This window comes from Eptatretus burgeri, chromosome 7 (assembly GCF_056783735.1).
Source record: "Eptatretus burgeri isolate ZD-2024b chromosome 7, Ebu_testis_v1, whole genome shotgun sequence".
In the NCBI taxonomy this organism is placed as follows: Eukaryota; Metazoa; Chordata; class Myxini; order Myxiniformes; family Myxinidae; genus Eptatretus; species Eptatretus burgeri.
The window spans coordinates 9,947,765-10,019,853 of NC_140967.1; the positions used below are offsets into that span (position 1 = coordinate 9,947,765).

The 72,089-nt window shown below is 41.6% G+C and overlaps 2 protein-coding genes across 3 annotated transcripts; one reads left to right on the top strand and one right to left on the bottom strand.

Moving 5' to 3' along the window:
- Positions 1-18,705: 18,705 nt before the first annotated feature.
- On the top strand, positions 18,706-29,747 carry LOC147022646 (prostaglandin E2 receptor EP2 subtype-like). Its single transcript, XM_085887397.1, has 2 exons — positions 18,706-19,843; positions 28,339-29,747. The coding sequence occupies exons 1-2, from the start codon at positions 19,034-19,036 to the stop codon at positions 28,696-28,698; spliced, it is 1,170 nt and encodes a 389-aa protein (XP_085743523.1). The 5' UTR covers positions 18,706-19,033; the 3' UTR covers positions 28,699-29,747.
- Positions 29,748-35,803: 6,056 nt separating this feature from the next.
- Positions 35,804-58,878, bottom strand: TRMT61A (tRNA methyltransferase 61A). 2 transcript variants are annotated; one of them, XM_085887398.1, is made up of 4 exons: positions 58,386-58,867; positions 52,403-52,669; positions 51,883-52,022; positions 35,804-36,266 (listed from the first exon to the last, which is right to left on the bottom strand). In XM_085887398.1, the coding sequence occupies exons 1-4, from the start codon at positions 58,711-58,713 to the stop codon at positions 36,084-36,086; spliced, it is 918 nt and encodes a 305-aa protein (XP_085743524.1). In that variant the 5' UTR covers positions 58,714-58,867; the 3' UTR covers positions 35,804-36,083. The 2 variants fall into 2 exon arrangements, with proteins under 2 accessions (XP_085743524.1, XP_085743525.1); XM_085887399.1 differs by lacking the exon at positions 35,804-36,266 and adding an exon at positions 38,882-38,932 and having other exon boundaries at positions 58,386-58,878.
- Between the last annotated feature and the right edge of the window lie 13,211 nt (positions 58,879-72,089).

A 72,089-nucleotide genomic window follows, 5' to 3' on the forward strand; every position in this document is an offset into this window, starting at 1 on the left:
TGTAACCCACTGATAGGGCGGATCTGGATCCGGACCTGAACCAAAATGTAATCGGCTTGTTCTTGTCACCGACAATTTCTTCAGAAAGTATTCACACCCCTCGACTTGTGTCACATTTTGTAGTGTTACAGCCTGAATTTAAAATGGGTTAAATTTAATTTTTGTTGTCACCGATCGATTCAAAATTTCCCTATAATGACAAAGTGAAAACATGTTTTTAGAATTTTTTTTTTACAAATTATTTAAAAATGAAAAGCTGAAATGTATTGCATCAATAAGTCTGTATGTGTCCATGTATGCTCTCCCTGGGGTAAGTTTTCTAAAACCATAACATTACCCCCTCCCCTTACTTGACTCGTCCCGAGTCTGCCAACGCTTGTGCACATATTCGGTGAAGTTCCCTCCAAAACGCTTTTCCTCACCTACAGTATCCCCTGAGTGCGACGATGCATACACGTCCCACCGTTGATAATGATGAAAACTAATGCAGTGGGTTCCTTCACTCGAAGACATTCACACGAGACAGTTCTAAATGCAATTTTATACCTGAACATATACCAGGTGAGCTTAAACATTTTTACAATTTACATACTTCACTCTGGTTCGGTCCCTGGTACGCAAATGAAAATTTAAAAAACGCTCTTCAGCCCTCTTCTGGGCAACAGGTGGCCATCAGATGGTCCTTCACTGTTAAAAACAGTGTTTAGGGGGAGGCTATGGGAAAACAAACGCAGGTGGAATCACGTGGCTGTTTGTTGGTGGCAGTCTTCATGGCCCACGTGGCCCATATTGAAAGATCTTCTTTGGCCTGGAGTGCATCATCGTGGGGCCATCATAGCGTTAGACTACCCCCCAGCCCCTGGGATTATTCTGCCCCACTTGCCGCAATGCTCAAGAACTAGGCCACAACAAGAAGTGGTCCCTGGCACCAATGATGAAGAACGGGGCCACACAAAAGTGGTCCTTGGCGATGAACTTGGGAGGCATGACAGGGACAACGTGGGGCAACAGGCAAGGGCATAGGCAAAGGAAAATGGCAAACCAGGCTTGGCAGGCATCGCTCGCCGGTCCCTCGGTGCGCACGTATCTGAGGGAGGTGGTGGCGGTGCCAGACAATCTGAAAACAGACTCGGCACTAACCTAAGCATTCCCCCCCCCCTTAATCTCATGAGCCTACCCTCATCATGGTCCATGCCCCTCAGTCCACATCTGTGCCTGCTCTTCCCTATCCCCTTCTTTTAAATTGTCCCTACGTCTCCGAACTAAAATGTCTGTCTCTTGGCTTCCTCTCAGTCGGTGCCAAATTCCTAATAAAATCCCTCTAATCCCCTAAGAATGGATCCCTCAGGAAGAAAAGGTGGATCTGTGGGAACCTCAGTGCAAGTTTGAGATACGTCTGCAGGTCCCACGGCTTCTCCAGGTGGATGAATCCAGCAGCCGGTGGTTACCTGAGTGGTGGATGGTGCGAAGGGGTAAACACAACACCCCTAACTACTCTTTCCATTATCGCATCAACAATTAAACTTTCCTGGGATTTACAATGTGTCTCTTTAAACTATGCGGTTCTAACAACCCAATTCACCCATCGCTCCGCGCATTGGTGGTTACACCAATTTGAACCCTACTCTCTGTTTTTCCTCGCCGAGAGATCTGGAAAGTGCTACCCGTGAAGTCGTCCAACGTGAAGACATGCACAGTGAAACCCAATTGATTCAATAAAAACCTATTTTTATGGATTTTTATTGAAGTATTAAAATTATTACTGTTGTTTATATTCATCAGAACATATTGAACTGGAAGGGAACTCGGTAGAGCGCATACCTCCACCATGCAATGCCTGATCCAGTAGAACATATTGGGCCCAATAAAGTTTTTGAAATATCGTGTTGTATATCGTTTTTGGCCCCATCTCTCAGTGGTGAAAAATCACTTTCGAAATTAAATAATTCTCGTATCCAGATCCGGACGCAGATCTTCACCAAAATTGAAACAATTCCTTGTGGTCACTAACCAAATCTGTCCACCAAGTTTCATCCGAATCCGTTCACAACTTTTTGAGATATCCTGCTATATATCTGTTTCGCCTTATCTCTCATTGGTGAAGAATCACTTTAAAAAAAACTTTCGGATCCGGATTCGGATCTTCATCAAAATCGAATCAATTCTTCCTCGTCACACACCCAACATATCCACCAAATTTCATCCGCAACTTTTTGACATATCGAGCACACAAACAAACAAACAAGCAGACAGGAGTGAAAACATAACCTGCTCCCACCTTCGGTGGCATCTTCGGAGGTAAATATGAAAACTAGATCCAAATCGAGAGAATTTGCGATGTTTCGTCTTTCAGTTGGACCCGGAACACCAGCAAACGTAGTGTAATCATCATCAAGGTGAAATAGAATGTGAGAAAGACCTTGAGGCAGGTAATAAATATAATTAATTAAAAAATAAAGGAACTAATCATTTCCCACTGCCATGTGGAACAGCAGTGAGAAGAGAAACTAATGAGGAAAGGTGACCCTCAATTACCACTCAATGTTTTTGAGATGAAACAAAAATGAGGTGAGAAGAGCATGCAACAAGTTGGCAAAGAACAGTCCGTCAAACTGTGTCAAGGTGTTGTAATTGTGTGGACAACAGACAAGATGTTTCGTCAATGATTACATTATGGAAGATAAATCTGGGAACAACCTTTTAGTAACCAATTCTCTCACTTAAAAAAACCATTCCCCATTTTTCTTTCGCGTTTTCATCAAGAGGAAATCGATGAAAAGCGAATTGAGATTCTCTTACTCAGATTAGTCGGAGGTTGACGACAAAATTTTTCACTCGAAAATCTCTCGGTGTTTTTCGTACTCGGTGTGGCCGCACAGACCTAGGTCTGTGTCCATTTATTAACCTTTTGTAATCATTTCCAGTCATTGATGGGAATGTTTTTCCTACAGCCAGCGGAATGACTTTTTTCCCAATAGGCCCCGGAGTCCCAGTTACTTGGCAGGGTCACCGATGGTACTCCAGGGATTGGTGCCAAGAAGGTAAATTCCCAAACTCCCAAGTTTACCTCTTTCTGGCCCTGATGGCTGGGATGTTTGTGTTTTTGTAGACACGAAGCTTTGGTTTTAGGGCCAACAAGGTGCACATGCTATGTTTAACTTTTACTTTGTTCTTAAGGCCAAGTACACGTCCATATATATATATATATATATATATTTTTTTTTTAAATGCTTGAATTTTTAAACATTTGAACAAAGTGCATGGAAATCAAAAGGAATTATTTTGAAAAATAAAATTTTAAACTTTTCAGATGGAATGTTTTCTCCTCGTCAAGCCAGAAAAGTATGGGACCCCTCGAAAACACCATTATGCCCGCCCTTCCATGACCGCACCTGAACCACCCCTCCCCACAATGAACCTTGGTCTATTTTGTCTTCTTGTATTTGTAGAGAAAGAGAGGATGAGTATTTGTTTTTACATATTTTTTGTAACATTTCAGTGTGCTGTGGGGAATACATTCGAGTTTACATTTTGACGTGGAATCTATGAATACAACAGGAGTGCATTGTTACAGAAACAAGGAGAACCTCTCACCTCTTACTCTCTGTTGTCAGAAACTCTCACCTTATCCATAGAAATTACAGAATGAGTATTTTGAAGAAAAAGCAGACATTCGAGTTCCATCAATGGAATGTGCATAAGGGTAAAGAGTTGTGGGCGGTGAATAAATTACAACCAGGTAAGTTAACTTCCATCGATAAAAGTCGAGTTAATCAATGAAGTTCTCAGGTTTACCAAATTAATGAATGGACAGTTCATCTTTCAAATGCATTATGCTCTTTGTTGTTGCTCCGCATGCAGCCTGTGGCTGCTGGATGCATCATTTTCTGGAAGCGCACCTTTGTCCGATGATGCAGTGCCCCCAATTGCCAGTAAGCTGGTACTCATTTCACTGACATCAGAAGGATGACAGGCTCGCTGAACCTCAACCCACCTGGTGTTTTATCAACTGAATGACAGGGGCTCGAACTCAAGACCGTAAGATCTTAAGCCAGTGGCCACCTTAACCATTACACCAACACCAGGCTATTTTTGTCTTAAAAATGACTTTTAAAGCGTCTCGGGCACGTTTAAGTGTACATGGTGGCCACAATGTCTTGTCACCCCTTGTAAAACTTGGGACATTGCCTTTTATCATATTGGTCGACAACACGAAAGGGTTCTACAAGTTATACCGCATACAGTTGCAGTACTCTTTTACTTTATTGTTTGTTAGTCTGTTTGTTTGTGTACAGGCTATCTCAAAAAGTTGTGGACAGGTTGGGTATGTGACAAGGATGAACCGATTAGATTTTGGTGAAATCCGGATCCAACTACAATAATTGTTTAAGTGATTCTTCACCATTGAAAGATATAGCTCTAAAATGATATATAGCATGATATTTCAAAAATGTATTGGGCCCAATATGTTCTTGTGCATCAGGCATTACGTGGCGGAGGTATGCGCTCTACCGAGTGCCCTTCTAGTTTCCTCTGATACTCACAAAGAGAAACCATATAACCTTTGTAAAGCACACCTGGTTCATATAAAATAACCAAATGCTTTAGAAACAGTCACGAGGACAAAGATGAAAGGACGCTGCTGAGGTTAAAAGTTAAAATTTCCACCATGCTCCACCATAAAGAAAAGATGCTCTATCGGGCCCATACACCATGGGCCTGGGTGTGAGTTTGGTCCATGCACCCACAAATCCTGTGCACTACACTGCACAACACACACACACACACACACACACACACACACACACACACACACACACACACACACACACACACACACTTGTGAAAAGTCCCTGAACAAATTCAATGCTACCCATTTATACCACATCCGTATGTGCTGTTTATGTACATCTTCGTGCTTAGAGCAAACTGACCTCTGGATCGGGATGTGAACTACATGCATGATTCTGCTATCTACTGTAGAATGCTCGCCTTGCAGCTTAAGCACTCAAGCAAGCACTCCAACGAAATGGTTGATAAGGAACGGCTGGCTTGAGAAGCGATAACAAGCCGATTGGAAAGGGGACATACCGGCAAAAACCAAATAAACATTACTGTTTTCTGAACCTTTTCAGATTTCACTCCAGATTTCAAGTTATTTAATCCACATGATCCAATCCTCAAAACAGCAATTGTCTTTCTATTATATACTTTAATTAGTCTGTGAGAGTACATCGTGGAAAATGGTATCATATAATGCATGAAATCGCTCCAAGCTCCTAATTTGAAAACACTTACAAAAGCGATGTATACAGCGATTCGTAGGTATGTTGAACAGGCATTTGATATGAGTGAAGAAAGTGTAAAAAAAAAACTTTTGAGTGCTTTATCGTTAAGAAACCGTTGCGGCCTTTTCCAAGTCAAGGGATTGCAAGACAGGCCCCCAAAAAATGGTGAATTAAGACCCAGGCAATGGAGAGCAGGCTGACAAAGGATGCACCTGATAAAGGATATAATTAAATAAGGCTGTTAATTATCTTCAAAAGAAGTGTTGTAATTAACCCCAAACACACAATTTTCACTCTTGCACTCCCTTTGAGTTCCTTCAGTGCATGTGCAAAGTTTCAGGCTGCTAGGTTTCATGGTTTTAGAGTTATGGAGGAGACACACTGACACTGACACACACACACACACACACACACACACACACACACACACACACACACACACACACACACACACACACACACACACACTTATTAGTTTAGATTTGATAGCACACGAGACTATCCGTGAACCCATTGGGTTCCCGTTGTGACAGCGGTTGATGAAAAAAATCATTTCAAGAAAAACAAAAAAGATAGCGCCAGTGAACTATACCGCTGATGTTGTTTGCATTGATCAAATTCTCCCAAAGAGTACTTGCCTGAATCAGGAATTGATTTTTTAATAATTTTTTCGTTGCCCGATTTGAACGAAACTTGACACTGCACACCGCAGGACAATGTTGATTAAGGTGGCCCTAAAATGTTCGCGCTATCGTGTACCGCTTTGGCTGTATTTCAGGAACATACATACATTCATACACACATACAAGATGAGAGTTTTAGTAATATATGGATGACAAAAGCCTTAAGTGTCCAATGGATCCATTTGTGCTCCAACATTGTCAGTGCAGAGAATAATTTTGGACCATGTTCTGTGGGACATTTTCTGGAGAATTTTTATCTGATAACTATTGACCAACCATTGCGCAATAATGGGTGCAATTTTTGGTCAACCTTCATGTGCTTTTGCATTGTCGAACGTGGTATTCAAACTCTGCGGATCGTTTACGGGTCGGCATTTTTGGTGACCTGGCAACAGATTCTTCGACCAATTCCCACTGCTGACCTCTGGTTGGTGGCCTTCTAGTTCTTGGCATATATTTTATGTTGCCTGGTGCAGAGTTTATGCTCCCAATGCAGAAGTGTCTATCGGGAGCTTCTTGGCGCAATCGTTGCTGGAAGTTGACCCGCACCTCTTCCATTGTTTCCCTCTTTGTGGAAGTTCGTGAACTCAGATACTGATAACAATCCGTTATTCAATGGTGTAATTGCTTGTCTCACCCATGGTTACATTCACTCATTCTGAGAAAGGGAACGAATTTACACTTTACACACAAAGGAAATGTCACAATTTTTACAATGGGTGACAAGACATTGTGGCCACCCTGTACAAAGCACATCATTTCTGATAATTGAGTTAATCTGGACATGAAACTTACAAAAAGTAATAAATTTATTTTGAAGCAACACTCAAACAAAGAATAGTGGTATTTAAAAAGGAAGAAAAACAGGATGTATGAAAAGTTCGGTTCGAAAGTTGAATAACCACAAACCAGGAAACAATAGCCAAACGTGCGTCCGTTGTCCTGTGTACATTGTTGCCTGGTATGTATAGACCAAGGGTTACATGATGATGTACCAGACCCTTTACAGAGCGTTGGTGCTGCCAAAGCAGATTGTTGGCAAGAGTTATCCTGGGTGGTTTGCTATTGCCTTCCCAGCAGCATGTCTCATTTTTGGTATGACTCAGGCAGGGTTTGAACCACTGACCTCCCAGACTCAGAGCAGACACCTCATTACAGCACAGAGTCTGGTAGGGGATACATACTCAGGGATAAACAAGCCAGGGGGCTTTATAGATTAGGGTGGTGTGAGGTTGTAAACCAGAAGATCGAAATAAGTTAGCGCACAGGGAAGGTGAGTGGTGAAAATGTTTTGCCCACACCATCCTGTAAACATGGGGCATATGGTCTGAAGATAACCAAACTGTGATTGGATGAATTTGATATCGGCTCAGCTCCAGGATACCATGACGAAAACAAAATCCTAGAAAGGTCAGCACTAAGTGGCATGGTGCAGAAAATCCCACTTTACGCAGTTGTGCTGTGGGAATCGAACCCACGCAAATGAGGGAAATAAAAGGACTTTACCCACGGGGTTCGCCCAAACCCCTCGAGAGCGGAGGGTGGTGACGAGCATGGACTGCACACATTGTCTTTGATTTCTTCCCAAACAGGATAGCCAAGGATGTTCTACACACACGATTGGCTATGATCTATGTTCACATCGTATTATGACGTCACATCCTCTGTATCACGTCCTGCCCAATAGATTCATTAATCAGTCATTTCCTGCCCCTTGTCTGCATTTCATGGACGCAGAAAAAAAATGTTCAATGTATTCAGTTCAGAATAATCTTCTAATAAAAACGCAAATGTTAAATCAACTTTTTTAAATCGTGGCAAGGTTTTAATACCGTACATTAGGTGCCAGTGGTGTGGATCCCATCCAAGTCGCGGAGGGCCAGATCTATAGGGAAAGTGTTCGAAGTCCGAGTCCTCTCTCTCCAAAAAGTGTAACAAAGTTTGATGAGTTCATCTTGATTTCGAAAGAATATGGATTTGTAGTGAACCCGCGTGGATGAGGATTCACATCACATGTTCAATTGGAGAAGCCCGCAGGTGTATCGTGGCTATTCATATTGTAACTCAAATTCACAAAAATCTGTTTTGTTACCTCCGCCACCGAAGGTAGAGGGGGGTTAGATGTTTTCACCTCTGTCTGTCTGTCCGTCTGTCCATTTGTGAACACGATATCTCAAAAAGTTGTGGATGGATTCAGATGAAATTTGGTGGACAGGTTGGGGGTGTGACAAGGATGAAATGATTTTGGTGAAGATCCGAATCCGGAGATGAGAATTTTTTTTTTTAAGTGATTCTTCAGAAAGGGCCAAAAACGATATACAGCACCATATCTCAAAAAGTTACGGACGAGTTTTGACAAAACTTGGTTGATGAGTTTGGTAGGTGACGAGAACAAGCCGATTAGATTTCTGTTAATGTCTGCATGCAGAACCGGTCTATCAGTGGGATACAAATCATAAACTGTACATCTTGGCGGAGATATGTGCTCCACCGAGTTCCTACTAGTTTATATGTGCATGGTGTGTAGATGCTACTTGAACATTAACTTTCACTTGCCTAAGACGCACAACATTTTCTCAATTTTGGTTCAGGTCCGAATCCAAATGTTATTGGTCGAGACAGTATACAATTTTGCCAAATTATTGCTAAACTGAAGCTTTTTGGAATGCAAACAAGGTGATTGGTGTTCTTCAGTGTTCAAATATAAAATTATTTTATTTTACATGATCTAAGAGTCATGGTGGAGTTGCCACACACACACGGACATGGACAAACATATGCAACACAACAAAACACTGGTAGACCAAAGACTTTAATTTAAGGCAAGACAAACATCTACTGCGTTTGGGCACCTGCCAGCAGTATGTACCATTTATAACGTCTTTGGTGTGACTCAGACAGGGTTTGAACCACCGACCTCCCACACCCAGAGGCAGACGCTCCAACCATCCATCCATTGAGACCATACTCTGTGCAGAGCGTTGGTGATGCCTAAGCAGTCTCCTTGGCTATTGGGAACAATCCTGGATGTGTTGCCACTCCGACCACAGGATACCAGAATGCTGGCACTCATTTTGCTGACCTCGGAGGATGACAGGCAGAGTCAACCCCACCTGGTATTAATTCAACAGCCAAGGGGAATTTCAACTCAGGATCCTAGGATCCTAGGATCCCAAGCCCACCACCCTAACCATTAAGCCAACACCAAGCATAAGCTCAAACCATTACTCAAGTCTGATAAATGAAATTGAAATTAAATATAACAAAAGTTTTAAAGGCCGTAGAATAAAAACAAAACAAAACGTTGAATCGGAAGTTTACCATCACTGATGCACCGTCTTTTACAACACCTTATTTAACACGTTACATTACTTATTCAAGCCTGTCCCTAAAAATAGTAAGTTTCCTGCTGGGAATAATTTTCAATTCCTTTTCACTGCCACATAAACACAGACAGACAGACTGTGCTTGGGATGAGAGGCGGTACAATTTTGCCAATTTCAGAGCCAAAGTACTGCTAAACTGCAGATTGAAGGTCTGAACTTCCGGTTCCGGTTTTGGAGCAGCGAGAGGTCTCCTTCGGGGCTCCCTGCTGACGTTCTCAAAGTTAAGTTTCCGGTTGTTATTTGTCCCGTTTTAACTGTTTAATTTTCTCACCTACATGTTACTGTGTGTTGCTAGTTCGGTTTTGTTTCAAAAATCGTGCTATTTTGTGAGTATTTTTGTCGACGTTCTTACCTGGTGCTTGAGGCCTAGGCCTAGGCCTACCGGTTCCACTCGGTGTTCGATCGTTTTTTTTTATTTGTTTTTTCTCCCCATTACCTTCAATTTTGATCCTCCCCACTTTCCAAACATCCCCCATTCTCCCAACTAATCTCTTTCTTCTCTCAAAAAAAAAATAAAAAATACCCTACAACAACAACAACAACACGCTCACCTTCTCCCGATTCTGCTTCTTCTTCTTCCTCTTAACTTCCTCCTCGTCTTCTTCCTCGATTTTTTTTTACACTTCCATGACCTAATCTGTTGAACTCTCTCATACATTATTTTTAACAACAAAAACGATCTTATAATGCTTCATCTTCCTCTCTCACACATGTGGTACTCTTTACTGTTCCACAATGCACTACTCTTCTGCTATTTTAACAGACTGCTCTCATTTCGACCTCTCCTTCATTCCTTGCCTAAAAAATCCAACTATAACAGCGCTTCTTCTCTCCATTCTCTGAATTCGCCTTCATTGCATCCATCAAGAATTGTGTTAAATCGCATCTCTGACCTAAAACTTTTAAAAACCACAGTTTGCCATGGATGCTCACTTTCCATCAACCATTCTTTTTTTCCAACTTCAGTGCCAACTCACCCCCTCACCCCTCACTCTCATTCTCAAAGCAACCATCCCACTCTTCTCCCTCCAAGCCTCCCTCTCACCTCTCTCAAAAATTCCCCCTCACCTTTCTCCCACCTTTCATCCCCCTCACTCTTCCTTCTCAAAGTTGCTCCCCTCTCATCCACCAACCTGCCTCCCTCCACTGCCCTCCCACCTCCATCTCTTCACTCCACCTCCTCAAATCCTCAACTGCCTTCTTCCTTGTCTCTTGTCCCCCCTCTCCCCCAGCACCACAGAGCCTTTTCTCCTCCTCATTCGGCCCCCTCCCCTCGCTATTCTGCAATACCCCACACTCCTTCAGCAACCCTCCTTACCTGCCCCCCTCATCCCTTGTCCTACCCTCCCCCTCCCCCTCCACCTCCTGCACCCAAAGCCTCCTCCCCTTCCTCTTCATTAAAAGTGTGGACCTCAAATATCCGGGGCCTTCGCTCAAACCTTTCAGATCTTTCCATACAGGTTGCCACTGACAAACCAGACATTATCTGCCTAACAGAAACTTTCCTCTTCCAAGACGTGTCTGACTCCCAAGTATCTCTCCTTGGTTACTCCCTCTTACGGTATGACAGACCTGAGCCTCGTCCTGGTGGAGGTGTTGCTCTCTTCATCAAAGACTCTATTCCTCACTCTCCATGCACTGCTCTCACTCCCCCATACCCCCAGGAATACCTCTGGCTTCGGCTTCCCCTCCACTCCCACCTCATGTTTATATGTGTACTGTACCGTCCACCGAACAGTGATGACTCCATCTACACCTCACTATCCGAAAACATGGACCATCTTCTATCTTCTCATCCAAACTCTCTCTTCCTCTTATGTGGTGACTTCAATTGTCATCATGCCAGTTGGCTAGGTGTGGGAACCTCTCTCACCTGCCATGGCACCTCACCAAAAGCTTTCTGCGACTCATTGGGACTGACTCAATCGGTCAACTTCCCGACCCGGATCTCAACCAATGGTACTCCATCTCTTCTGAATCTGATTTTGACAAATTTCCCTGACAATATCTGCTGCTCTTCCTTCGCTCCAATTGGTTCTTCTGACCACGTCCTTGTTAAAGTGGACATCTCTCTGGCTGTTATCAGAGAACCACCTCATCGCCGTCGAGTCTGGCATTTCACTCAAGCCGACTGGCAGGGTCTCCGAGCAGCCATCAAACTAACAGACTGGTCTCCTATCACTACTTTCTCAAACATCAACTCATCCTGGGAATTCTTTCAAAGAAACTTGCTCTCCCTCATGCACAAATTTATCCCCTCTCGTGTTCAGTTGTCTTACCCTTCCTCCCGCCCTTGGTTTACTGAAGCTTGTGGCGAGGCAGTTGTCCTGAAACAACTTGCCTTTGCCTCATGGAAAGCAAACCCAACTGAGGGCAATCTCAGTTCCTTCCACAAAGCTCGGAACAAGTGTGTATCTACCCTCAGGAGAGCCAGAAAACAACATCTTTCTCATCTCAAGTCTGAACTCTCAAACCTCTCTCCCTCCTCAAAATCCTGGTGGCGTTTAATCAAATCTGTTTCTGGTGTATGTTCCCCCTCCATCCCCTCCCTTACCTCAAATGGCCACACTGCTGATTCCACACGTGATAAAGCTGAATGTCTAAACTCGGTGTTTGCAGCTAAATCTTGTGTCCCAAACCCATCACTATCTCTACCCACTTTACCCAGTCGCACCCAACTGTCCCTGGACTCTGTATCCTTTTCTCCTGACAAGGTGAAGAGCTTGCTTTCAAACCTCGAGTCAGATTCTGCAACCGGTCCAGACGGCATCAGCCCACATGTCCTCAAAGCCTGCTCTTCTGCTCTTGCTCACCCTCTCTCTGTTCTATTCACCCTCTCATTTGCCCAAGGTCATCTGCCATCTGCTTGGAAATCTGCTATCATCACTGCCCTGCATAAAAAAGGTGCAAAAACAGATCCCTGTAACTACAGACCAATCAGCCTTCTCCCAATCATCAGCAAGGTGATGGAATCCATCATCGCCTCAGATATGAAATCCTTCCTCTTCTCCAATGGCTTGATTTCCAATCATCAATTTGGTTTCAGACCAGGTCACTCTACCCTGGATATGTTGCTTCTGCTCTCCCATCAATGGATGGAGGTCCTCAATGCCAGACAGGAAATCCGAGCCGTATCCCTGGACATATCACGTGCTTTTGACACAGTCTGGCACCCTGCCCTGCTCACCAAACTCTCTTCCCATGGTATTCAAGGCCATCTCCACTCATGGCTCGCAGACTTTCTCTCCTGTCGCAGTCAACGTGTGGCCCTAAATGGAGTTCTTTCATCCCCTCTTCCTGTGCAGGCTGGAGTTCCTCAAGGTAGCGTTCTGGGCCCTGTTCTTTTTCTGGTTTTCATCAATGATCTCTCGGACTCTCTGAAAAATCCTCTATTTCTCTTTGCCGACGACTCCACCCTCTGCCGTACCATCTGTCATCCCTCAGACCGGCAAGCAGCAGCTTCTTAGCTCACTGCAGATCTGGATAAAATCACAAACTGGTCCAACACGTGGAACATGTCTTTCAATCCAGACAAATCTCACACTCTCACTATGTCTCTTCGCAAGGACCGTTTACAAAACCCACCCATCCACTTTCTCAACAATCCTCTGGAAGAAGTCTTTTCTTTCAAGCTTCTGGGTCTCACTATCTGCCATGACCTTTCCTGGGAAAGTCACATTTCCAACCTCGCCTCAAAAGCCAGTCGCCGACTGGGAATCCTCCATCGTGCTAAGTCCTTCCTCGGCCCTCTTGAGCTCCTGACCACTTACAAAGCTTTTGTCCGTAGCCTGATGGAGTACTGCTCTCCCCTCTGGACTGGTGCTCCAGCCTCCCACCTTTCTCGGCTTCACGCTGTCGAAACCAGGGCATTTAAGATCATTGGCATCTCCCGCAATGAAGCTGAGTCGTTGGGCCTCTCACTCAATCACCGCAGGTTGGTCGGTGGTCTTTCTGTCTTCTACCGACTCCTCTCCAGCCTTGCCCCCCCTGCTCTCTCTGCGATTTGTCCCCACCACATTTCCACAGGGCGCTCAAGGTCCGCCAACAACCCCCTTCTGGTAAAACTACCAAAATCACAAATCACTGCTCATCTTCACTCTTTCATTCCTCTTTTTTCCTACCGTTGGAATAAACTTCCTCACTCTTCTTTCCCATTCTTCCCTCCAGGCTTTCAAAACAGCTGTTCACCACCACCTCTTATCTTCCCCCATCCAAATCCTCGATCTTTTCTACCCCCGATAATCCACCCAAGCCCACTTCCTTCATTTCTCCTGCTTTCCTTCCTGAAAGTCCCTGAAATGTCCATCTTCTCTTCGCCATGTTCCCCGTCCCATCCCCATCCCTCTCCCTTCCACAGTTCACCTAATGTGTCTGTTCCCCACTGTTTTGTCCCTTCCACTCCCGCCCCTCTTGTCTCATGCCTCCTTGTGTGTTAGCTCTCATACGAGCCTCGACCAAGGTATACAAAAAAAAAAAAAAATTAAAAAAACTCCAGAATTCAAAATATGAAATTCCATTGAATTGAAGTAGCTCCCTTCTCGTACACTAATGCGTGCACGCACTCACGCACGCACACACTCCCCACCCCGCACGGCTCCTGAAAAATGTCGTGAATATCGGGACATTAAAAAAAAAAATTTTTTAACATGGTCCAGGCTCATGGAAGAAAGATTACACAGAACAAATCAGGACAAAACCTAACAAAGGGAACAGGAAGAGAAAGGGGACACAACACTAGCAGTGCGGAGGGAGAAAGTAGATGGAAACGGATAAGCAAGTGATGCAGGTTATGAGGAGGGGTAGGAGGGGAGAATGCACAAGGTGGACAACATTGATACAGAAGCAAAATTGTGTTGAAGCAGTTTGTGATGTTGTCGAGGTCTGCGGAGAAGGAAGAGGCTGCTGCCTGTCTGTCAGAAGAATGAGAGATGTCACGGCAGAGAGTGGAGTCATCAGCAAAGAGATGAAGAGGATTTTTGAGAGAGTCAGTGAGATCATTGATGAAGATTAGGATTAATTTGGGGCCGAGAACACAGCCTTGGGGTACTCCAGCCTTGATGGGGAGAGGGGATGAGAGGGTTCCGTTGAGAGCCACATGCTGGTTACGAGAGTAAAGGAAGTCAGTTATCAAAGAGTGGAGTTGGCCTTGGATTCCTGAGACAGACAGTTTGGAGAGCAAGGCAGGATAGCAGATTGTATTGAAAGTTCGAGATATGTCCAGAGAGATGGTCCTGATCTCATGTCTGATATTGAGGGCCTCCATCCATTGTTGGGAGAGTAGAAGCAGCATGTCCAAGGTAGAGTGACCGGGTCTGAATCCGAATTGATGATCTGAGATAAGGCTGCTGTGGAAAAGGAATGATTTGATGTCAACTGTGATGATGGATTCCATGTCTGCTGATTGGAAGTACAGTAAGCTAATTGGGCTGTAGTTAAGTGGATCCGTTTTTGCACCTTTTTATGTAACGCTGTGATGTTGACTCATTTCCAATTTCCCAGGTGGATATAGAAGACCAGTCCTGAAGTTTATAGAAAAACAAAAACAAAAAAGTAAATATGCAAAGTGCGAATGTACAAGCGTGTCACACTTTATAACCCGCAAATACCCGGTGTCCAGGAACCGCGAATCCGCGAATAGCGGGATCCACCAGTACCAATAATGGAAACATGAGAGCAGTTTCATTACTGGATCCTCGAACAATGATTTGATAAGATTAACTTTCTAAAGTCCTTGAGCTATTTTGATGACTCCTCAATCACGGGTCCTTCACTTGAGTCTTTGATCACTGCCGTGTGTACACGTGTTTTGTCGATGTAAAATCGTTTTGTCGAGCAGTGGTTTCCTTCTTGCTAACACCATTCTTGTTCAGTGTTTTTCTGATGGTGAACTCATGAACACTGACATTAGCCAATGCAAGATAGGCCTGCAGATCCTTAGATCGTTCAACGTTACCCTGGGGTTCTTTGTGACCTCCTGGATTATTGTACATCTTGCTCTTGGAGTGATTTTTGTTGGACGACCGCAGCTGGAATGAGTAACGATGGTATTGAATTTTCTCCATTTGTACACTATCTGTCTGACAGCGGATTGGTGGAGCTCCACGTCTTTACAAATGGTTTCGTAACCGTTTCCAGACCGATGAGCATCGACAACTCTTTTTTTTCTGAGGTCCTCAGAAATCTCTTTTTATCGGGGCATGACACGCTGTGTGGTGGTGAAGACCACACAAATCTGTGTGGTGAAGACCAGACTTCAGTGGTGATGAACAAAGTTGATGTTTTTCACATCGGGCAGGGCCACCCAAACTCACTCCTGATCGTCATGCCATTGTTTGAAACACCTGACTGTAATTACCTCCTTAATTAAGCTGATTAACCTGGAGGAGCATGGCTGGGCGGTGTTTATCTCTGGGCGGTGTTAGTCTCCGAAAGTGTCGATATGCAAAGGGTGGACTTTGTTCATCTCCGGACGTGTCCGGGCTGTGCTCATATCAGGACGTGTCCGGGCGGTGTTTAAAGCATGTGCGGTATAAAAGGTATTTCAGACATTATTTTGTTTCTATCTTCACTGCTATTCTATGCAGAACCATTTTGATGAGACGGTATGAATCGTAAATAACGTTCCATCGCATGTCTGCCTTCCCTTCCCTTCCCCTCATACTTACGTCCTCCCAACCCCCTCCTCCTCCTCCATCTCGATAAAACTCTGGATGTTTAAAAGCATTACAGCTGAAATGTGCTGAGCTCGAGAGAATCTCTTAACCCGAACAGAAGTTCAAAATTTAAACCTCGGATTCGAACTTAGCAGTAGTTACAACTGCTAAAAAAAAAAAACAAGTGTTTATTTGTCCAATTCGCACATTGTTTGATACTCCGGTCGTCTGCAGTCGTCTCTGGACAGTGTTTAGTATGACTCAGACAGCCGTTCCTTATCAACCACTTTGAGTGCTTCATAATGTTGGGTGGAATTGACTCAATCGTACTCGATTCCAACCATGGAATCGAAAGGAACCGAGAGGTGAACCAGAATCGACGTCAATTCTGAGCGATTCCAACTTCATATAAATCAGCGTTTTATTTGAGGAAAAATTTTTTGGCCCTGTTGGGCATGTTCCAGTTACACATTGCCTGGTGATGTATCAATCGAAAAGGTAAACACCCCTGGGACATCCCATTTGCAACATAGCAGCAAAACCAAGTTAAGTCACTTGCAAATGAAGCACGCACCAAGAGCGTGTTCCTTTTAAATGAATAGAAGGGCGTTTATAATTGGCCGGTAAAACGAGCCGATTACTTTGCTGACAGACGGGTAAGGTAATACACCGACTGATGAAGGTTCGACAACATGCCGTTCAAAAGGTCCAGAAGCGCGGTTTAGATCTGCAGGATTTGAGGAAGGTTAAGGAAAACAGTCTGAAAGTTGCATGCTCACTTTGTTGAATAGACATTGCTCTTTACTGTAATACGTCCAATATGTGAAAACATTTAACAAACAAGCACCAGAGAGATTACCTATTAGTGACACTAAGAATGAGGATTCAAAGAAACCAAAGTCTGCACCAGCAACAAGTTAGCTTTTGCAATCAACAACTGAAAGCACTTTCACCTCAGTAATGGCCAGGTATGTTGTCTTCCCTTCCCCTCCCCTCACACTCCTTCACTTCCCCTCCCATCACACTGCCTTTCCTACTCCTCCCCTCACACTGCCTTCCCTTCACCTCCCCTCACACTACCTTCCCTCCCCTCCCCTCAAACTGCCTTCCCTCCCCTCCCTTAACCTCCCCTCACACTGCCTTCCCTTCACCTCCCCTCACACTGCCTTCCCTTCACACTGCCTTCCCTTCACCTCCCTCCCACTGCCTTCCCTTCACCTCCCCTCCCACTGCCTTCCCTTCACCTCCCCTCCCACTGCCTTCCCTTCACCTCCCCTCCCACTGCCTTCCCTTCACCTCCCCTCCCACTGCCTTCCCTTCACCTCCCCTCCCACTGCCTTCCCTTCACCTCCCCTCCCACTGCCTTCCCTTCACCTCCCCTCCCACTGCCTTCCCTTCACCTCCCCTCCCACTGCCTTCCCTTCACCTCCCCTCCCACTGCCTTCCCTTCACCTCCCCTCCCACTGCCTTCCCTTCACCTCCCCTCCCACTGCCTTCCCTTCACCTCCCCTCACACTGCCTTCCCTTCACTTCCCCTCACACTGCCTTCCCTCCCCTCACACTGCCTTCTCCCCTCACACTGCCTTCCCTCCCCCTCCCCTTTCACTGCCTTCCCTCCCCTCACACTGCCTTCCCTCCCCTCCCACTGCCTTCTCCCCCTCATACTGCCTTCTCCCTCTCACACTGCCTTCCCTCCTCCTCTCCTCACACTGCCTTCCCTCCTCCTCTACTCACACTGTCTTCCCTCCTCCTCTACACACACTGTCTTCCCTCCCCTCCCCTTACACTGCCTTCCCTTCACCTCCCCTCACACTGCCTTCCTTCCCCTCCCCTCACACTGCCTTCCCCCTCCCCTCACAATGCCTTCCCTCCCTCTCCCCACACACTGCCTTCGCTTTCCTTCCCATCACACTACCTTCCCTTCTCTCCCCTCACACTACCTTCCCTCCCCTCACACTGCCTTCCCTCCCCTCCCCTCACACTACCTCCCTTTCTCTCTCCTCACACTGCCTCCCTTCCCCTCATGATGCCTTCCTTTCCCCCACCTCTCCTCGCTCCCCTCCAATCCCTCCTCACCCCTCCCTCTCCCTCCCCAACCTTCTCCCTCCCCTCCCCTCACACTGCCTCCCTTCCCCTCATGATGCCTTCCTTTCCCCCACCTCTCCTCACTCCCCTCCAATCCCTCCTCACTCCCTCTCCCTCCCCTCACTCCTCCTCTCCCCTCCCTCTCTCTTTGTCTTCCCTTGAGTGAAGTGACGGGAGGTATTTCCTCGTTTATAATAAAGAAAACGTTTAAAAGTTTATGTTCATACTAATAGTCTGTACACACATTTCACTAAACCATGCGCATGATGTACCGCTCCTCCCCCCCACCCAACCACCCACCACCACTACCCCCTCCGTGTGACCCAACCACCTCCTCCGCGTGACCCCTACCACCCTTCACGCCACCTTCTTCATTTTCAGGAGTGCGGAGTCCTAGACCATCCTATAAACCACGCTTCCACCAGAAACTCGTGCTCACTTTTATGGCAGGAACTTGGGACAAACGCCACATGTAGCGGTTAGTTCGTCCTTCCTCTCCAGTCTCCACAACAGCTGTTCATTCGTTCCTCATCACCCCGTTCCCTTCCCCCAAAAGATCCTCAACCCACCCACACGTCCACACCCTCGAACCCCCTTTTACTTCCTATATCGACCAGAAGTCCAGTCGATCCTCATCATAAGCACACAGCTGTGCCCCGTCCGCAAACCGGCTATATTAGAAGGTGACACAGGCACCCTGACGGTTCACACAGATCTCCGTGCGAAGGAGCCTCTCACAGATTGGAAGTAACGGTTCAGGAAACATCTGGTTTCCCACCAGCTTGCGTTGACAGGACCTCGATCGCCTCTGTATATAACCTCCCGATGAGTCGGGAAACCGCTCGAGATCGTCCGCTCCAGTGTTGAACACTCCTCCCACGAGCCACAGAATCTGCGGCGAGATTCCTCCAGCTGAGCCACCTGGACTTGCAGGCCACATGGGGGTCCAGCGGCTGGACCACGACTTCATCACGCCGACGCCCATTGCGTGCGTCACCCACGTTATGTTCTTGTTTGGCTTTCTGGGCAGCCTCTTGGCTTTGTACATCCTCGCACGATCTCCCTGCAAGAACCGAGCGTTTCACTCCATGCTGCTCGCTCTCACGGTCACCGACTTGATCACCACATGTGCTGTGGTCCCGGTGCCCCTTGCGGCATTGATCACAAACCAGACGGTCACCGTCCTGGGCGGTGATGCTCTGTGCCTCTACATATCCACCTCTCTCCTCTACTCGAGTCTCGTCACGCAGTTCCTGCTGTGCGGCCTCGCCTTCGAGCGCTACATGTCCATAGCGCGTCCCTTCCACTCGTCCCGACTGACCCGGTGGTGTGCGGTCCGCACCTTCCTGGGCCTCGTGTACACGTTCAGCGCCGTGGTGTGCGCTCTGCCCTTGCTCGGCGTTGGGGGAACACGGGAATACGAGCCTGGCACGTGGTGCTACAAGAGCGTGCACGTTCCAGATTTCCAGGGCAACGAGTCCCAAACGGTCTTCAGGGAAGGCAACTGGAAACTCGGCAACTGGACCTTTGCGCTGCTCTACAGCCTCCTCATGATGGTACTTTTCATCATCATGGTGTTCAGCAATTTCGTCGTGCTCTTCGTGCTTTTCGGTTTGGTAAAGAAGCGGCGCCGACGTCTCCAGCCGAGGTCGGCGCACTTTAGTGCCGTGAGCCATGAAGACCAGGACATTCTGAACGTCGTGATCGCCATCACGGTCATCACCTTGTGCTGCGTCATGCCGTTCACCGTAAGTCACACGTACACACACACACACCACACACCACACACCACCGGCAGGGGCTGGAGGTTCAGCGTTTTCATCTTAAACTCGTCCTCATCTTATCAGGCCATGATGTCCAATCTCACAGATGGTAGAAATTGATTTTCGTGTCACCCGTCGGGCAAATACGTGGAAGTGGGTGTTCTCTGACCTTTATTATCCGCTGAATATGACGGTGCAGTTCCATACTCGATATTCCGTCACAAAACGGATCAAAAAGGGCCTCGGGACTTCGAACCAGGACGAAAAGTTCATTGCAGCCCAAACCAACCTCTGAGCCACAGTGTCCAATTAGTGGGGCAGATAACAGCAATTTTTGAGAGGAATCGTGCAAATGATGATACAAGCATCAAATTTGGCACATTTGTTCTCCGGGGGATTCTAATCAAATCTGCCTGATTGGCCATTTGGAAATCCAAATTTCGAAAAATTTGAAGAAAAAAAATTTCAAAAAAGTCAAGATCACGAATCAATGTTGGATGCTGGCTGAGATTGGTGAATGTTTCAGAAACATCATCAAAGACGTTCCAAGTCTGCCATGCAGTTTTCTTCCCGTCACATCCAGTGAACGCATGGAAGTATGGGATCCCTCTCGCTTTCTCAGGTCCTATTGCAGAAACTACCTCATGGACTGGAATCCATCACACCTTGGCTCCTTGGCCAAAGGCAATCCACATGTTCTCAAGACCTAGTTCCTGTAAGGATGGCAGTACAGATATTGCTATGACTAGTACGTCCGTGTCATTAGCCTTAATGATAATGGACTTCAGACTTGCCTCGGACTTCAGACTTGACTTCTTGTACACATCAAACACTACGTCCACCCTCTCGTACCTGGCACCATCGGATTCCACCTTTGGGATGATGTCTTCTTTGGCATAGTCATCAAATATCTTTGAAGTGCGTGGAGGTAGTGCATTGATAAGTGCTGAGCCATCAATGATGACTGCATCTCCCCTTGGTTCTCTGTCTGGGATGTTCACTTGCGCTTCAAGAATTTCAGCCGCTGTGACTTCAAATTTTTTTGAAGTTCTTTTTTTCTTCAAATTTTTCAAAATTTGGATTTTCAAATGGTCAATCGGGAAGATTTGATCAGAAAGCCCTGCGGAACAGAAATGCCAAATTTGATGCTTGTATCATCATTTGCACGATTTTTCTACTATCTACTACACTACATGGAATATGCCAAGAATCCGTGTGTGTGTGTGTGTGTGTGTGTGTGTGTGTGTGTGTGTGTGTGTGTGTGTGTGTGTGTGCGCGTGCGCGCGTGCGCGCGTGCGCGCGTGCGCGCGCGCGTTCAAGGGCGTCAATCGCGATGAAAAGTCAGGGTGGGAGTGGGGGGCGTACGAGCTCACACAGTGAGGTCAAATGGACATGGGGTCAGAGCCCTAAGATTAGACAGTCCCCGAAAAATTTAAGGTTGTGAGCACTTTGTGGCCACTTGTGCTTCCTCTTCTGGGAAAATTCTTTTTCTTTTGGGGCGGGGGGGGAGGGGGGAGGGAGGTCAACTTTATGTTGTGTACCATACAGTCCAAAAAAAGGGAATTGGAAGAAAAAACAAATAAATAAATAATCGGAGTAGGCAAGAAAGGAAACGGATTAACAGTGAAAATGAGTGAGAAATCGAATGAAATGAGAAAGTGGTGAGAAGAGCAGCTGAACGGGGCAAATGGACGCTCCGGGCTGCGAAAGTTACAATATCGACTGAAAATGTAAAATGAGGGTGAAAACGATCGAGATGGCAGGGCTGTCGTCATACGCTCTCCCACAGAATTTGAGGCAATACTACCCCCCCCCCCCTTTGGAACACCTGGGGGAGGAGGCAGGAGGGAGGAGTAAACCAAGTAGCTACAACCTTTGTCTTACGAGTTGATGATGAAGATGAAGCCCTCTAATGTTGTCGACCAGGGCTATGAAGTGCCGGTCCGCACGTGCTATGGAGCGGTACGCGATGCTGAGTGGTTGTGGCCGAATATAATTACCTCCACCACCGAAGGTGGAAGGTTACGTGTTCACTCCTGTCTGTTTGTTTGTTTGTTTGTCACACGATTTTTGGCCACAGTTTCCAGGCAATCGTTCTGAATTTTTTTGTGCATGTAGGTGACCAGCCAAAGACGGCAATGCTAAACTTTGATGAAGATCTGAATCCGGATCCGGATCTGAGAATTTTTCAAGTGATTCCTCACCGTTGAGAGATTGGGCCAAAAACTATATTTCGCACAATATCTCAAAAGGTTATGGACGGATTCGGACGCAACTTGGTGGGCAGGTTAGGAGTGTGACGAAGACGAATCGATTCAACTTTGGTGAACATCCGAATCCGGATCCAGATATGAGAGTTATTTAATTTTTCAGGTGATTCTTCACTATTGAGAGATGGGGCCAAAAATCGATATAGAACTGTACAACATGTATAACATGACATGTCAAACATGTAATGGGCCCGATATGTTCTCGTGGATCAGGCATTACGCGGTCGAGGTGTGCGCTCTACCGAGGGCCTTTCTAATCAATAATGTTTGGCCCGTAAAACATTCAATCAAACAATGTTCCCAAAAAGCATGGAATCTATGAATATTCCACTCGCTAAATATAATTAATCACTCATTCAAACTTTTCATAAAATGTAACAAATCAATGACAAGGAAAACTGCTTTGTTGTCCTTTTCCCCCAGTTGACACCCAGCAGTATGTGATACCATTGGAAAGAGAAGACAATTTCCCTGTTGAACATCATGGATATATTTGCAAGATTGATAGATTTCTTCATTTAAAAAAAAAGGGATGAGGGGGGGGCAGACTCTCAAGACAAAGGTTGTAGCTACTTGGTTTACTCCTCCCTCCTGCCTCCTCCCCCAGGTGTTCCAAAGGGGGGAGTATTGCCTCAAATTCTGTGGGAGAGCATATGACGACAGCCCTGCAAATTCAAAGTTCTACAGCGATTTCGGCCAAAGGCAAGGGGTAATTGGGAAACTTGAGACGCAATGGCACGGCATTTATTACAATAATCAGTGAAAATGAAACACTGCAGCAACTTAAATATGACGTAATGCTCAATAAATCAGGAATAAGGAACGAATAAACTGATGAGAACTTCCCCAGGAGACATGATCCAAAACAACATTTACTCTGAATCGCTCACTTCATCTTTATAACCTCCACCACCGAAGGTGGACGGAGGTTGTGTTTTCACCCCTGTTTGTTTGTCTACGAACATGATACCTCAAAAAGTTGTGGACGGATTCGGATGAAATTCGGTGGACAGGTAAAGGTGTGAGACAAGGAAGAATTGATTCGATTTTAGTGAAGATACCAATCCGGATCCAGATACTAGAATTTAAAAAGTGATTTTTCACAAATTAAGAGATCGGGCCAAAAACGATAGATAGCACAACATCTCAAAGAGTTTTGGACGGATTTGGACGAAACTTGGTGAACAGCTTGGGTATGTGACGAGGAAGAATTGATTCAATGTTGGTGAAGATATGGATTTGGATACGAGAAATTTGTAATCTCTGAAGTGATTCTTCACCATTGAGAGATGGGGCCGTAAACGAAATACAGCAAGATATCTTCAAAGTGACGTACGGATTTGGATGAAACTTGATGGATGAGTTGGGTACAGTGCCTTCAGAAAGTGTTCACGCCCCTCGACTTTTATCACATTTTGTTGTGTTCCGTCCTGAATTTAAAATGATTAAATTAAAAAAATGTTGTCACCGATCTACATAAAATACCCCATAATGACAAAATGAAAACGTGTTTTTAGAAATGTTTTACAAATTAATTTAAAATGAAAAGATGAAATGTCTTGCATCAATAAGTATTCAACCCCCCTGAGTCAATACTTTGTAGAAGTGCCTTTGGTAGTGATTACAGCTTCGAGTCTTTGTGGGTATGTCTGTATCAGCTTTACACATCTGGATTTGGGGATTATCTCCCATTCTTCCTTACAGATTTGCTGAAGCTCCGTCAAGTTGGATGGGAAGCGTCGGTGAACAGCAGTCTTCAAGTCTTTCTGTAGATTCTCAATGGGTTTCAAGTCTCGCTTTGTCTGGGCCTCTCGAGGTCTTTCACGTTATTGTTCTGAAGCCGTTCAATTGTTGCTTTGGCTGTATGGTTAGGGTCATTGTTCTGTTGGAACGTAAATCTTCACCTGCAGTGTAGGATCTTTTGCACTCTGAAGCAGGTTCTCCTGAAGGATTTTCCTGTATTTGGCTGCATTCGTTGTTCCCTCTATCCTTACAAGTCTCCAGGTCACTGCTGCTAAAAAAAAGCATCCCCATAGCATGATGCTACCACCATGTTTCACGGTAGTGATGGTGTTAGATGGGTGATGAGCTGTGCTCGGTTTCCGCCAAATGTAGCGCTTTGCATTCAGGCCATAGAGTTCAATTTTCGTCTCATCAGACCACAGAATATTTTATCTCATGTTCTCGGAGTCTTTCACGTGCCCTATTTGCGAACTCCAGGTGTGCTGTCATGTGCCTTATTCTCAGAAAAGGCTTCTGTCTGGGCACTCTCCCAGAAAGCCTCGATTTGTGAAGTGCTGCAGAAATTGTTGGCCTTCCAGCAGGTTCTCCCATCTCAGCCAAAGAACTCTGTAATTCTGCCAGTGGTCATTCGGTTCTTCGTCACCTCCCTGACCAAGGTCCTTCTTGCCCGGTTGCTCAGTTCGGTCGGACGGCCAGCTCTATGAAGAATCTGGGTAGTTCCTTATTTTCCCATTTCCTAATGATGGAGCTCACTGTACTCTTGGGAACTTTCAACACTCGAGAAATTGTTTTATACCCTTCCCAGATCTATACCTCCTCACAATTATATCTCAAAGTTCTGAGGACAGTTCCTTGGACTTCCTGGTGGAGTTTCTGCTCCGACATGCACAGTCAACTGTGGGACCTTATATAAAAAGGTGTGTTTCTTTCGAAATCATGTCCAATCAATTGAATTGGCCACAGGTGGACTCCTATCAAGTTGTAGAGACATCATAAGGATGATCAAAGGAAAGTGGATGTACCGAGCTCAATTTGGAGGTCACAGCAAAGGGGTCGAATACTTATTGTGCAAGTCATTTCAGCTTTTAATTCTTAATCGATTTGTAAAAAAAATTCGAAAAACATGTTTTCACTTTGTCATTATGGGATATTTTGTGTATTTCGGTGAAAGTCTTTTTTGATTTAATCAGTTTTAAATTCAGGCCGTGGCACAACAAAATGTGACAAAAGTCGAGGGGTGCGAGTACTTTCTGAAGACATTGTCGGTGACAAGAACAAGCCAATTACATTTTGTTTCAGGTCCGGATCCAGATCCGCCCTATCAGTGGGTTACAAAATGTAATGTATTCAGCCTGGCAGAGGTATGTGGCCTCTCAGGTTTTGGCTGCTACTCCTCTACCCTCAAATCCATCCAGGCACAGCCAGGTGAACCTTACAAAAACTATTTGCAAGATTCATTCCTCCATAAACAAAGAAAAAGAAGGAAAGAGAGAGATGGAGGACAAAAAGAAACAATGCACAACAACATAAACAACACACTCACACCAACAGAAAGCACACACACCACCCACTCACTCACTCACTCCAGAAATACCTTACCACTTCAACCTCCTCAATCTAGAACCACTGCTCACCTCCCCTCATTTATTCCTCTCTTTTCCCGCCTGTTAACCGCCTTACACACTCTCTTCGATCCCATTCTTCCCTCCGGGTCTTCAAGACAGGTGTTCGCCACCATCTCAGGGCATCTTTCATCCAAAGCCATGATATTTTCTCCACCTGTTAAACCACCACACCCTCCCAAAATTTTGTTTGTATATCTATCTTGTCCAGCCCTTGCGTTCACCCCTACCCCTCATCATTACCTGCATCCCTTGTTTGTCCGTCTCAGTCTCCCTTCTCCCTCTGCCCTGCGATTGGCGTTTCCCCTTTCTCCTGCTGATCCCTTTTGTTCTGTTGTTTCCTGATCTGTTCTGTCCCAGCTCTTCCACGAGCCTACACCATGTATAAAAAAAGGTCTTGAAACATCTCAAAGGGTCTCAAGGTCAAATTGGTCGAAGATGTCTTAAGGGTGTTGAAAGGTCTGAAAGCTGTGAAGGTCTACAGGGTGAAATGGTGTAAATGTCTGAAAAGTATAAATGGGTTTAAAAGGTTTATAAGGTATGTTGTAATGGTACATAAGTAATGGACATAATTAATACATGTAGTCACGGTCCAATAATAAGTAATTAAGATGAAGTGCTCACATTTCAATAGTACGTAATCAATAGACACTCACGTACCATTATAATTACCATTGGAACGTGAGTACATGCAGAAGAGGACCCAGCACACCAACTCATTCTCTCTGATATTTTCTCTTCCTCTGTCTCTCCCCCTCCCTCTCCACTGTCCCAAGTGCACTCTCACTCATCCGGTCTATGATACACTCCCCGAGTGTCCACTTCAGTCCCCCTTTTGTATCTGCGCAGCATGATAATCCGCACATAAAATCTAGTCCCCCAGCGTCCCAATGGCATTCTGGGATTATATTAATTATTAGGCTTGTGTAGCACGGCAGTAGAACGTCCGCTCTGAGTCTGGGAGGTCGGTAGTTCAAACCCGTCTGAGTCATACCAAAGACTTTAAAAATGGTACGTGCTGCTTCCTTGCTTAACATGAAGCATGGACAAACAATATTGGGAAGGCAATGGCAAACCACCTCGTGTAACGCATGTCAAAAAAAATATGCTTCGGCATCACCAACGCTCTGCAAAGAGTTTTGACCATCAAAATTTTAAAAAGCATGGTGAGGGTGGGTATAGTAGGGGGAGTTAGGGGGTGAATTGCAAGGGGGGGGGTAATCATAAAAGGGAAGGGGAAGCGGAGGTGTAAGGGTGTAATCATAAAAGGGAAGGGGAAGCAGAGGTGGAATCATAAAAGGGAAGGGGAAGCGGAGGTGTAAGGGTGTAATCATAAAAGGGAAGGGGAAGTAGAGGTGGAATCATAAAAGGGAAGGGGAAGCGGAGGTGTAAGGGTGTAATCATAAAAGGGAAGGGGAAGCAGAGGTGGAATCATAAAAGGGAAGGGGAAGCGGAGGTGTAATCATAAAAGGGAAGGGGAAGCGGAGGTGTAAGGGTGTAATCATAAAAGGGAAGGGGAAGCGGAGGTGTAAGGATGTAATCATAAAAGGGAAGGGGAAGCGGAGGTGTAATCATAAAAGGGAAGGGGAAGCGGAGGTGGAAGGGTGCACTTATAAAAGGGAAGAAGCAGAGGTTTCAGGGTGTAATCATAAAAGGGAAGGGGAAGTAGGAAAATATCAGCTCACGAAGCCTGAAATAATGTACTCAAATGATGTTACTTTTTGCATATATACCATAACCTGGACCCTTCCTCTTTTCCATACACTTACTCTGTGCATTTGGACACACACATTCAATATGCCAGTAAAGGGAGGGGGTCAGGGATTACACAAACGTTCACGTTGTGTTATCAAGCTGTAAATCAGACACAATGACCATAAAATGGGATTTTGGGGGATTTCCCTCCCATCTTGAATCACCAATCACTTTGTGCCCTGAATGTTGGCCTGCCTGAGGATCTGAAATTCCAAAGTTTGTTCCAATCATAATGATTTATTTTTAAATGATTTGAACAGTAAATTCTGGATTGCCACTCGAGCTCAACATTCTGACCAGACGTTGTGGAGATAGCACACTGAACCTTGAGTTGTCCAGCCCCAGCTCGATTCCCAACCCGACTGTAACTGTGAGATGGGTGTTACATATATACATATATATATATATATATATATATATATATATATATATATATATATATATATATATATATATATATATATATATATATATACACTGTATATTTACATTCACCCACATGGTGTTCTCTTGATGTAAACAACTGCTTCTTTTATAATCATCCTTCCTCGCTTATTTATGAAACAGAAATGGTGTTTATTATTCCTGGAATGTTGCAGGGTTCACTCTTTCTCAAGCAAATAATACACCAATGATGGAAATATTCCCCACATCGTCCTGGATGCGTTTGAGTCATCCTGTTTCATGAGTCCCTCTCATGAGTCCTGAGGTCAGCGCGACACATCATGATGCTCGTCTCGGCCAGAGAACCACCTGGAATCCATCAAGTGTGTGTGTGTGTGTGTGTGTGTGTGTGTGTGTGTGTGTGTGTGTGTGTGTGTGTGTGTGTGTGTGTGTGTGTGTGTGTGTGTGTGTGTGTGTGTGTGTGTGTGTGTGTCAGATAGACAGAGAGACAGAGAGAGAGATTTTCTTACTGGTCACATTTTCTTCATGTTACTGGCATCCTTTTATCTTCTATTTTAAGGGAAAATGTCTGCTCTTTGCCAAGACGACTTGCACGATGTCTGCTTTATGTAAACATGAACTTTAGATTTAACAAACAGTGAGATGTTTCTCAAGACCATCTATTTTTTTTTTCTTGTCATTTCAGTTTCGAGGTTTCATCAGTGTGATCACAAAGAGCCCAATATCGAGGAACAAAGAGGACACGAAAGATGTATTCATATTCCACCTGTACCTCCTCAACAGCATCCTCGACCCCTGGGTGTACATTCTCGCCCGAAGGAGCGCATGTGTACATCTCGTTCAGACGGCATGCTCACAGCTCTGTCCGTGCTGGCTTCCACGGAGCCAGGAAGGAGAGGACTCCAAATCTTCCACTGCTCTGCAACCTTGTGCAGTGGTGGTGGCACCACAACCAGGAGGTCAAAATGAGGCAGAACTGATGAGTGATAGCACAGTCACAGAAGAGGATACCTGTTTCCAAGCAACTGGTAAAACACTTGTGTGAACACATCTATGTGTTTATTTATCAAACTTTTAGTTTGTTATTGGGGAGTTTTTGGCAGCGCTGCCTTTTAACACATCATTCATTCCATATGGAGTCTGAGGCTGCTGCTGAGATCGTGGGCTGTGCCACTAATGCAGTGCCCCTGTATGCTGGAGGAGGAATTTGTCATTTATTGAGGTTTCCGGAGATGGCTTGCCTCCTTTTCGCGAAGTTTGAGTTGTGGCCGATGACAAATGTATGAGAAGTTTTTTGTGATTGATTGATATATATGTACGTGTATATATGATCTTGCAAGTCTTTTCGATTTCAGACCTCCATTCCCCTGACAAGCCTGGTGCTGGCTTAGCAGCTAGGGTGGCTGGTTTAGGACCTTAAGGTGCTGAGTAAAGCCCTGTTGGCTGCTGAATTAACACCAGGTGGGGTTGACTCAGCCTGTCATCTTTCCGAGGTTGGTGAGATGAGTGCCAGTGTACTGGCAGAGGGGCATAGCATCACCGGCACAGCCGTGCTTCAAGAAATGATAGCTACCCGGTAACCAAGTTGCCATACGCAAGAGCAGAGATCCCCCCTGACAAACCCCACCTAGTTGCACACACTCAACTGAGAACCCACACTTTGTGATGATTCAGAAGCTCCCTCCTTCTTTTCACTCTCTTCTATTATCCATTATCGCCTTCTTTTGTCAGTCCAATTACCCCCTTCCTTCCCGTCCTTTAACTTGCCAACTACGTGCCGTCTCGTGTTGTCTACCGTCCCTACTCGTGACCATTTCAATTCCTATTTGTCCATTCTTTCCTGTTCACAGTTCTCCTTTTTGTGCATGCTGTTCTGTGAGTGTGTCCACATCTTCCATGAGCCTTGATATCAGTATTTATTTATTTAAAATCTGTGCCTTCTGTGTTTAATTATTTAAACAAAGTGTAAGACAAGGTTTGATGAAGTTGAGGCGAGTCAGTTCCTTGGACCTGCTTCCAGGTAAACAAGTCACACCGAAATCACGTGACCCTCATACCACTCTCCCTCCACATTAAACATGGTACTTTAAGAAATATTGGTGTACGGGCCAATTGATGCATTTTGTTCAAGTTTCTTGATGTCTACAGAACAGTCTTGATTTTACAGCAGTGGATATAATTAATAAATACTCGTTTTCCTTTTTTAACAATTTACTTTTCTCAGTTTGGTATCAAAACCACTTCTATACCACCACCACCCACTTCCTCATGCGAAAATAATAAACACATGTCTAAACACCACGGACAAAATCAACATTCTTCTCACGAGTCTGACCGTTACAAGTTTGTATGCTCAGAGGAAAACATCCAGGACCGTGTTTCCATTGGCAAAAGGCGCTATCCTACTTTATTAAATCAAGGCAATCGTGTGTGTGTGTGTGTGTGTGTGTGTGTGTGTGTGTGTGTGTGTGTGTGTGTGTGTGTGTGTGTGTGTGTGTGTGTGTGTGTGTGTGTGTGTGTGTGTGTGTGTGTGTGTGTGTGTGTGTGTGTGTGTGTGTGTGTGTCCGAAAATAAAAGAAAATACAGCGCTCGGACAGTGTCCACCAAATTTGGCATACATGTTGGTAGTACCCAGGGGTCATGTCATGGGTACAACTCCACCCAACCCTGTGAGGGGAGGGCAGACGACTACTTACGATTTTCACCTGTACACGTGCCACAGTACAAGTGGTTTACTGACCCCTGCTGCAAACAGGAGGGATTGAAATCCAGGATACAAAATATATTTGCCTCACCCCCCCACCATCACTTTAAATATTATGTTAATAAGAAAATAAATTAATTTTAATTGATATTAAATTTAGTTTCTTGGACTATTGAATGTGAGGTTCCGAGATCTTCTTGAACTCCCTGCAAAGATATTGGCTAAAAACAAGATAGTTCCTCAACGACGACTGGTACCACTACCAACACCAAACTACAACTACTACTTCTTTCACAGCCCCAAAAATTCCCAGTTTTCACATGGCCAGGCCGAATATTTGTGTAAAGTAGGTTTGGGGCAGAAATTTGTAATTAGTTCAGGGAGCCAGCGAGAGCTTGCCGACTTTTCGTGAAGAACACTGTGGGATATTTAACATCCGTCAACGAATGTCGGCAGATGGGACGCCCAGTTAAACGTCCATCCGAGGGATGGCACACACATTGATGATCATGGGGATCATTGAGCCTGTAAGACACCAGGATGGCAATTTATAGCTGGGCTGAGATTCGAACTCTCGGGTCCAAGCCGTCCTACTCGCCCTACAATGGTTTCTATAACATGAGCTATGTAGGGCCATCTATTTATTACCTACAGCAGGAAAAATGGGGGTGGTTGGAGGTGTGTGTGGGTGGGGGAAGAAGGGGTTGGGGTTAGGGTTAGGGGCATATGAGTGAATCAAGGTTCAGTATATTTCCCTGAACTTTCACATCACTTTAGCATTTGTTTGTGTTAAAACATCACAGCAAACACGTGATGGTGCCTGTTTGGCACTGCACTTTGTGTATTTCTACACAGCACACAATTCAACATCATTTTTCACTTTGCATCTGAAGCGCACATTTACCAGAACATTCTTGCCATCTTCACGAACCAATACAGTTCCCTTGTTTTACATCTTGTGTCACAACAGATTCGAAGAGTTGTCGTAACAGTAAGAGTAACAAATGGTAGTGCCCTGGACGGTTCTCTTGAACAGGCCAACGGCAAAGAGACAGCCAATCGTTCTCCCAGGAGTGACCCAGGGATCCCCACATCCGAGATGGTGTACCCCACCTTGGTGAAATCAGGGTCGTGTGTGTGTGTGTGAGAGAGTGTGAGAGTGTGAGAGTGTGAGAGTGTGAGAGTGTGAGAGTGTGAGAGTGTGAGAGTGTGAGAGTGTGAGAGTGTGAGAGTGTGAGAGTGTGAGAGTGTGAGAGTGTGAGAGTGTGAGAGTGTGAGAGTGTGAGAGTGTGAGAGTGTGAGAGTGTGAGAGTGTGAGAGTGTGAGAGTGTGAGAGAGAGAGAGAGTGAGAGAGAGAGAGAGAGAGAGAGAGAGAGAGAGAGAGAGAGAGAGAGAGAGAGAGAGAGAGAGAGAGAGAGGAGAGAGAGAGAAAGAGAGAGACAGACAGACAGACAGACAGAGACAGAGACAGAGCTGATCCATGGGGACTGATCGGTGCTCTGACCATGGTCACACTGCCTGACGAATCCGGGCAGCAGTGAAGAGTGGGGAAGATTTGGCCCCCAAATTGCATTGGGGTGGGTGGGGAGGGGGTACAACCACTGTGAAGATGGCATACAATGTTGTTGGTTCTGTATGGTGTACGCATTATTGTACTCAAAACTTCCACAAGTCCAACCGGACACATGACGCGTAAACAAATGTGCAAGTCGCAATAAAGGCTTTGTTATTGTGCAAATAACTTCACATTTCACAACTCTACGGCTCTTCTTCTTAAAAAAAAGATTTAAAATATGAGGCCAAGTTCGACAAATCTGGTGCTCCTTGAATGTGAACATCAAACTTTCCCCCCTTTTCCAATTATACATGAAAATTGGGCAGAAATGAGGTTTACCCTGACTGCATCACATGTCATGTTACATGGAATTGGGCCATCATGTTTTTAGATGCATCATACAAGACTAAACTGTTTTCTTTATCTGCAAATAACCCGTTTTCCTTTTATTATTATTTTTTAACATGGAAATGTTTTGCGCTGTCAGTTCTACTTTTCATAACTCGCATAGACGAGGTACAAGTACATCAACTAATATCAGGATGAGTGGTTAAATGAGGAATGGATAAGGAACGATGGGCCAAACGAGCAAAACTCCACAAGCAGGAAACATTGTACAACTAGAGAGTTCATAGAACATGTTACCCCACACATTGTTAACTCCGTAATTCAATTGAAATCAAATAGTTGTTCAAGTTCATGAAAAAAATATATTTTTTCACAAGTTCAGCATGATTGAAACAGTGTCTTATACACCACCTTTTTCAACATGTCCGAGTACTGAGAAACTGGAGGTGCTTGCAAGTGACAAGAAAGCGATTAGTGTTCTGAAGTGTTCCTGATATTAAATAAAGATTTTCAAGATTGCATTAAAAAACAAAATTAAATTCCGGAAGTTTACCGCCGTTGACGCAGTGTCTATTACACCACCCTATCTTGCATGTTCCATCAGTTCTTCGTGCCTGTTGTTTGTGTCCTTCAAAAACAGTAAGTTTCCTGTTTGAAATGATTTTCAATTTTGTTCAACTGCCAGACAGGCAGACAGAGTGAAACAATTGTCTCGCTCCTCTCTGCGCATGCATAATCAGGACAAATTCCTGCTGAACTACAGGATTTTGTTCCGATTAGTGCACAAAATATAACATTCAATTGAAATCAAGTTGTTCCTCAATCATAAACGAATGTTTGTAGATGGACAGACGGAGAGACAGACAGACGTGAACCAATTCCTCAACCCCCCCCTCCCCCTTACACTTTGCGTGCACAGGGCAATGAACCTTGTGAAGTGAATTGTAACTACCTGAAATCGTTAGGTTAGGTTAAGTATGGGAGCATGTGCCAGAGGAGCCCGTCGCTGTGTCCACTTTACATCGGTACTCCAGGGGCCTCCGTCTGACCATCCCCCAGGCAGATGCCTGGCACATCCTCATCTAGTTGGGATGCCGATCAACCTGATGCAACCACGAGGTGCGCAGTCGTCCGCTTGGCCTTCTCCACTCACGAGACTCCCTCACTGAGAGAATATGGAAAGCAGGATCAGCATCAGGAAAACGAGCCACATGTCCAGGCAGCCGAAGCTGATGCTCACGGACAATACAGGCAACAAATCTCATCCGAGTCTCTCTCAGCAACCACTCTTTCGACTCAAAGTCTGACCAGCAATAGTCACGGATTCTCCAAAGAGACCTGGTACGGAAGGAGTTAAGTCTCTGTCTCATATTCTTTGTCAGAGTCCAAGTCTCACATCCATAGAGCAACACTGGAAGCACCAAGGACCTGAAGACTCAGACTTTCGTCCTCCTGCATCGATACCGACAGTGCCACACCCCATGATTCAGTAAATCCATGACTCCCCAGGACCGACCCAGATATGTCATGACCGGCGACTCACAACCTTGCACAAGGAAGGTGAATCTCTCCATGACCTCAACATCTTCACCACAAACAAGTACAGATAAGATGGCAGCATCCAAGATATTTTTGAAAGCCTGGATAATTTGTTTTGACCCAAGAAACCCATCGTCCCAGCAGCTGTGATTCCTCTTTAAGTGCATTGAAGGCCCCTACAAGGCCATCCAGTGTTTCTGCAAGGATGACTGCATCATCTGGAAAATCAAGGTCAGAGATATTGACATTCCCAAGCAATGCACTGCAGCTCGATCTCTCAGACATCTTCCCCAGAATCCAATCGGTGCAAGCGTTGTAGAATGCGGGGGGCCAGCACACACCCCTGACGAACTCCAGTAACAACTGTAAATAAGTCGGACATGGAACCACAACACCTCACAGTTGATTGGAGGGTCAGCAATGGGGATAGTTATACCCCTGACATCAAACTCAACAGCCGGTGGATCAGCCTGGTACAGCCGCGCAAGGTCACCGGCCCAGCGGGCCTTCATTTCGCACTCCTCCGTCAAGAGCCCACCACCCTCCGCTCTAACTGCAGTAACACCGAGGGACGGGTTGGGAGGAATGCAACGCGTGAATTCCCCTGTAAACAGGACGAGAATCACCTGACCACAGGTGATGCTCTACCCCCTCACAGATTCCTCACACATGGGCCTCCTTGTCCACCCTCAGCACACATATAGTTTTACTCCTCAACTCCCTCAAGAGCTCAGTTCTGCCATTAAGCCTGGCCCTGCGATTCTGGTCAATGGTATGCAGTGTCCCTTGGGAGACAAAGTTCCTCTTCGCCTGAGGGTGAGTTTCAAGACATCCACCAATAACATCAAGGACAGTGGTCTTGAAGGCGCTCCACGACTCTTCAGGATTTTCCAAAGCACCCAGACCACCCAAATCCCCACTCAGCCTGTCCGCAAACTCCTCAGCTACCCTCTTATCCCTGAGCTTGCCAGCATACAGCCTTGGCTGGGATGGTACCTCTCTCCTGGATTCAAGCTGCAACTTCAGAGCTGCTACAATAAGCCTGTTGTCAGTATTGAGGAACTGAGCACTCCGGTGGACCCTGCAGTTCTGGATCATCCTCCAACGACCGTCAATGAGGACATGGTCAATCTCCTTTGCAGTGACAGTCCAGTGATGAGCTTGTGGGTGCTGAAACCATGAACCAGCCACCCTAAGTCCATGACTTCTTGCAAAGTCAAGGAACTTAGTGCTATTCTGGTTCACAGTTCCAGACCCATGGGGAGCAACACACACCTCATAACCATCCCTATCAGTGCTAGACGATGTATTGAAATCCCGCAAGATGAGAAGAGTATTTCGCTTGGGGCACTGATCAACCACCGACTCGAGCGTGGCATAGAATGCCTCCTTCACAGTTACCGGAGATGCACACCTGTTAAAGGTCACAAGGGGGCTGGACGTGCTCACGGAGCCTCTATCACCACGATTCAACGTGTGACAGGTTACGAGTAAACCTAGAAATGCTAAACAGGGACAAGGAGAGCAGGATTACACGTTTTACTTCTTAGACAATCTTCATCCCCATGATGGTGGCAATAAATGTCTCATAAAACATTGTGTACAAAATTTGTTCAAGTGTACAAGTTATTAAATCATTCGTTATTACTAAGCATGTTCGAGAAAATTTCAGAACGCGTTCATTCCTTCGATCGGAAGGATCTTCAAAACTGTGAAAAATGTCATGAAGAGTGATCCTTATTCAACACATAATGTCATGTTTCGCTTTCACAACAAGGAGAAATAGACATTTCCACTTCTTCTTTCCCCTGTAAGATCGTTCAAGTTAAATGGAGTTTAACCCACTGAACATGGCTGGCAATTGACAAATAATAGAGTCCGTGATAATGACTTCTTGTTCTTCTTCCTCAATACTTTTCGTTGTTTGCACTGTGTTCTCACGATAGCCTGTCTGGAATCACGAGCGAGCTGCGATTTCTATATTCAACTTCCAGTGCACGGATATCTGGAGAGTTTGAAGGTAAGTTTATTCGAACAATGGGAGAGAGAGAGAGACAGAGACAAAACAATTCTCATATACACACTCTTTCAACATCTTCGCGCATAATAATTACAACATATTAAACTAAAGTAATTACTGACATACTCATGTGATCCAGAACCAGATTACCACGAGGAAAATGATTGGAGCCGCTACGAACGGTTTCTTGGTATCTTTGGCTTCATCATATATTCTGTTGGACATAACCGCATCAGAAAGTGTCCAAACACCTGATTGTCGGCGTTAAAAGCCTCGTGCAGGAGGCAGCGAAGCAAATGTCAGATAACCAGTGTGTCCAGGAACCTCTCGGGGTATGCATCCCGTATTGAAGAGGAACAAACCCTTCTCCTTGTCAACCACACCCGTAGAAGTGCAACCTCTGTCTGTGACGCATTCTCTTTTTGTGGTGCAACCAATGTCAGGAATCTAAACACACAAACAGATGGATTACAGTATTATGAGTAAATGTCAGCCACGAAAGATGTACGTATGCCTGTCTTACAATTTTTTTTATTTTTAATCTCACCTTTCCTAACCCTTAGCATTCACCATCCATCGATACAGGTAGACGAATCCCCAGCTGAACATCCCAACTAACGGACAGCACACACGCTGCTACAAGAGCATAAGCACCACTTTGCACAATGTTCATATTATTCACTTGTTTCTTTTTCCAGGGATTGAACACAAAGATGAAGGGACAATAAAATAAACACCAACGTACACTGATCAGACTTTTCCCCATTTCCAATGCCATGCCATGAAACCAACCTCTCCCTCTTCCACCGAAAACCTCCCTCAATGGGCAGACACACGCAAGTGATTGACAGGGTACACACACAAGGGAGACGCAAAAGGATCGAGCAGACGGTTGACAGCTCAGATTAACCGATTGTTCAGCTTTGGTAAGCATTGCTGATGAGGTCGACAACAGATGATGGCTTGAGGGCAAGTCCAAGAGAAGGTCCCCTCAGATGGCAGAATTTCATATTCATGCCACAGCTGTAATTTCAAAGAGATTTTCACGTCTGAATGTGAAATTTTATTAATCTTTGAAAGAAAATGGTAAAGTCACAGGTTTAAGGTGTGAAATCACGAAACCAATTCACCTATATGCAAATAAGGTGTTACGTATGGGACAATTTGAAATAGTGATGTGGTAAATGAAACCAAACTTTACAACATTTTTTTTTACATCGACATGAATACTCCACCATGTCCTTTTAATACATACACAGAAAAATAAATTTTCACTTCATTAAGTTCTTCCTGTTTTTAATAAGCGATGTCCCATACATAACAATTTTGCATGGATTTTTTTTTAGGATAACACCAAGACCTCCTGGATAAAATCTCTGGATAAAATCACAAACTGGTCCAACACGTGGAACATGTCTTTCAATCCAGTCAAATCTCACACTCTCACTATGTCTCTTCGAAAGGACCGTTTACAAAACCCCCCCATCCACTTTCTCAACAATCCTCTGGAAGAAGTCTTTTCTTTCAAGCTTCTGGGTCTCACTATCTGCCATGACCTTTCCTGGGAAAGTCACATTTCCAACCTCGCCTCAAAAGCCAGTCGCCGACTGGGAATCCTCCGTCGTGCAAAGTCCTTCCTCGGCCCTCTTGAGCTCCTGACCACTTACAAAGCTTTTGTCCGTAGCCTGATGGAGTACTGCTCTCCCCTCTGGGCTGGTGCTCCTGCCTCCCACCTTTCTCGACTTCACGCTGTCGAAACCAGGGCATTTAAGATCATTGGCATCTCCCGCAATGAAGCTGAGTCTTTGGGCCTCTCACTCAATCACCGCAGGTTAGTCGGTGGTCTTTCTGTCTTCTACCGACTCCTCTCCAGCCTTGCCCCCCTGCTCTCTCTGCGATTTGTCCCAACCACATTTCCACAGGGCGCTCAAGGTCCGCCAACAACCCGCTTCTGGTAAAACTACCAAAATCACGAATCACTGCTCATCTTCACTCGTTCATTCCTCTTTTTTCCCGCCTTTGGAATAAACTTCCTCACTCTATTCTTTCCCATTCTTCCCTCCAGGCTTTCAAAACAGCTGTTCACCACCACCTCTTATCTTCCCCCATCCAAATCCTCTATCTTTTCTACCCCCGATAATCCACCCAAGCCCACTTCCTTCAATTCTCCTGCTTTCCTTCCTGAAAGTCCCTGTAATGTCCATCTTCTCCTCGCCATGTTCCCCGTCCCATCCCCATCCCTCTCCCTTCCACAGTTCACCTGTGTCTGTTCCCCAATGTTTTGTCCCTTCCACTCTCGCCCCTCTTGTCTCATGCCTCCTTGCTGTGAGTTGTGTGTTCGCTCTCATACGAGCCTCGACCAAGGTATACAAAAAAAAAAAATAAAAAAAAATAAAAAAAAAACCTCCAAAAAAATTTAAATGCAATTTTCAGAAGTTCTAATCCATCATACATTGGTCATATTTCCTGTATTTCGAGCTTAAAATATAAGTAGATAATTAGTTTACAAGTAATGATAAAATGTTACAAATGGGACAATACCGTTACGTTTGGGACACTGCGTGCAAAGTCTATGGGAAAGACCACTTCAACATCACCAAAATGTGACCAGTACTTTGGCCCGTTGTCATTTTTATTTCAATGGATAAAATGTCTAGGCGCGTATGAGAGCTAACACACAGAACGTACAACAAGGGGAGCAGAAGTCAAGAGGGGTGGGAGAGGAAAGGAAAAACAGTGGGGAACAGAGACATTAGGAGATCTGTGGAAGGGAAAGGGATGGGGTGGGGCACATGGGGTAAACAAGATGGACATTACAGGGACTTTCAGGTCCTTACATGACAAGGACTTTCAGGAAAGAAAGCAAGGAATTTGAAGGAGGTGGGTTTAGCGTGGATTAGTGGGGTTAGAAAATATTGTGGTTTTGGATGGGGGAAGATGAGAGATGGTGGTGAACAGATGTTTTGAAGACCTGGAGGGAAGAGTGGGATTGATGAGAGTGTGGGAGTTTATTCCAAAGGTGTGAAAAAGAGGAATGAAAGAGTAGAGGTGAGCAGTGATTTATGATTTTGATAGTTTTACCAGAAGGGGGTTGCTGGTGGATCTTGAGCACCCTGTGGAAACATGGGGGGGGAGGGGAGGAGGACATCTCTCAGACAGATTAAAGGGGGGGAGGGGAGGAGGACATCTCTCAGACAGATTAAAGGGGGCGAGACTGGAGTGGAGACGCAAGGAGACAGAAAGACCACCGACCTGCCTGCGGTGAGTGAGTGAGAGACCCAAAGACTCAGCCTCATCATGGGAGATACTAATGATCCTAAATACCTTGGTTTCCACAGCGTGAAGCTGAGAAAGGTGAGAGGAGGGAGCACCAGCCCACAGGGGAGAGCAGTACTCCATCAGACTGCGGATGAAAGCTTTGTTTGTGATCAGGAGCTCAGGTGTGCCAAGGAAGGACTTTGCACGATGGAGGATTCCCAGTCGGCGACTAGCTTTGGAGGCCAGGTTTGAAATGTGACCTTCCCAGGAAAGATCGTGGCAGATAGTGAGACCCAGAAGCTTGAATGAAAGAACTTCTTCAAGAGGATTGGTGAGAAAGTAGATTGGAGGGGGGGGGGTTCAGACAGTCCTTTCAGAGAGACATAGTGAGAGTGTGAGATTTGTCAGGATTAAAAGACATGTTCCACGTGTTGGACAAGTTTGTTATTTTACCCAGATCTGCAGTGAGTGAAGAGGCTGCTGCTTGCCGGTCTGAGGGATGACATGGTACGGCAGAGGGTGGAGTCATCTGCAAAGAGATAAAGAGGATTTTCCAGAGAGTCAGAGAGATCGTTTATGAAAACCAGAAAAATAACAGGGCCCAGAATGCTGCCTTGAGGAACTCCAACCTGGACAGGAAGAGGGGATGACAGAACTCCATTTAGGGCCACACAATGACTGCAACAGGAGAGGAAGTCTGCGAGTCATGAGTGGAGATGGCCTTGGATACCATAGGAAGAGAGTTTGGTGAGCAGGGCAGGGTGCCAAACCGTGTCATAAGCACGTGATATGTCCAGGGATACGGCTCTGATTTCATGTCCGGCATTGAGGACTTCCATCCATTGTTGGGAGAGCAGAAGCAGCATATCCAGGGTAGAGTGACCTGGTCTAAAACCAAATTGATGATTGGAAATCAAGCCATTGGAGAAGAGAAAGGATTTAATATCTGAAGCGATGATGGTTTCCGTAACCTTGCTGATGATTGGGAAAAGGCTGATTTGTCTGCAGATGCAGGGAGCTGTTTTTGAACCTTTATATGCAGGGTGGTAATTTTTTCTGATTTCCAATTAGATGTCAGATGACCTGAAGCAAATGAGAGAGAGAGAGAGAGAGAGAGAGAGAGAGAGAGAGAGAGAGAGAGAGAGAGAGAGAGAGAGAGAGAGAGAGAGAGAGAGAGAGAGAGAGAGAGAGAGAGAGAGAGAGAGAGAGAGAGAGAGAGAGAGAGAGAGAGAGAGAGAGAGAGAGAGAGAGAGAGAGAGAGAGAGAGAGAGAGAGAGAGAGAGAGAGAGAGAGAGAGAGAGAGAGAGAGAGAGAGAGAGAGAGAGAGAGAGAGAGAGAGAGAGAGAGAGAGAGAGAGAGAGAGAGAGAGAGAGAGAGAGAGACGAGAGCAGCAGAGCAGGTGTTTAGGACACGTGGGCTGATGCCGTCTGGACCAGTTGCAGAATCTGAATCGAGGTTTGACAGCAAGCTCTCCACCTTGTCAGGAGAAAAGGACACAGAGTCCAGGGACAGCTGGGTGTGGCTGGGTAAGGTGGGTACAGAAAGCGATGAGTTTGGGACACAAGATCTAGAAGCAAACACTGAGTTTAGACATTCAGCCTTTTCACGTGCAGTGTCAGCAGTGCAGCCATTTGAGGTAAGGGAGGGGATGGAGGGGGAGCATACACCAGAAACAGTCTTAACAAGTGGTGCCAGGCACAACAAATCCCACCCATTTATTGACGAAGTTATGAGCAAAAAACTATTTTCACCTTTTCATGACCTGACCTTGACCTTTGACCTAATTGGACCCAAAAGCTCATGGGGTCGTCCGAGGTTCATTACCCACCTGTGGATACAATTTGACAGTGTTTGAGCTAGCCGTTTTTCCGTAAAGTTGTATTTTCGTAACCATGTTTTAGTGTTAATGGAAAATTTGTAATTTTGACCGATGACCATGACCCCCAAAACTTCGGACCCTACCGATCTCACAAATATGCATTTTTCACTCTCGGAATTGGTAGGATTATAAGTGACAAATAGAATAAGGTTCACTATAAGCTTAGTTTGAAGTAAATCAGATCATTTTTGATGAAGTTATGAGCGAAAAACGATTTTGATCTTTTCGTGACCTTGAACTTGACCTTTGATCCAATTGGACCCAGCAGTTAATGGGTTCGTCCAAGGTTCATTGCCCACCTGTGGATTAAATTTGATAGTGTTTGCTAAAGCCGTTTTGCCATAAAGTTGTTAACAGACAGACAGACAAACAAATAAACAGACAAACAAACCGGATGATTACAATATCCCGCTCCCTCCCTTCGGGGGGTGGGATAACTGGACACCACCAGGATCTGGAAGAGGGACAGGTTTGAGAGTTCAGACTTGAGATGAGAAAAATGTTGTTTTCTGGCTCTCCTGAGGGTAGACACACACTTGTTCCGAGCTTTGTGGAAGGAACTGAGATTGCCTTCAGTTGGATTTGCCTTCCATGAGGCGAAGGCAAGTTGTTTCAGGACAACTGCCTCACCACAAGCTTCAGTGAACCATGGGCGAGAGGAAGGGTAGGACAACTGAAGACGAGAGGGGATAAATTTGTGCATGAGAGAGAGCAAGTTTCTTTGAAAGAATTCACAGGACAAGATGATGTCAGAAGAAGTAGAGTGGGAGACCAGTCGAGAAGTTTGATGGTTGTTTGGAGACCCTGTCAGTCGGCCTGAGTGAAATGCCAGACTCAACGACGCTAAGGTGGTTCTCTGATAACAGCCAGAGAGATGTCCACTTTTCCAAGCATATGGTCAGATGAACTGATTGGAACAGAGGTAGAAGAGCAGACATTTTCAGGGAAATTTGTCAAAATCAGATCCAGAGGAGATGGAGTATCGTTGGTTGAGATCAGGGTCAGGAAGTTGGCAGATTGAGTCAGTCCCAATGAGTCATAGAAGTCCTTTGCTGAAGTGCCATGACAGGTGAGAGAGGTATCCACACCCAGCCAACTGGCATGATGACAACTGAAATCACCAGATATGAGGAAGAGAGAGTTGGGATGAGAGGATAGAAGTTGGTCCATGTTTTCGGCGAGCGAGATGTAGATGGAGTCATCACCGTTTGGTGGATGGTACAACACATGTAAACATGAGGTGGGAGTGGAGGGGAAGCCGTAGCCGGAGGTATTCCTGGGGGTGTGGAGGAGAGAGGGCAGTGCATGGTGTGTGAGGAATGGAGTCTTTGATGAAGAGGGCAACTCCACCACCAGGACGAGGCTCAGGTCAAACATTTTGGACATTCATGCATTCTCATGAGACCTGTCCTCCACACATGGCTCAGTTTAAGGCAGACTAAACAATATTGGATCATTCTATTTGTGAGGAGGGATGTAACCTTCTTTTGAAGAAGATACGAGTTTTTGTTTTTCATTATTTCAAGCACCTCTAAGTTTCTGGTTTTTCTTTGAAACATACTGGAATATGTATTTCCCTTTTACACAAAATTCATACCTTCTTCTATTCCCTTGTGTAAGTGGAAGTAATCCATATTATAACTACTTTGCCAGATTTGATATTTTCAGTCTCGTTGATAAATGTTTACATCCACGTATAATTACTTCTATTGAATGTACAAAAGCCCTGATATCCTGAGACAAATCAAAACAAAAATCTATGAACATTAAAAAAGAATTAATTACCAACAAATTACTCGATGCAAATTCTTTTGTTTATTTTAATTCCTTGTACACACACTAAAACATATCTGTCCGACGTGTCCTGTCCGGGTTTAATCAATTTGTATATGTCCGCAATAAAGTTGTGCATTTCATTTTCTTCAGAAGTACTTGCAAACCACGGTTAATATGATTATAATTTAAAATCATTTTCCATTTATAATACTTCATAATCGGATAATCACTTTGTTTCATATCCTACGACATGAATTGCTGAGTTTCGAACCATTAAATGTTGGATCTTTGTGTCAAAATATGCTCAATCCTGTTGATTGTGTTATGAAAGGCAATTTACACCAACAATGTACATATATATCACATGTAAAGCCGATGGAGAATGTTGTCCCATACGTAACGAGTCCTTCATTAACACTAATAAATCTCTCTTGACTACTGTATATTTTTTTTTCTGTAAGAGAATTTGTGATTAGTTACACAAGTGTTTCAACTTTCTCCAAACTGAAAATTCTGGTTAACGATAAAATATTTTCAGAGAACTTTGAACTTGAACATATTTCTTTGAAAAAACAAATCATGTTTCTTGTGGTCCTATATCTAATGCACCATGTTTTCTTTACTTACAGAATCATCCCAAGGATTAAAGACATAAATTATTGTGGGTATTCTCCTTGCAGATTCTCAACATTGGAATAAAAATCACTGAAATCAATGACTATCTTAATTGCTTTTCCGAGGGTTAAACTTTCTGAACGTCCCATACGTAACGTGCACGAATTCTTGGACTTGCCCTTGAATATGAGAAATTGCTACACACGGCGCCACATTATATCTTTACAATATGATCGACATTTTGGAAACAAATTGATAAGCAAATGAGTCTTTAGTCAAGACAAGTACACTGCAGGTTAATGACGTCCTTTCTCTCATATAAATTACAAGAATCTTAACAGATCAATAGAGAATGTAAGATTTGATTCTGCAATCACGAACATGATATAATTATAAGTACTCAAACCACCCCCCCCCCCAAAAAAAAAAACACAAACGGGCTAACTTGATCTCTCGTCCCTTGTCTCAAGGCCCAGAGATTTTCAAGATATTGTGCTTCAACAAATAATCATGAACAAAGATGTAATGGAAAAAAATAATTTTGAGCTTTTGAGATTTTTCCAGCATGGACAGCAGATTTAGAAATTCAAATGCCAATAAAGGCATTGAGAAAGTGGAGCATTATTATGGAATAAATGGAATGGAAAACTAATCTTCATGAAGGCTAGCGTCAGTCTGCTCCACTTGTACTTCACAAACAGTCCACTTTATTCACTCTATAATTTGCCCGAGTTCATCTTCCATCTGCTTGGAAGTCAACGAACATCACCTTCGTCAACCATTCTTGCTGCTTATATATGGTGCGAGCAAAAACGCACTTCCTCTTCGCTGCGAAGTTCAGTGTTGGATGCTTTGGTTTGAACCTCCGCTTAAGACGAGTGAAATGAAACATTTTGAAAACTTCATATTTTTCTCACTCACATTTCAACATGACCGTAATGCACATTATCAAGTTGTTTAAACCTTCTTCACATAGGAAGATGATATACAATACCAGCTACCACCGGGGCAGCACTATATGATACACATTTACATAGACAGAAATGGGGGTTCCCTCTACCCTAAACCCCTCCCCCAGATATGCTACCCAGACAGAAATCATATTTCTGGTACCCTTAGGCGACATGTAAAATTTGGTTGAATTTTGGTTCAGTAGTTTTTTTTTAGTTTTTGAAGTACGGTATATATAAATTATACAAATTCACTTTTATAGTGGAGAACACCAGCGGAAACCCGTGAAATCACGGGTGGGTACGATATCTTGACACAACTGAAGGTAAAGTGAAGTGGAGGTATTGTAACAACTAAGACTGCCCAGATTTCTTCAACTATGTCAAGCTCGCCTGCTCGTCGTGTTGAACAAAACGGATATTTGAAAGAAATAAAAAAAATTGATGCCGGCAAGATTCGAACTCGAGACCTGCATTTTCACAGGCGTGCGAGTTTACTGCTGAGCCACAAGGTCAAACACCATTGAGCGTGAAGACAAAGTATTACATTATTACACGACATTATATGATATACAATACAGTACATGAAATGTATGTCATAAAATGTCGTCTGCATGAAAGCAAAATGTCTGTCTGTAAGGGACGGAATGCGTGTTTTTTTGCTGGAAAACACCCCATAAACAAAGGTTTACAAAAGTGATAATACCGACTGCAAACGACGAACACGTAAGGGTGGGTTTGAAGTCAAAGAAAAGTGTGCACACCCTTGTCAGTCGGAGAAGCGCGGAAAAAGCTGGTCCCTTAGCCTTTTAGTATATAGATCGATTGAAGTATACTAATAGCTGGAGGAGGAAAGGAGAAGCTGACATTTTGGACGTTAATCCTTCGTCGGAGCAAAAGAAGGAGATGGAATAGGAGGCAAGGTTGAAATCGGGTGGAGTGAGTCAATGGTACATCAGGGTTCTTCACAAGAGGTAAGATCAGGTTTCAGCTTTCAGTAATTAGTAGTCAAAGAGACTGGGACTGGAAAAAGAAATGGAATAACAAGGGAAGAAAAAGAAGCAAAAATAAAAATAAAAGGGGGGGGGGAGGGAGAAAAACAACCATAAAAAAGTACGGAAATAAAACAACCAAAAAAACAGAAAGAACTAGAAGGGGAGCACTCGGGAGAGTGTGCAAAACCTCCGTCACCAATACTGCTGGGTCACTCAAGTGAACCTTATATCTTATTCATTAAATATGATGTCAACAGTGCTGACAGTTATAGTTCTTTTCTCCAACATTTTTTTTTGGGGGGGGGGGGTTGGGAAATCACTTAAAATATGTAGAAATGCAAAAAAAAAAATAATCGAAATTTTGTTTAAAAAAGTTGCAAATTTTTTTTTCTCCAACAATTTTTTTTGGGGGGGTTGGAAATCACTTAAAACATGTAGAAATGCAAAAAAAAAAAATCTTTCTCCAACAATTTTTTTTTTGGGGGGGGGGACCAAGTCCAAAATCTAATGGCATGATCCTTGGACCATAACTAACCCCCCCAAGTTTCGTCGAAATCTGTCGAGGAGTTTTTCCGTAATACTGTTCACAAACAAACAAACAAACAAGCAGTCATAGACTGGTACTTACGAAATCGTCAACTTGACCTCTGACCTTGTCTAATAAAAGCTGTCTTGAGAGAAGGTAGCGACGCAAACCAGAAGTTTCTACGATGATTCTGTTCCAAACCATCAAAAATCGAATGTTTGACCTCACTGTGACCTTGACCGTTGACCGATTTTGACCAAAATCTAATCAGCGCTAGCCACCACCCTCCTGAATCACGTGGTGTAATTTGACATTGGTAGCTTCTTCCGTTCTCGAGTTATCTGTACCAAACCATCAAAAATCGAATATTTGACCTCACTGTGACCTTGACCTTTGACCGATTTTGACTAAAATCTAATCAGCACAAGCCATCACCCTCCTGAATCACGTGGTGTAATTTGACATTGGTAGCTTCTTCCGTTCTCGAGTTATCGCGCCTACAAACAAACAAACAAACAAGCAGTCATAGACTGGTACTTACGAAATCAACTTGACCTCTGACCTTGTCTAATAAAAGCTGTCTCTCGAGAAGGTAGCGACGCAAACCAGAAGTTTCTACGTTGTTTCTGTACCAAACCATCAAAAATCGAATGTTTTGGATGTTTGACCTCACTGTGACCTTGACCTTTGACCGATTTTGACCAAAATCTAATCAGCGCTAGCCACCACCCTCCTGAATCACGTGGTGTAATTTGACATTGGTAGCTTCTTCCGTTCTCGAGTTATCATTTTTTGGATGTTTGACCTCACTGTGACCTTGACCTTTGACCGATTTTGACCAAAATCTAATCAGCACTAGCCATTACCCTCCTGAATCACGTGGTGTAATTTGACATTGGTAGCTTCTTCTGTTCGAGTTATCTGTACCAAACCATCAAAAATCGAATATTTGACCTCACTGTGACCTTGACCTTTTACCGATTTCGACCAAAATCTAATCAGCGCAAGCCATCACCCTCCTGAATCACGTGGTGTAATTTGACATTGATAGCTTCTTTCGTTCTCGAGTTATCGTGCCTACAAACAAACAAACAAACATACAAACAGAAACGGAAGTCATCAATATACTTACGAAATCTTTAGATTTCGTAAGTAACAAACAAACAAACAGAAACGGAAGTCATCAATATACTTACGAAATCTTTAGATTTCGTAAGTAACAAGCAGTCATAGACTGGTACTTACAAAATCGTCAACTTGACCTCTGACCTTGTCTAATAAAAGCTGTCTCGAAAGAAGGTAACGACGCAAACCAGAAGTTTTTACGATGATTCTGTACCAAACCATCAAAAAATCGAATGTTTTGGATGTTTGACCTCACTGTGACCTTGACCTTTGACCGATTTTGACCAAAATCTAATCAGCGCTAGCCACCACCCTCCTGAATCACGTGGTGTAATTTGGCATTGGTAGCTTCTTCCGTTCGAGTTATCATTTTTTGGATGTTTGACCTCACTGTGACCTTGACCTTTTGACCGATTTTGACCAAAATCTAATCAGCACTAGCCATCACCCTCCTGAATCACGTGGTGTAATTTGGCATTGGTAGCTTCTTCCGTTCGAGTTATCATTTTTTGGATGTTTGACCTCACTGTGACCTTGACCTTTTGACCGATTTTGACCAAAATCTAATCAGCACTAGCCATCACCCTCCTGAATCACGTGGTGTAATTTGACATTGGTAGCTTCTTCAGTTCTCGAGTTATCTGTACCAAACCATCAAAAATTGAATATTTGACCTCACTGTGACCTTGACCTTTGACCGATTTTGACCAAAATCTAATCAGCACTAGCAATCACCCTCCTGAATCACGTGGTGTAATTTGACATTGGTAGCTTCTTCCGTTCTCAAGTTATCGTGCCTACAAGCAAACAAACAAACAAAAAAATAAACCAATGTCACCCGCAGGGTGACCCGTATCTTGCCAAAAGGTGACACGTGTGACTTCTTTAAGGTCACACTGAGGTGAACAGAGCTGCAATCCACCAGGAAGCGACTCCTTGAGGAATATCTGCCTACGAGAGATTCCGATGAGAATCGTTCTACAGAGTAACCATGAAAAATATGCGTTTGCCTCATAACGTCACCAAATGACGTCATAATGTCTCAAGCTTGACATATCTAGAAAGCACTCATCGAGGTGTTCAATTTGAGGTACTACACGATATGGTTCCTAAAACTTAAAAATTTGACCTTGGGGTCAAATATGTTTGACCTCAGGCGCTAACCATGAAGGTCAAGGCCAATCGCCACCAAAAATTAATCAGCTGAGCGCCAGACCATGAACTATATTCCCATGAAGTTTGAAGACGATCCGATCAAAATTACTCAAAAAATAAGGGTTTCGTCGACTCCCCTGATTTGCGACAGTGACCTTGACCTTCAAAATTTTGTGCACTGAAAGGGACCTCGATAGGCCTCTGATATGCGAAGTTACAAAAATTTCCAATGATAACTGTGCTCTGCAGAGTGATTTTTACGTGATTACAGACAAAAAATAAAAATAAAAATAAAAAAAACATATGAAGGTCAAGGCCAATCGCCGCCAAAAATTAATCAGCTGAGCGCCAGACCATGAACTATATTCCCATGAAGTTTGAAGACGATCCGATCAAAATTACTCAAAAAATAAGGGTTTCGTCGACTCCCCTGATTTGCGACAAAGTGACCTTGACCTTTGACCTTGACCTTCAAAATTTTGTGCACTGAAAGGGACCTCTATAGGCCTCTGATATGCGGAGTTACAAAAATTTCCAATAACTGTGCTCTGCAGAATTTTTTTATGTGATTACAGACAAACAAACAAAAAATAAAATAAAATAAAATAAAATAAAAAAAAAACATACAAGATGACTAACATGTCTTGCAAAAACTTCATTTTGGCAAGATAACAAACAGAAACGAAAGTCATCAATATACTTACGAAATCTTTAGATTTCGTAAGTAACAAACATAAAGGGGTGAAAACAGTAACCTCCGATCTTCGATGGCGGAGGTTAATGAAAAGAAACAAAACACTAGAATGGCACTCTTAAACGTTAAGATGTCGACTGATATACCTCCACCCATATTATACATATTTTAACAGAGTTTGATTTAAATCCTTTCAGCTGTTCTCAAGTATCACATTTTTACCTGACATGACCTATTGATGCCAAAATCTAATAAGTTCAGCTTTACATCATAATATCAAAGTATAAAATCCCGTCAAAAATGACGAGTTGGAATTATTTAATTCAAAATATTCAGAGACTGGAAGTTATGATGTTTCGTATCAAGAAGCATTATTTTGAAACACGATATGTACAAATGTTACCCTATTTTCTTTATCTTCTCGGACATTTTGTTTCGACTATACAGCCTCACGAACATGCCAACGTCTGAAGCCTCAGCCTAGCATCAGGTGTGCTTCTATCTTCTTTATCGATTCTACATCCTACGGAGATAAATAAACACTCGTTTCACTCTGCGCGTCTTGTCCTTCATGTGCAGTGGATTTCACCTCCCTGTGCCTTGTAGTTATTGTCATTTTTAAAAACGCATTTTCACACCACTCTCGAGGCATGGTTGCAAGTCACTGTCTATGATTCTAATAGAAGAGAAGTAATTACTCTTTTATGGAAAACTAGCAGATACCCGTCTACGACGGGTACAGGGGACAGGACTGATCACAATACTCGGTTTGGATGTTTTGCGCCGCATTCAACAGCTCAGTTCGTATTGGTGATGTGTCTGGGTGCCCATGGTAGCGTTTGAGACCGGTCACTTTAGATTGTTGGCCTTGACACATAGTGCCGGATGAGTAACACGAACGATTTGACATATTCGTCATTTCTATGTTACCTCCATCAACAGATTAACAACATGGCAGGATAAAAGTCATAAATGCGGAGTTGAACAAACGTCCTGAACTCATGGACTTAGTTAAGTAAAGCATCAAAGCATTTTTAAAGTAAAGCAATTTATTTTCAAAATAGACCGTCATGAACACACAGTCATGTTAAAAGATTGGCCTTTAAAAACCTACTTAAATTGTCCCTATGAAGGGGGACAAACAAATACACACTGTGTTTTACATCGGTAGATACTTATACCAAGTCTGGTCAAAATCCCATTTCTAGTTCACAAGTTAACGCGGTAACAGAAGTTTTAACTAATGGGACCTCTGACCTTTGACCTCTTCACCCCATAATCTAATCAGTTAATCTTTTCATCATGATACATACTTGTACCAAGTTAGACTTTGATCTTTTCAGCCGTTGTGAAGTTATCGTGGTAACAAAAACCTACGACAGACGCACAGACGGACAGCCGGTCAACCTGAAAACCCAATGCCTCTGGCGATTTCGTCAGTGGAGGCATAAACAGGAAAGAGAACAGAGCAGCAAAAAGAAAAAGAGGAAAGATAAAATCATCTCCATGAACCAACAGCACAGTCCTCTCAAAGCCAATCGCTTGACACACCATCAATCACTTCAGTCACATGGCAGGATGCAGCGTATTTCTCCATTTCAGCACCACGGACAGTCGAAAGTGAAAAGAACAAAACATGATTTTCAAATTTAGGAGCCTTGCCCCCAACAGGATTAACTAGAGAGTTAATAGAACACATTACCCTGTGTTGTCTTGAGAACCAAGGATATGAGCGGGGTCTGCGAGCATCAAATTTGATTGGTTGTGATGATGTAAAATGCTGTAATATTTTGTCCAGGTACTACTAAATGGAAGGGTTTTGAAAAAGTGATAATAAGGTGATTCGTGTTCCACAGTGTTCAAGTCCTATATACAATTAAACTGAAATAAAAAAGATTTCAAAAGTTGAAGAAAACAAATTCCATAAGTTTACCACCATTGATGCAGCATCTTTTACACCACCTTATTCAACACGTTTCATTCGTTGTTCGTACCTCTTGTTTGTGTCCTTTATGACGTCCTTAAAAACAGTAAGTTTCCTGATTGGAATGATTTTCAATTTTGTTTCCTTGCCAGACAGGCAGACAAAGTAAAAAAAAAAAACTATCACAAGCACGATCGGGACTAATTCAGAGCCCATGTACTGCAAAACTATAGGTTCGTTTTTCGGTTCATGTTCTGAATAAAACATTCAATTGAAATTATGTTGTTCCCTGATCATAAACTGACGTTTGTAGACAGAATGGCAGACATGAACCAATTGCTTCAACCTGCTTTTCGCTCCACGTGCATCCAAAAAAAACGAGTGGTTTTCCTTCAATTCCACAACTTTTTTTTTTTTCCTCTCATTATTTTTCCTCTTTTGTTTTAGTTAATCTCCGTCTCAGCCTCCCTCGGCCTCGGTCTCGGTCTCTCCCTCTGTTATCTCTCTCTCTCTGTTATCTCTCTCTCTCTCTCTCTCTCTCTCTCTCTCTCTCTCTCTCTCTCTCTCTCTCTCTCTCTCTCTCTCTCTCTCTCTCTCTCTCTCTCTCTCTCTCTCTCTCTCTCTCTCTCTCTCTCTCTCTCTCTCTCTCTCTCTCTCTCTCTCTCTCTCTCTCTCTCTCTCTCTCTCTCTCTCTCTCTCTCTCTCTCTCTCTCTCTCTCTCTCTCTCTCTCTCTCGTTGTTATTTGTTTCTTTTCCTTTTAGTTGGTTGCCTTGTTATTCCCATTTTCTACAGTCCCAGTGTCTTAAACTTCTGACTCCTGAACCCCGATCCTCCCTTTTGTGAGTGGTCAAAATGACTCATCTCTACCCCACATACACACTGATGCCTGGCGTAGCTCTGACGCAGGTGCCTCTGCCTCACTCTCCGATCGTATATCAAGCTTCCCCTCTATCGATTCGACGAAGGGTTAACACCCGAAACAGCAGTTTGTCCGAGCTTCCCACGGCCGTTAGGATACTTCGATCAACGTTCAACCCATATTTATAGAATGAGTTTCTATTTTATAAATGTTCAGCCGAAGAGGAAGTTTACAGTAGAGTTGTTCAAAAACAGCAACGCCGATTGATGGAAGGAAGGACATTGAACTGAAAAGGAAAAGTCCAACCTGAAGACTGATGGTGCGCACATCGCACGGACGGAGAAGCACCTCTAATGTGGTCGTCTCGTGAAAGCCATTCAACTCAAGCACCTGACACGTTCGTTGAACCTGCTCGATGCATGGTGAGAAAGAGCACAAGCGGCCTCCTGCCAGCGCACGCAAGGACAACCAGGAAGCACGTCAGGAAGCATCGCAATAACAAACACACACACTAAAGCGTTGAGTAGGAAGCAACAAATAATTATAATTTGCCGCCGCCTGTTTATTCCAGCACTTTTAGGGAAAAAATTATTCCTCTTTTTAATATTTAAAAGATGTTTGCAGGGAATCTGTTACTACCTGTGGACGTCGGTATTCATGTTACAAGGACGCATTGTAGTTCTTTAGTAACATTATAATTGGAGTACTTTTTGTTCGAAATAATGATAATAAAACTGGAAGAGTTTAAGGCAAACTGTTTGGTCCATATCGTGGAGTTGAAAGTTTTTTCCCCCTTTACAAATCCTTGAAGGTAATGCATCGATACCTGCACGTTTCATGGCTGTCCTCGCATGTGCAACAGCGTCCCATGGTGATGGGATGTCGAGGAACACTGCATCAGCAGAATCCTCAACACCAAACCCATTTAGACAAACGTCCTGGAACCGCACGGTGACCACATTCCCGAAGCCGTGCTGCTGGAACTCCTCGTGGGCCTGTTCTGCACGTTTGGCGTGGAATTCCACTGTGTGGAGATGTCCGTTCGGTGCCACGGCACGCAGAAAGGCGTGCGAAAGGGAGCCACTGCCAGTGCCTTGACGATGGGAAGGAAGAGAAAGAGGAAAAGGAAAGTTTAAGCAATGTGGAGAGTGAAGGGAAATTGAAGGAGGGGGTCGGGGGGACATGAGAGAGCTCTTAATATTTGGGGAAGAGGGGGGGGGGAGGCATTGACAAAAACAATTTGGCAAAAGGAAGATAAGAGGGACAGAGAGGATCGTCCAGCAACAGGACTAAAAAGACTGCATTTTTTCCTTGTTGTTGTTCTCCGGTGGGAGTGCTCCACTTTTCACAATGGTAAGCAACATCACTCCGATTCATAATCTGACGTCATCGTTACACTCTAAACTCGTGCCATCACGTGCCCTGGACTGTTTGTGATCTTTCAAAAGGTAACAATAACCATCGTATTTACAACACATTCTCGGAACGTCGAGTTATGCACCCCATGGCAGGACAAGAACCATCCCCTGATGAACCATCACGTTATCCGGCCCACAGCAGGTCCAAGAGTCACTCATAGGAAGGTATTGCTACCAAAGCAGCTTCCTGGAAAACAAAGCTCGACATGATGATTTGATAATATTTAGGAATGCATGGCAAATACAATGGTTAAGGTTCGGTGTGTGACCACGACAAATTGATGAGATGTTGGTGAAGATCAGGATCCGGATCAGACGACTAGAATATTGAAAGTGATTCTTCACCGGAGAGATCGGGCTCAAAAACTATATATAGCATGATATTTCAAAAATGTATTGGGCCCGATATGTTCTTGTGGATCAGGCATTTACAGGGCAGAGTTATGCGCTCTACCGAGTGCCCTTCTAGTTTAAATATGCAATATGGTATCTGTCTGTCTGACTGCTTTTTTGACTGAGATACATTCGGTGGTTACTTATCCATTCTCAACCAAACTTGACAGGAGGACAAAGGGTCACATGACGGAAGTTGAAGCGATTTACCTTCCCTCCCATCCCAAGGATGGTTTGCACCTTGCACGAACTTCGTGTTGAGGTGTATAATAGCTTATCATGGCTTTGATGGGACACACCTCCCGGACGTAAAAATGACTATAACCACAAACGTTTCGGTCAATTCTGTCCAACAGACAATTACATTTTTAAACTGTCGCAATTAAACTGGAATACGTTTCGAGGAACCTCGACACGAGTGAGGCATTCTATACTTATCGCGCCTCCCTCAGATGAACTGATCAGTCGTCTCGACTTGCTAGGCCTCTAAGTAAAAGGCAATAATCTTGAGCCAACAAAGCTGCTTACACGAGTCTTTACGCAGGAATGATGAATCATATTGCCCGTCTGACTTTTAGAGCCATCCTCAGATAATATGTGGACCGAATTTGGATCGTTCATAACCGATATCGGTGCCTCATGTGTTGTTTCTCTCGGCCATGGTTTCAAGTGTGATATTGCCACTGACACCCTTACGGCCCAATTGTGACCTTTATTTGAAGCATAACCATATTACTAAGGTTTGTTAGCATTTTGATTCGCAGAGTGTGTTCGATTACCAATCAGCTTGCTGTCGATTGCCAAGCCAACCGTCCCTTATCAACACTTCGCTGTGACTGTCCTATATCCATGTCACATATCCGATACACACTACACGTTGCAGTAATATTATTATGTGCTTATTCAATCTGGCACTTCCATTAGTCTCACCAAACCTTGGATGTAAAAACTAGTATAGAGCAGAATCACGTGATGTGTTCATATCGTATCTCATCTAGTCGACGACCAGGTTATAAATCCTGGGGCTGCAGCCGGTGTGACACGGGGATACTGGTCCCCTGGATGCCCGCTGTATTTATGACATCACCATTATTTTAAGTATTTGGTATCTCCCAGACTCATTACAATTGTAGTACTTCTTCATTAAACCCCTGAGACTCGAAAGGGCTCCAGTTTACATGATATTGTCACGTCAGGCCAGATTAGATCTGTGACTCGGTGCAGGTACCACGTAAACGTGTACTAACCTGTTCCATGGTCGGCAATGAAACTGTCTCCCCCACCAGGTTTTCTGGTGAGGATGGTGTTTGGATATGGACACCCAGCAGGAATAAAAACAAAATCTGTCAAGGGGCAAAGAAGCTCCTTGTGAGCCAACGGCCATCCATATCTAGTGCCCGACTGTGTCTGCGGACGTCCTCCTGCAGTTGGGTTCCTTTTTATTAGGAGGTTGGTGGCAGGATTTGCACTCCGGCCACCGTAAAACCCTTCATTCCGCAAACCACAAGAAAAACGCAATGAAATCTGAAAACCCACTCCTCCTGTGCTGCTTTCTGGCTGGGAGTACCTCCTGTGCTGCTTCCCTCCACGGGGCAGCTCACCGGATGACGGCATTGGGGCAAAGCCTTCGGGACCCCAACTCTTTGATGATAGAAGGAAAACCATGGGGTAACCTTCCCAGGTCATATTGCGGTGGTGTGTGTTAGGGTGGTGCTGAGGTGTCATCCACCAGACGGCGGTCTTCTTGGATTAACCTGAGTCGATCCCTTTGGGTGGGTGCCTGGAATGTCCTATCCCTAAGAGAGGATGATCACCTGTCTCTGTTATCATCTGAGCTCAAGCATTTGGACATCAGTATTGCAGCTCTCTCTGAGGTTCGGAGACCGGATTACGGCGAGATCATGGCGGGTGGTCACACCTACTATTGGTCTGGTCGCGCTGATGGTTACCATGCCCAAGGAGTTGCTGTAGCTGTGTCCAATAAGCTGACTCCAATTATAATTGAGGTAACACTGGTCAACAAGCGTATTATCAGACGAAGGATTCATCACTCCTTGGTTGTCATTTCCCAGGTCTCTGTTTATGCTCCAACTGAGGTGAGTGATCTCACCCTGAAGTACACATTCGACACCACGCTCAAGTTTTTAGTTGATCAGTGCCCCAGATCAGATACACTTCTCGTCTTGGGGGATTTCAATGCATCGACTGGAACTGAAAGGGATGGTTAGGAGATGTATGTTGGTCACCATGGGTCTGGAACTGTGAACCAGAATCGCACTAAGTTCCTTGACTTTGCAAGAAGTCATGCACTTAGGGTGGCTGGTTCATGGTTTCAGTGCCCACAAGATCATCGCTGAACTTGGTATTCCAACGCTGGTGGTGTGGCAAAAGAGATTGGCCATGTGCTCATTGATGGTTACTGGAGGTTGATCCAGAACTGCAGGGTCTACTGGAGTGCTCAGTTCCTCAATACCGACCACAGGCATGTGGTAGCAACCCTGAAGTTTCAGCTTAAATCCAGAAGAAACGTACCATCCCAGCCTACGCTAGATGTTGGCAAGCTTAAGGATGAGTGGGTAGCTGAGGAGTTTGCGAACAGGTTGGGTAGAGATTTGGGGGGGTCTGGGTGCTTTGGGGAATCCTGAAGAGTTGTGGAGCGCCTTCAAGACCACTGTCCTTGATGTTACTGGTCGATGTCTTGGAACTCACCGAAGGGTGAAGAAGAATGTTGTCTCTCAAGGGACACTGGATCCCATCGACCAGAGTCGCAGGACCAGGCTGAATGGCAGAGCTAAGCTGTTCAGGAAGCGGAGGCGTAAAACTGTACGTGCACTAAGGATGGACAAGGAGGCCCATGTGTGAGGAATCCGTGAGGGGGTGGAGCATCAACGGTGGTCATGTGATTCTCGTCCTGCTTACAGGGGAATTCACACATTACGTTCCTCCAAGCCCATCCCCCGGTTTACTGCAGTTAGAGTAGAGGGTGGTCGGCTCTTGACAGAGGAGTCTGAAGTGAAGGCCCGCTGGGCCAGTTACTTTGAGTGGCTGTACCAAGTTGATCCACCAGCTGTGGAGTTAAATGTCAGTGGTGTTCCTATCCCCGTTGCTGACCCTCCAATCAACTGTGATTCACCTTCGTTTGTGGAAGCTGCGGTAAACCGGTTGAAATGGGGTAAAGCTCCAGGGATCTGTGGCATCCATGCTGAACTTCTCAAGGCTGGTGGAAATGCTGCACTCATGTCGCTGCATGCAGTTCTGCGATCTGCCTGGAACACAGGCATCATCCCAACTGACTGTAAGAGAGACCTTGTTGTCCCTCTCTGGAAAGGGAAGGGTGATCGCCAAGACTGCAACAACCACCGAGAGGTGACGCTGCTCTCAGTGCTGGGAAAAGTCTTTGCTCGGATAATTCTTGATGGACTTCACCACCATCTGCTTGAGCACCAACGCCCAGAGCAGTCAGGCTTTACACGACAGAGTTCAACAATTGACCATATCCTTTCTCTTCAGGTCCACACCGAACGCAGGCGAGAGTTTCGGCAGTTTTGTTCTTCGTGGGGAGCCACCACCACTGATCAACCGAATATATGAACGATACTCTGATACTGAGAGTGTTGTGAGATGTGGTGGTGCCATCTCTGACTTATTTCGAGTTGTTACTGGAGTTCATCAGGGGTGTGTGCTGGCCCCCACACATTTCAGCACTTGTATGGACTGGATTTTAGGGAGGATGTCCGAGAGATCAAGCTGCTGTGCATGGTTTGGGAATGTCAACATGTCTGACCTTGATTTCACAGATGATGCAGTCATCTTTGTGGAGTCTCTGGATATGGTTTTGGGGGCCCTTGAGGTGCTGAAGGAGGAGTCGGAGCCGCTGGGATTACGGGTTTCAGAGGTCAAAACTAAGATTCAGGCTTTCAATGACATCATGGAAACTGCTGTCTTGTTTGTACCTGTTTGTGGTGAGGATGTTGAGGTCACGCAGAGATTCAATTACCTTAGCAGAGATATTCATGTCTCTGCTGACTGTGAGCCAGAGGTCAAAAGACATCTGGGTCGGATCTGGGGAGTCATGGTTTCACTGGATAATGGGGTGTGGCGCTGCCGGTACCTGTGCGGGAGGATGAAAGTCTGAGTCTTCAGGTCCTTGGTGCTTCCAGTCTTTTTCTATGGATGTGAGACTTGTACTGTGACCAGGGATCTGACAGGGACACTAAATTCCTTTGGTGCCAGGTCTCTTCGGAGAATCCTTGGCTATCGCTGGTTGGATTTTGTGTCCATCGAGCGGTTGCTGAGAGAGACTCAAATGAGATTTGTTACCTGCATAGTCCGTGAGCGTCAGCTACGGCTGTATGGACATGTGGCTCGTTTTCCTGATGCTGATCCTGCTCACCAGATTCTCTCAACGAGGGAGTCTCGTGAGTGGAGGAGGCCAGTGGGCCGACCACGTGCCTCGTGGTTGCAGCACGTTGATCGGCGCTGCTCCGGCACATGCTCCCATAACCAGACCAGACTCAGAAGGGTGCTCTCTCGATTGTTTCAAGGTGTACGTCGGTGTACTCATCATAAACCATTCACAACAAACGAGTGGGCCATGACGACTTGAGGACAGGGTTATCTTGGCGAGCTTGTGGGATTGAAAATTCGGACTGGGAGAGTGATTGAGGGACATCCACAGCCTGCTGGATCAATCATTTGGGGAATCACCCCCCCCCACCCGGTACACCTATTTTCTTTGGTATGCATCATCAGGCTTGTGTCATTGGCCGAGGGCTTGGCAGTACCGATAATGCCGTGCCCCCTATAGTTTAGAGCAGGAATTTGTAATGTGTTCAGAGTTCCTCCTGGAGTGGAGGAGAGGGGGTGGTGTCCAGGGCTCCAGTGAAGACCACCCTGACACTCTCACAGAGCTCCAGTTTACGTGCTGACAGTTAAACGCGCGTTCCCACTCACACCGAGGACAGGGCCGCGCACACGACGCCGAAGGTGGACACGTACCAGCCTCGCAGACCACCGAGCCAGGACGCACGTCCAGCATGGTGACGACCATGGCGATGTCGGGCGCGTACAGGATCTGCGTGCGGTGCACGAGCGTGCGCGTCCACAGCTCGGGCGTCGGGTGCAGGATCCACACGTAGCCGCCTTTGGTGCACGTGAAGCGGGAACCGAACGGGCGGCCCAGCACGTCCGAGTGGCGAATGGCGCCGTACTTGGTCTGAGTACAGTGGCCCGCTTTCGCACGCACGGCTACCAAAGAGTCCGGCCCCGCGTACACCATGAACGTGTCACCCTCACGCACGAACGGAGACCACGTGGCCAGACTCATGGCGCTGCCGTGCTCTGATGGAGAGGGCGTTGGGGAGGAGGGAGGATCGGAACTCCGGCTCGGAGGGGAAGGGGATAAACGATCGACGAGGAAGAGGAAGATTTCTGGGGGTTCAGCTGTACCGGGGTGTGTTCCATGACAAAATCAGCTCGTGAAGCACTCGCCAACATGCTTAAACACAAAGGAAACGGTTCATAAGGAACAGCGTGCTTGGCAAGCGACAGCAAGCTGCTTGGTATAACGGAAAACACCGGGGCTGTTTCCTTGTTTTTGGTGTTTATTTATTTATTTATTTTAGTTTCTCCGTCATGTGCAGTTTATTTATTTATTTATTTGTTTGTTTATTTATTTATTAATTTTTTTTATTATTATTTATTTATTTCAGTTTCTGTCATGTGCGGTGTTTATTTATTTATTTTAGTTTCTCTGTCATGTGCGGTGTTTATTTATTTATTTTAGTTTCTCTGTCATGTGCGGTGTTTATTTATTTATTTTAGTTTCTCTGTCATGTGCGTTGTTTATTTATTTATTTTAGTTTCTCTGTCATGTGTGGTGTTTATTTATTTATTTATTTTAGTTTCTCTGTCATGTGCGGTGTTTATTTATTTATTTTAGTTTCTCTGTCATGTGCGGTGTTTATTTATTTATTTATTTATTTTAGTTTCTCTGTCATGTGCGGTGTTTATTTATTTATTTTAGTTTCTCTGTCATGTGTGGTGTTTATTAATTTATTTATTTATTTTAGTTTCTCTGTCATGTGCGGTTTATTTATTTATTTATTTATTCTAGTTTCTCCGTCATGAGCGGTGTTTATTTATTTATTTTAGTTTCTCTGTCATGTGCGGTGTTTATTTATTTATTTATTTTAGTTTCTCCGTCATGTGTGGTGTTTATTTATTTATTTATTTTAGTTTCTCTGTCATGTGCGGTGTTTATTTATTTATTTATTTATTCTAGTTTCTCCGTCATGAGCGGTGTTTATTTATTTATTTTAGTTTCTCTGTCATGTGCGGTGTTTATTTATTTATTTTAGTTTCTCTGTCATGTGTGGTGTTTATTTATTTATTTTAGTTTCTCTGTCATGTGTGGTGTTTATTAATTTATTTATTTTAGTTTCTCTGTCATGTGCGGTGTTTATTTATTTATTTATTTTAGTTTCTCTGTCATGTGCAGTGTTTATTTATTTATTTATTTATTTTAGTTTCTCTGTCATGTGCGGTGTTTAATTATTTATTTATTTTAGTTTCTCCGTCATGTGCGGTGTTTATTTATTTATTTGTTTTAGTTTCTCCGTCATGTGTGGTGTTTATTAATTTATTTATTTTAGTTTCTCCGTCATGTGCAGTTTATCTATTTATTTATTTTCGTTTCTCCGTCATGTGCAGTGTTTATCTATTTATTTATTTTAGTTTCTCCGTCATGTGCAGTGTTTATCTATTTATTTATTTTAGTTTCTCTGTCATGTGCGGTGTTTATTAATTTATTTATTTTAGTTTCTCTGTCATGTGCGGTGTTTATTTATTTATTTATTTATTTTAGTTTCTCTGTCATGTGCGGTGTTTATTTATTTATTTTAGTTTCTCCGTCATGTGCGGTGTTTATTAATTTATTTATTTTAGTTTCTCTGTCATGTGCGGTGTTTATTTATTTATTTATTTATTTTAGTTTCTCCGTCATGTGCGGTGTTTATTTATTTATTTATTTTAGTTTCTCCGTCATGTGCGGTGTTTATCTATTTATTTATTTTAGTTTCTCCGTCATGTGCAGTGTTTATCTATTTATTTATTTTAGTTTCTCCGTCATGTGCAGTCTTTATCTATTTATTTATTTTAGTTTCTCCGTCATGTGTGGTGTTTATTAATTTATTTATTTTAGTTTCTCTGTCATGTGCGGTGTTTATTTATTTTTTATTTTAGTTTCTCCGTCATGAGCGGTGTTTATTTATTTATTTATTTTAGTTTCTCTGTCATGTGCGGTGTTTATTTATTTATTTATTTTAGTTTCTCCGTCATGAGCGGTGTTTATTTATTTATTTATTTTAGTTTCTCTGTCATGTGCGGTGTTTATTTATTTATTTATTTTAGTTTCTCTGTCATGTGTGGTGTTTATTTATTTATTTTAGTTTCTCTGTCATGTGCGGTGTTTATTTATTTATTTTAGTTTCTCTGTCATGTGTGGTGTTTATTAATTAATTTATTTTAGTTTCTCTGTCATGTGCGATGTTTATTTATTTATTTTAGTTTCTCTGTCATGTGCGATGTTTATTTATTTATTTTAGTTTCTCTGTCATGTGCGGTGTTTATTTATTTATTTTAGTTTCTCTGTCATGTGCGGTGTTTATTTATTTATTTTAGTTTCTCTGTCATGTGCGGTGTTTATTTATTTATTTTAGTTTCTCTGTCATGTGTGTTTATTAATTTATTTATTTTAGTTTCTCTGTCATGTGCGGTGTTTATTTATTTATTTATTTTAGTTTCTCTGTCATGTGTGGTGTTTATTAATTTATTTATTTATTTTAGTTTCTCCGTCATGTGCGGTGTTTATTTATTTATTTATTTATTTTAGTTTCTCCGTCATGTGCGGTGTTTATTTATTTATTTATTTTTGTTTCTCCGTCATGTGTGGTGTTTATTAATTTATTTATTTTAGTTTCTCCGTCATGTGCAGTGTTTATCTATTTATTTATTTTAGTTTCTCCGTCATGTGCAGTGTTTATCTATTTATTTATTTTAGTTTCTCCGTCATGTGCAGTGTTTATCTATTTATTTATTTTGGTTTCTCTGTCATGTGCGGTGTTTATTAATTTATTTATTTTAGTTTCTCTGTCATGTGCGGTGTTTATTTATTTATTTATTTATTTTAGTTTCTCTGTCATGAGCGGTGTTTATTTATTTTTTATTTTAATTTCTCTGTCATGTGCGGTGTTTATTTATTTATTTATTTTAGTTTCTCCGTCATGAGCGGTGTTTATTTATTTATTTATTTTAGTTTCTCTGTCATGTGCGGTGTTTATTTATTTTTTATTTTAGTTTCTCCGTCATGAGCGGTGTTTATTTATTTTTTATTTTAGTTTCTCTGTCATGTGCGGTGTTTATTTATTTATTTATTTTAGTTTCTCCGTCATGAGCGGTGTTTATTTATTTATTTATTTTAGTTTCTCTGTCATGTGCGGTGTTTATTTATTTATTTATTTTAGTTTCTCTGTCATGTGCGGTGTTTATTTATTTATTTATTTTAGTTTCTCTGTCATGTGCGGTGTTTATATATTTATTTATTTATTTTAGTTTCTCTGTCATGAGCGGTGTTTATTTATTTATTTTAGTTTCTCCGTCATGAGCGGTGTTTATTTATTTATTTTAGTTTCTCTGTCATGAGCGGTGTTTATTTATTTATTCATTTTAGTTTCTCTGTCATGTGCGGTGTTTATTTATTTATTTATTTTAGTTTCTCCGTCATGTGCGGTGTTTATTAATTTATTTATTTTAGTTTCTCTGTCATGTGCGGTGTTTATTTATTTATTTATTTTAGTTTCTCTGTCATGTGCAGTGTTTATTTATTTATTTATTTATTTTAGTTTCTCTGTCATGTGCGGTGTTTAATTATTTATTTATTTTAGTTTCTCCGTCATGTGCGGTGTTTATTTATTTATTTATTTTAGTTTCTCCGTCATGTGTGGTGTTTATTAATTTATTTATTTTAGTTTCTCCGTCATGTGCAGTGTTTATCTATTTATTTATTTTCGTTTCTCCGTCATGTGCAGTGTTTATCTATTTATTTATTTTAGTTTCTCCGTCATGTGCAGTGTTTATCTATTTATTTATTTTAGTTTCTCTGTCATGTGCGGTGTTTATTAATTTATTTATTTTAGTTTCTCTGTCATGTGCGGTGTTTATTTATTGATTTATTTATTTTAGTTTCTCTGTCATGTGCGGTGTTTATTTATTTATTTATTTATTTTAGTTTCTCCGTCATGTGCGGTGTTTATTTATTTATTTATTTTAGTTTCTCCGTCATGTGCAGTGTTTATCTATTTATTTATTTTAGTTTCTCCGTCATGTGCAGTGTTTATCTATTTATTTATTTTAGTTTCTCCGTCATGTGCAGTGTTTATCTATTTATTTATTTTAGTTTCTCCGTCATGTGTGGTGTTTATTAATTTATTTATTTTAGTTTCTCTGTCATGTGCGGTGTTTATTTATTTTTTATTTTAGTTTCTCCGTCATGAGCGGTGTTTATTTATTTATTTATTTTAGTTTCTCTGTCATGTGCGGTGTTTATTTATTTATTTATTTTAGTTTCTCCGTCATGAGCGGTGTTTATTTATTTATTTATTTTAGTTTGTCTGTCATGTGCGGTGTTTATTTATTTATTTTAGTTTCTCTGTCATGTGTGGTGTTTATTAATTTATTTATTTTAGTTTCTCTGTCATGTGCGATGTTTATTTATTTATTTTAGTTTCTCTGTCATGTGCGATGTTTATTTATTTATTTTAGTTTCTCTGTCATGTGCGGTGTTTATTTATTTATTTTGGTTTCTCTGTCATGTGCGGTGTTTATTTATTTATTTTAGTTTCTCTGTCATGTGCGGTGTTTATTTATTTATTTTAGTTTCTCCGTCATGTGTGGTGTTTATTAATTTATTTATTTTAGTTTCTCCGTCATGTGCAGTGTTTATCTATTTATTTATTTTCGTTTCTCCGTCATGTGCAGTGTTTATCTATTTATTTATTTTAGTTTCTCCGTCATGTGCAGTGTTTATCTATTTATTTATTTTAGTTTCTCTGTCATGTGCGGTGTTTATTAATTTATTTATTTTAGTTTCTCTGTCATGTGCGGTGTTTATTTATTTATTTATTTATTTTAGTTTCTCTGTCATGTGCGGTGTTTATTTATTTATTTTAGTTTCTCCGTCATGTGCGGTGTTTATTAATTTATTTATTTTAGTTTCTCTGTCATGTGCGGTGTTTATTTATTTATTTATTTATTTCAGTTTCTCCGTCATGTGCGGTGTTTATTTATTTATTTATTTATTTTAGTTTCTCCGTCATGTGCAGTGTTTATCTATTTATTTATTTTAGTTTCTCCGTCATGTGCAGTGTTTATCTATTTATTTATTTTAGTTTCTCCGTCATGTGCAGTGTTTATCTATTTATTTATTTTAGTTTCTCCGTCATGTGTGGTGTTTATTAATTTATTTATTTTAGTTTCTCTGTCATGTGCGGTGTTTATTTATTTTTTATTTTAGTTTCTCCGTCATGAGCGGTGTTTATTTATTTATTTATTTTAGTTTCTCTGTCATGTGCGGTGTTTATTTATTTATTTATTTTAGTTTCTCCATCATGAGCGGTGTTTATTTATTTATTTATTTTAGTTTCTCTGTCATGTGCGGTGTTTATTTATTTATTTTAGTTTCTCTGTCATGTGTGGTGTTTATTAATTTATTTATTTTAGTTTCTCTGTCATGTGCGATGTTTATTTATTTATTTTAGTTTCTCTGTCATGTGCGATGTTTATTTATTTATTTTAGTTTCTCTGTCATGTGCGGTGTTTATTTATTTATTTTAGTTTCTCTGTCATGTGCGGTGTTTATTTATTTATTTTAGTTTCTCTGTCATGTGCGGTGTTTATTTATTTATTTTAGTTTCTCTGTCATGTGTGGTGTTTATTAATTTATTTATTTTAGTTTCTCTGTCATGTGCGGTGTTTATTTATTTATTTATTTTAGTTTCTCTGTCATGTGTGGTGTTTATTAATTTATTTATTTATTTTAGTTTCTCTGTCATGTGCGGTGTTTATTTATTTATTTATTTATTTTAGTTTCTCCGTCATGTGCGGTGTTTATTTATTTATTTATTTTAGTTTCTCCGTCATGTGTGGTGTTTATTAATTAATTTATTTTAGTTTCTCCGTCATGTGCAGTGTTTATCTATTTATTTATTTTAGTTTCTCCGTCATGTGCAGTGTTTATCTATTTATTTATTTTAGTTTCTCCGTCATGTGCAGTGTTTATCTATTTATTTATTTTGGTTTCTCTGTCATGTGCGGTGTTTATTAATTTATTTATTTTAGTTTCTCTGTCATGTGCGGTGTTTATTTATTTTTTATTTTAGTTTCTCCGTCATGAGCGGTGTTTATTTATTTATTTATTTTAGTTTCTCTGTCATGTGCGGTGTTTATTTATTTATTTATTTTAGTTTCTCCGTCATGAGCGGTGTTTATTTATTTATTTATTTTAGTTTCTCTGTCATGTGCGGTGTTTATTTATTTATTTATTTTAGTTTCTCTGTCATGTGTGGTGTTTATTTATTTATTTATTTTAGTTTCTCTGTCATGTGCGGTGTTTATATATTTATTTATTTATTTTAGTTTCTCTGTCATGAGCGGTGTTTATTTATTTATTTTAGTTTCTCTGTCATGTGCAGTTTATTTATTTATTTATTTTAGTTTCTCCGTCATGTGCAGTGTTTATCTATTTATTTATTTATTTATTTATTTTAGTTTCTCTGTCATGTGCGGTGTTTATTTATTTATTTATTTTAGTTTCTCTGTCATGTGTGGTGTTTATTTATTTATTTATTTTAGTTTCTCTGTCATGTGTGGTGTTTATTTATTTATTTATTTTAGTTTCTCCGTCATGTGCGGTGTTTATTTATTTATTTATTTTAGTTTCTCCGTCATGTGTGGTGTTTATTTATTTATTTATTTTAGTTTCTCTGTCATGTGCGGTGTTTATTTATTTATTTATTTTAGTTTCTCTGTCATGTGCGGTGTTTATTTATTTATTTTAGTTTCTCTGTCATGTGCGGTGTTTATTTATTTATTTTAGTTTCTCTGTCATGTGCGGTGTTTATCTATTTATTTATTTTAGTTTCTCCGTCATGTGCGGTGTTTATTTATTTATTTATTTTAGTTTCTCTGTCATGTGCGGTGTTTATTTATTTATTTTAGTTTCTCTGTCATGTGCGGTGTTTATTTATTTATTTTAGTTTCTCTGTCATGTGCGGTGTTTATCTATTTATTTATTTTAGTTTCTCCGTCATGTGCAGTGTTTATCTATTTATTTATTTTACTTTCTCCGTCATGTGCAGTGTTTATCTATTTATTTATTTTTAGTTTCTCCGTCATGTGCGGTGTTTATTTATTTATTTATTTTAGTTTCTCTGTCATGTGCGGTGTTTATTTATTTCTTTATTTTAGTTTCTCTGTCATGTGCAGTGTTTATTTATTTATTTATTTTAGTTTCTCCGTCATGTGCAGTGTTAATTTATTTATTTTAGTTTCTCTGTCATGTGCAGAGTTTATCTATTTATTTATTTTAGTTTCTCCGTCATGTGCGGTGTTTATTTATTTATTTTAGTTTCTCTGTCATGTGCGGTGTTTATTTATTTCTTTATTTTAGTTTCTCTGTCATCTGCAGTGTTTATTTATTTATTTATTTTAGTTTCTCTGTCATGTGCAGTGTTTATTTATTTATTTATTTTAGTTTCTCTGTCATGTGTGGTGTTTATTAATTTATTTATTTATTTTAGTTTCTCTGTCATGTGCGGTGTTTATTTATTTATTTATTTATTTTAGTTTCTCCGTCATGTGCGGTGTTTATTTATTTATTTATTTTAGTTTCTCCGTCATGTGTGGTGTTTATTAATTAATTTATTTTAGTTTCTCCGTCATGTGCAGTGTTTATCTATTTATTTATTTTAGTTTCTCCGTCATGTGCAGTGTTTATCTATTTATTTATTTTAGTTTCTCCGTCATGTGCAGTGTTTATCTATTTATTTATTTTGGTTTCTCTGTCATGTGCGGTGTTTATTAATTTATTTATTTTAGTTTCTCTGTCATGTGCGGTGTTTATTTATTTTTTATTTTAGTTTCTCCGTCATGAGCGGTGTTTATTTATTTATTTATTTTAGTTTCTCTGTCATGTGCGGTGTTTATTTATTTATTTATTTTAGTTTCTCCGTCATGAGCGGTGTTTATTTATTTATTTATTTTAGTTTCTCTGTCATGTGCGGTGTTTATTTATTTATTTATTTTAGTTTCTCTGTCATGTGCGGTGTTTATTTATTTATTTATTTTAGTTTCTCTGTCATGTGCGGTGTTTATATATTTATTTATTTATTTTAGTTTCTCTGTCATGAGCGGTGTTTATTTATTTATTTTAGTTTCTCTGTCATGTGCAGTTTATTTATTTATTTATTTTAGTTTCTCCGTCATGTGCAGTGTTTATCTATTTATTTATTTATTTATTTATTTTAGTTTCTCTGTCATGTGCGGTGTTTATTTATTTATTTATTTTAGTTTCTCTGTCATGTGTGGTGTTTATTTATTTATTTATTTTAGTTTCTCTGTCATGTGTGGTGTTTATTTATTTATTTATTTTAGTTTCTCCGTCATGTGCGGTGTTTATTTATTTATTTATTTTAGTTTCTCCGTCATGTGTGGTGTTTATTTATTTATTTATTTTAGTTTCTCTGTCATGTGCGGTGTTTATTTATTTATTTATTTTAGTTTCTCTGTCATGTGCGGTGTTTATTTATTTATTTTAGTTTCTCTGTCATGTGCGGTGTTTATTTATTTATTTTAGTTTCTCTGTCATGTGCGGTGTTTATCTATTTATTTATTTTAGTTTCTCCGTCATGTGCGGTGTTTATTTATTTATTTATTTTAGTTTCTCTGTCATGTGCGGTGTTTATTTATTTATTTTAGTTTCTCTGTCATGTGCGGTGTTTATTTATTTATTTTAGTTTCTCTGTCATGTGCGGTGTTTATCTATTTATTTATTTTAGTTTCTCCGTCATGTGCAGTGTTTATCTATTTATTTATTTTAGTTTCTCCGTCATGTGCAGTGTTTATCTATTTATTTATTTTAGTTTCTCCGTCATGTGCGGTGTTTATTTATTTATTTTAGTTTCTCTGTCATGTGTGGTGTTTATTTATTTATTTTAGTTTCTCTGTCATGTGTGGTGTTTATTAATTTATTTATTTTAGTTTCTCTGTCATGTGCGGTGTTTATTTATTTATTTATTTTAGTTTCTCTGTCATGTGCAGTGTTTATTTATTTATTTATTTATTTTAGTTTCTCTGTCATGTGCGGTGTTTAATTATTTATTTATTTTAGTTTCTCCGTCATGTGCGGTGTTTATTTATTTATTTGTTTTAGTTTCTCCGTCATGTGTGGTGTTTATTAATTTATTTATTTTAGTTTCTCCGTCATGTGCAGTTTATCTATTTATTTATTTTCGTTTCTCCGTCATGTGCAGTGTTTATCTATTTATTTATTTTAGTTTCTCCGTCATGTGCAGTGTTTATCTATTTATTTATTTTAGTTTCTCTGTCATGTGCGGTGTTTATTAATTTATTTATTTTAGTTTCTCTGTCATGTGCGGTGTTTATTTATTTATTTATTTATTTTAGTTTCTCTGTCATGTGCGGTGTTTATTTATTTATTTTAGTTTCTCCGTCATGTGCGGTGTTTATTAATTTATTTATTTTAGTTTCTCTGTCATGTGCGGTGTTTATTTATTTATTTATTTATTTTAGTTTCTCCGTCATGTGCGGTGTTTATTTATTTATTTATTTTAGTTTCTCCGTCATGTGCGGTGTTTATCTATTTATTTATTTTAGTTTCTCCGTCATGTGCAGTGTTTATCTATTTATTTATTTTAGTTTCTCCGTCATGTGCAGTCTTTATCTATTTATTTATTTTAGTTTCTCCGTCATGTGTGGTGTTTATTAATTTATTTATTTTAGTTTCTCTGTCATGTGCGGTGTTTATTTATTTTTTATTTTAGTTTCTCCGTCATGAGCGGTGTTTATTTATTTATTTATTTTAGTTTCTCTGTCATGTGCGGTGTTTATTTATTTATTTATTTTAGTTTCTCCGTCATGAGCGGTGTTTATTTATTTATTTATTTTAGTTTCTCTGTCATGTGCGGTGTTTATTTATTTATTTATTTTAGTTTCTCTGTCATGTGTGGTGTTTATTTATTTATTTTAGTTTCTCTGTCATGTGCGGTGTTTATTTATTTATTTTAGTTTCTCTGTCATGTGTGGTGTTTATTAATTAATTTATTTTAGTTTCTCTGTCATGTGCGATGTTTATTTATTTATTTTAGTTTCTCTGTCATGTGCGATGTTTATTTATTTATTTTAGTTTCTCTGTCATGTGCGGTGTTTATTTATTTATTTTAGTTTCTCTGTCATGTGCGGTGTTTATTTATTTATTTTAGTTTCTCTGTCATGTGCGGTGTTTATTTATTTATTTTAGTTTCTCTGTCATGTGTGTTTATTAATTTATTTATTTTAGTTTCTCTGTCATGTGCGGTGTTTATTTATTTATTTATTTTAGTTTCTCTGTCATGTGTGGTGTTTATTAATTTATTTATTTATTTTAGTTTCTCCGTCATGTGCGGTGTTTATTTATTTATTTATTTATTTTAGTTTCTCCGTCATGTGCGGTGTTTATTTATTTATTTATTTTTGTTTCTCCGTCATGTGTGGTGTTTATTAATTTATTTATTTTAGTTTCTCCGTCATGTGCAGTGTTTATCTATTTATTTATTTTAGTTTCTCCGTCATGTGCAGTGTTTATCTATTTATTTATTTTAGTTTCTCCGTCATGTGCAGTGTTTATCTATTTATTTATTTTGGTTTCTCTGTCATGTGCGGTGTTTATTAATTTATTTATTTTAGTTTCTCTGTCATGTGCTGTGTTTATTTATTTATTTATTTATTTTAGTTTCTCTGTCATGAGCGGTGTTTATTTATTTTTTATTTTAATTTCTCTGTCATGTGCGGTGTTTATTTATTTATTTATTTTAGTTTCTCCGTCATGAGCGGTGTTTATTTATTTATTTATTTTAGTTTCTCTGTCATGTGCGGTGTTTATTTATTTTTTATTTTAGTTTCTCCGTCATGAGCGGTGTTTATTTATTTTTTATTTTAGTTTCTCTGTCATGTGCGGTGTTTATTTATTTATTTATTTTAGTTTCTCCGTCATGAGCGGTGTTTATTTATTTATTTATTTTAGTTTCTCTGTCATGTGCGGTGTTTATTTATTTATTTATTTTAGTTTCTCTGTCATGTGCGGTGTTTATTTATTTATTTATTTTAGTTTCTCTGTCATGTGCGGTGTTTATATATTTATTTATTTATTTTAGTTTCTCTGTCATGAGCGGTGTTTATTTATTTATTTTAGTTTCTCCGTCATGAGCGGTGTTTATTTATTTATTTTAGTTTCTCTGTCATGAGCGGTGTTTATTTATTTATTCATTTTAGTTTCTCTGTCATGTGCGGTGTTTATTTATTTATTTATTTTAGTTTCTCCGTCATGTGCGGTGTTTATTAATTTATTTATTTTAGTTTCTCTGTCATGTGCGGTGTTTATTTATTTATTTATTTTAGTTTCTCTGTCATGTGCAGTGTTTATTTATTTATTTATTTATTTTAGTTTCTCTGTCATGTGCGGTGTTTAATTATTTATTTATTTTAGTTTCTCCGTCATGTGCGGTGTTTATTTATTTATTTATTTTAGTTTCTCCGTCATGTGTGGTGTTTATTAATTTATTTATTTTAGTTTCTCCGTCATGTGCAGTGTTTATCTATTTATTTATTTTCGTTTCTCCGTCATGTGCAGTGTTTATCTATTTATTTATTTTAGTTTCTCCGTCATGTGCAGTGTTTATCTATTTATTTATTTTAGTTTCTCTGTCATGTGCGGTGTTTATTAATTTATTTATTTTAGTTTCTCTGTCATGTGCGGTGTTTATTTATTGATTTATTTATTTTAGTTTCTCTGTCATGTGCGGTGTTTATTTATTTATTTATTTATTTTAGTTTCTCCGTCATGTGCGGTGTTTATTTATTTATTTATTTTAGTTTCTCCGTCATGTGCAGTGTTTATCTATTTATTTATTTTAGTTTCTCCGTCATGTGCAGTGTTTATCTATTTATTTATTTTAGTTTCTCCGTCATGTGCAGTGTTTATCTATTTATTTATTTTAGTTTCTCCGTCATGTGTGGTGTTTATTAATTTATTTATTTTAGTTTCTCTGTCATGTGCGGTGTTTATTTATTTTTTATTTTAGTTTCTCCGTCATGAGCGGTGTTTATTTATTTATTTATTTTAGTTTCTCTGTCATGTGCGGTGTTTATTTATTTATTTATTTTAGTTTCTCCGTCATGAGCGGTGTTTATTTATTTATTTATTTTAGTTTGTCTGTCATGTGCGGTGTTTATTTATTTATTTTAGTTTCTCTGTCATGTGTGGTGTTTATTAATTTATTTATTTTAGTTTCTCTGTCATGTGCGATGTTTATTTATTTATTTTAGTTTCTCTGTCATGTGCGATGTTTATTTATTTATTTTAGTTTCTCTGTCATGTGCGGTGTTTATTTATTTATTTTGGTTTCTCTGTCATGTGCGGTGTTTATTTATTTATTTTAGTTTCTCTGTCATGTGCGGTGTTTATTTATTTATTTTAGTTTCTCCGTCATGTGTGGTGTTTATTAATTTATTTATTTTAGTTTCTCCGTCATGTGCAGTGTTTATCTATTTATTTATTTTCGTTTCTCCGTCATGTGCAGTGTTTATCTATTTATTTATTTTAGTTTCTCCGTCATGTGCAGTGTTTATCTATTTATTTATTTTAGTTTCTCTGTCATGTGCGGTGTTTATTAATTTATTTATTTTAGTTTCTCTGTCATGTGCGGTGTTTATTTATTTATTTATTTATTTTAGTTTCTCTGTCATGTGCGGTGTTTATTTATTTATTTTAGTTTCTCCGTCATGTGCGGTGTTTATTAATTTATTTATTTTAGTTTCTCTGTCATGTGCGGTGTTTATTTATTTATTTATTTATTTCAGTTTCTCCGTCATGTGCGGTGTTTATTTATTTATTTATTTATTTTAGTTTCTCCGTCATGTGCAGTGTTTATCTATTTATTTATTTTAGTTTCTCCGTCATGTGCAGTGTTTATCTATTTATTTATTTTAGTTTCTCCGTCATGTGCAGTGTTTATCTATTTATTTATTTTAGTTTCTCCGTCATGTGTGGTGTTTATTAATTTATTTATTTTAGTTTCTCTGTCATGTGCGGTGTTTATTTATTTTTTATTTTAGTTTCTCCGTCATGAGCGGTGTTTATTTATTTATTTATTTTAGTTTCTCTGTCATGTGCGGTGTTTATTTATTTATTTATTTTAGTTTCTCCATCATGAGCGGTGTTTATTTATTTATTTATTTTAGTTTCTCTGTCATGTGCGGTGTTTATTTATTTATTTTAGTTTCTCTGTCATGTGTGGTGTTTATTAATTTATTTATTTTAGTTTCTCTGTCATGTGCGATGTTTATTTATTTATTTTAGTTTCTCTGTCATGT

Coding starts and splice junctions, on each gene's coding strand:
- LOC147022646 (XM_085887397.1), top strand. CDS start 19,034: ATGGGGGTCCAGCGGCTGGACCACGACTTCATCACGCCGACGCCCATT. Junction 19,844..28,338: donor GCTGCGTCATGCCGTTCACC/GTAAGTCACACG, acceptor TTGTCATTTCAG/TTTCGAGGTTTCATCAGTGT.
- TRMT61A (XM_085887398.1), bottom strand. CDS start 58,713: ATGAGTCTGGCCACGTGGTCTCCGTTCGTGCGTGAGGGTGACACGTTC. Junction 52,670..58,385: donor CTCGGTGGTCTGCGAGGCTG/GTACGTGTCCAC, acceptor CCCATCGTCAAG/GCACTGGCAGTGGCTCCCTT. Junction 52,023..52,402: donor GACAGCCATGAAACGTGCAG/GTATCGATGCAT, acceptor GTGCGCTGGCAG/GAGGCCGCTTGTGCTCTTTC.